Source organism: Scyliorhinus canicula, chromosome 1, assembly GCF_902713615.1.
Source record: "Scyliorhinus canicula chromosome 1, sScyCan1.1, whole genome shotgun sequence".
NCBI lineage: Eukaryota > Metazoa > Chordata > Chondrichthyes > Carcharhiniformes > Scyliorhinidae > Scyliorhinus > Scyliorhinus canicula.
Genome location: NC_052146.1, coordinates 280,258,294 through 280,319,241, shown reverse-complemented (window position 1 = coordinate 280,319,241; position 60,948 = coordinate 280,258,294). Strand labels below are relative to the sequence as shown.

Sequence of the window (60,948 nt, the reverse complement as noted above, 5' to 3'; positions counted from 1 at the left end):
ATCTACAACTCCCCCAACCTTCAAGTCATTGACAAACTTACTAACCCACCCTTCCACTTCCTCATCCAAGTCATTTATAAAAACCACAAACAGCAGAGGTCCCTGAACAGATCCCTATGGGACACCACTGGTTACTGACTTCCAGGTGGTATACTTTCCATCCACTACCTCTCACTGTCTTCTTTCGGCCAGCCAATTCTGTATCCAGTCAGCCAAATTTCCCTGTATCCCATGCCCCCTAACTTTATGAATGAGCCCACCATGGGGAACCTTTTAAAATGCCTTACTGAAATCCATATACACCACATCTACTGCCCAACCTTCATCAATGTTTCTTGTCACATCCTCAAAGAATTCAATGAGACTTGTGAGGCATGACCTGCCCTTCAAAATGCCATGCTGACTATCTTTAATCAAACGATGTTTTTCTAAATAATCATAAATCCTATCTCTCAGAATCCTTTCCAGTATTTTGCTCACCACAGATGCTGGACTGACTGGTCTGTAATTCCCAGGGATTTCCCTATTCCCTTTCTTGAACAGGGGAACAGCATTTGCCTCCCTCCAATCATCCAGTACTACGCCAGTGGAGAATGAGGACACAAAGATCATCACCAAAGGCGCAGAAATCTCCTCCCTCGCTTCCCCGAGTAACCTTGGGTATATCCCGTCAAGCCCAGGGGACTTATCTATCCTGATGTTTTTCAAAATTTCCAGCACATCCTCCTTCTTAATATCAACCAGTCTATTAACCTGGTTCATGCTGTTCTCATGAGCAACAAGGTCCCTCTCTCTAGTGAATACTGAAGCAAAATATTAATGTCGAACCTCCCTTATCTCCTCAGACTCTAGGCACAAGTTCCCTTCACTATCTCTGATCGGCCTGACTCACTCTGATCATCCTCTTATTTCTCACATAAGTGTAGAACGCCTTGGGGTTTTCCCTAATCCTTCCCGCCAGGGCTTTTTCATGCCCCCTTCTAGCTCTTCTAAGTCCATTTTTGAGTTCCTTCCTGGCGAACTTGAAACCCTCTAGAGCCGTGACAGATCCTTGCTTCCTCAACCTTACGTAAGCTTCCATCTTCTTCTTGACTAGAAGCTCCACTTCTCTTGTCATCCAAAGCTCCTTCACCTTGCCATTCCTTCCTCGTCTCAGTGGGACAAAACTATCCAGCACTCGCAGCAAGTGCTCATTAAACAACCCCACATTACTGTGGTGCATTTCCCCAAGAACAATTGTTCCCATTTTATGCTCCTCAGCTCCTGTCTAATAGCAGTATAATTTCCCCTCCCCCAATTAAATACCTTCCCATGCTGTCTGTTCCTATCCCTCTCCATGACTATGATGTTGTGTTAGGTATACTGGTCTAACACTGGCTGCAACTGGATGCAGCTTAGATCAGAAAGATACTCCAGACCTTGAAGTTAGTTCAGTCAGGTTTATTGAACTAATAGCACAGTTATCACAGTTCTCTGTGAGTTCGACTCTCTGCTAACTTAAGTGTGGTTACTCTGTCTGACTGAACCAGACTAGCTCTTAGCCACGTGGTGGAGGTGTGAGATTGTAACAACATCCTTGACTGACTCTCTATGTTCATCAGTGGAAAGAGGCGGAGTGTGAGTGCCTTGTGTCTTTTATAGTCAGATCCCACCCCCGAGTGTCCTGCCTGCTTATTGGTCATGTCCTGTTCTCTGTGTCCATTAGCTGCTTGACGGTATATCATTATGTGTGTGTCTACATATCATGACACATGGTAAAGGTCAAGGAGTTGTGGTCACTGTCACCAAAATGCTCTCCCACTGAGACATCTGGCATGGTTCATTGCCAAGCACCAAATCTAATATGATCTCCCGCCTAGTCAGCGTATCTACATATTGAGTCTGGAATCCTTCCTGTACACACCTGACAAAATTTTCTCCATCCAAACCATTTGCAGTAAGGAGGTTCCAGTCAATATTCGAGAAGTTGAAGTCACCCATGACAACAACTCTGTTGTACTGCATTCGTGTATGCGTCACCCGATGTCTGTTGCTATATATTTACATTGTGTATTTATGATTGTCCTTTTTTCCCATGTATAGACTGATCTGTCTGGACTGTATGCAGAACAATATTTTTCACTGGACTCAATACACATGACAATAAAACAAATTCAATCCACAGCGGAGATGCCAGGCTTCACACTTGACATTGGCCTCCCCCTTGCCACAGCAAATATTGTGCAGGGTCTGAAGATGCCCTTAAGTGGCCAGTAATTGGCTGGCTCCTTCAGGGCGGCCTATGGGTGGAACACTTGACTGCAAAATTGCTGCAGGTCAGGGGCTAAGTGAGTGGACGCTGGGAACTGCGCGCAATTTGATGCCCCTCCCTGCCAATGGCGTGAGAGTGTAAAGTTCAGCCCAAAAGGTGGTTCACTGGAAATCCCTGCTGACAAATGTAAACGTGGTGAAGGCTGCTGAAACCCATTCCTTATCCCGACTCACAGGAAAACCTGCCTGCCTGATTTTCCAATTTCCCTCTTGTCATGTCCTGAATCGCAGATTTTTGTATTTTCTCCACTACCAGTGTCAGGCTAACTTCAGTTCCCGTTTTGTTTTTCTCTCCCTCCTTAACGGTGGAGTTAAATTTACTAACTTCCAATCCCATTCTTGAATAGTTTCTTTCCACCCCTTCTCCAGTTTACCAAAGTTCAGCCCCCGCTTTACAGTGCCGGAAGTTTGGGGATGTGTTAAAAATAAACAGCGACCACAGGGCGTGTACAAGGTTAGATAACTATTACAAATGCACTCTTGCGATCACCCCGTTTCTTCTTGCTGTGAATTTAATTACGAGGACGGCGCCCCAGACACTTCCTCCTGACAGTAAGCAGCGGGGCTGTGATCGAGGAGGTTTCTGGACACAATGGATAGGGAGGGGGCAGCAGGAAGTGGCTGAAAGCGATTGAAGGAGAGAAAATGCCAGACTGCTCTCACCTGCTCTGCTGTCATATTTTCCGTGGAGGAGTCCTGTCAAGGTGCAGTCGGTGCACACCCCCGCCGGGTTTGCTCGCCCATCTTCCCCTTTCCCTTCCTCCTCTCTTTGCTAAATGCCAATCTGATCAGCAAACTAGAACAAAGTTTTTCCTCTACATGCACGTGACCAGAAATAGCCCTGAGGCAGTAAAAACAGCGTCAAATAAGAGACGAGCTACAGGCTGCTCCTGAGAACTCCTCATTCTTAAATATATCCATGATGTGGAGATGCCGGCGTTGGACTGGGGTGAGCACAGTAAGAAGTCTTACAACACCAGGTTAAAGTCCAACAGGTTTGTTTCAAACACGAGCTTTCGGAGCACGGCTCCTTCTTCACCTGAAACAAGCTCGTGTTTGAAACAAACCTGTTGGACTTTAACCTGGTGTTGTAAGACTTCTTACTGTGCTCACCCCAGTCCAACGCCGGCATCTCCACATCATGGATATATTTAAGAATGAGGAGTTCTCAGGAGCAGCCTGTAGCTCGTCTCTTATTTGACGCTGTTTTTACTGCCTCAGGGCTATTTCTGGTCACGTGCATGTAGAGGAAAAACTTTGTTCTAGTTTGCTGATCAGATTGGCATTTAGCAAAGAGAGGAGGAAGGGAAAGGGGAAGATGGGCGAGCAAACCCGGCGGGGGTGTGCACCGACTGCACCTTGACAGGACTCCTCCACGGAAAATATGACAGCAGAGCAGGTGAGAGCAGTCTGGCATTTTCTCTCCTTCAATCGCTTTCAGCCACTTCCTGCTGCCCCCTCCCTATCCATTGTGTCCAGAAACCTCCTCGATCACAGCCCCGCTGCTTACTGTCAGGAGGAAGTGTCTGGGGCGCCGTCCTCGTAATTAAATTCACAGCAAGAAGAAACGGGGTGATCGCAAGAGTGCATTTGTAATAGTTATCTAACCTTGTACACGCCCTGTGGTCGCTGTTTATTTTTAACACATCCCCAAACTTCCGGCACTGTAAAGCGGGGGCTGAACTTTGGTAAACTGGAGAAGGGGTGGAAAGAAACTATTCAAGAATGGGATTGGAAGTTAGTAAATTTAACTCCACCGTTAAGGAGGGAGAGAAAAACAAAACGGGAACTGAAGTTAGCCTGACACTGGTAGTGGAGAAAATACAAAAATCTGCGATTCAGGACATGACAAGAGGGAAATTGGAAAATCAGGCAGGCAGGTTTTCCTGTGAGTCGGGATAAGGAATGGGTTTCAGCAGCCTTCACCACGTTTACATTTGTCAGCAGGGATTTCCAGTGAACCACCTTTTGGGCTGAACTTTACACTCTCACGCCATTGGCAGGGAGGGGCATCAAATTGCGCGCAGTTCCCAGCGTCCACTCACTTAGCCCCTGACCTGCAGCAATTTTGCAGTCAAGTGTTCCACCCATAGGCCGCCCTGAAGGAGCCAGCCAATTACTGGCCACTTAAGGGCATCTTCAGACCCTGCACAATATTTGCTGTGGCAAGGGGGAGGCCAATGTCAAGTGTGAAGCCTGGCATCTCCGCTGTGGATTGAATTTGTTTTATTGTCATGTGTATTGAGTCCAGTGAAAAATATTGTTCTGCATACAGTCCAGACAGATCAGTCTATACATGGGAAAAAAGGACAATCATAAATACACAATGTAAATATATAGCAACAGACATCGGGTGACGCATACACGAATGCAGTACAACAGAGTTGTTGTCATGGGTGACTTCAACTTCTCGAATATTGACTGGAACCTCCTTACTGCAAATGGTTTGGATGGAGAAAATTTTGTCAGGTGTGTACAGGAAGGATTCCAGACTCAATATGTAGATACGCTGACTAGGCGGGAGATCATATTAGATTTGGTGCTTGGCAATGAACCATGCCAGATGTCTCAGTGGGAGAGCATTTTGGTGACAGTGACCACAACTCCTTGACCTTTACCATGTGTCATGATATGTAGACACACACATAATGATATACCGTCAAGCAGCTAATGGACACAGAGAACAGGACATGACCAATAAGCAGGCAGGACACTCGGGGGTGGGATCTGACTATAAAAGACACAAGGCACTCACACTCCGCCTCTTTCCACTGATGAACATAGAGAGTCAGTCAAGGATGTTGTTACAATCTCACACCTCCACCACGTGGCTAAGAGCTAGTCTGGTTCAGTCAGACAGAGTAACCACACTTAAGTTAGCAGAGAGTCGAACTCACAGAGAACTGTGATAACTGTGCTATTAGTTCAATAAACCTGACTGAACTAACTTCAAGGTCTGGAGTATCTTTCTGATCTAAGCTGCATCCAGTTGCAGCCAGTGTTAGACCAGTATACCTAACACAACATCATAGTCATGGAGAGGGATAGGAACAGACAGCATGGGAAGGTATTTAATTGGGGGAGGGGAAATTATACTGCTATTAGACAGGAGCTGAGGAGCATAAAATGGGAACAATTGTTCTTGGGGAAATGCACCACAGTAATGTGGGGTTGTTTAATGAGCACTTGCTGCGAGTGCTGGATAGTTTTGTCCCACTGAGACGAGGAAGGAATGGCAAGGTGAAGGAGCTTTGGATGACAAGAGAAGTGGAGCTTCTAGTCAAGAAGAAGATGGAAGCTTACGTAAGGTTGAGGAAGCAAGGATCTGTCACGGCTCTAGAGGGTTTCAAGTTCGCCAGGAAGGAACTCAAAAATGGACTTAGAAGAGCTAGAAGGGGGCATGAAAAAGCCCTGGCGGGAAGGATTAGGGAAAACCCCAAGGCGTTCTACACTTATGTGAGAAATAAGAGGATGATCAGAGTGAGTCAGGCCGATCAGAGATAGTGAAGGGAACTTGTGCCTAGAGTCTGAGGAGATAAGGGAGGTTCGACATTAATATTTTGCTTCAGTATTCACTAGAGAGAGGGACCTTGTTGCTCATGAGAACAGCATGAACCAGGTTAATAGACTGGTTGATATTAAGAAGGAGGATGTGCTGGAAATTTTGAAAAACATCAGGATAGATAAGTCCCCTGGGCTTGACGGGATATACCCAAGGTTACTCGGGGAAGCGAGGGAGGAGATTTCTGCGCCTTTGGTGATGATCTTTGTGTCCTCATTCTCCACTGGCGTAGTACTGGATGATTGGAGGGAGGCAAATGCTGTTCCCCTGTTCAAGAAAGGGAATAGGGAAATCCCTGGGAATTACAGACCAGTCAGTCCAGCATCTGTGGTGAGCAAAATACTGGAAAGGATTCTGAGAGATAGGATTTATGATTATTTAGAAAAACATCGTTTGATTAAAGATAGTCAGCATGGCATTTTGAAGGGCAGGTCATGCCTCACAAGTCTCATTGAATTCTTTGAGGATGTGACAAGAAACATTGATGAAGGTTGGGCAGTAGATGTGGTGTATATGGATTTCAGTAAGGCATTTTAAAAGGTTCCCCATGGTGGGCTCATTCATAAAGTTAGGGGGCATGGGATACAGGGAAATTTGGCTGACTGGATACAGAATTGGCTGGCCGAAAGAAGACAGTGAGAGGTAGTGGATGGAAAGTATACCACCTGGAAGTCAGTAACCAGTGGTGTCCCATAGGGATCTGTTCAGGGACCTCTGCTGTTTGTGGTTTTTATAAATGACTTGGATGAGGAAGTGGAAGGGTGGGTTAGTAAGTTTGTCAATGACTTGAAGGTTGGGGGAGTTGTAGATAGTGTCGAGGGCTGTTGCAGGTTACAACAGGACATTGACAGGATGCAAAACTGGGCTGTGGTAGATGGGGTTCAACCTAGATAAATGTGAAGTGATTCATTTTGGAAGATCGAATTTGAATGCTGAATACAGGTTTAAAGGCAGGATTCTTGGACGTGTGGAGGAACAGAGGGATCTTGGGGTCCACGTACATAGATCCCTCAAAGTTGCCACCCAGGTTGATAGGGTTGTTAAAAAGGCATAAGGTGTGTTGGCTTTCATTAACAGGGGGATAGAGTTTCAGAGCCATGAGGTTTTGCTGCAGCTTTATAAAACGCTGGTTAGACCACACTTGGAATATTGTGTCCAGTTCTGGTTGCCTCATTATAGGAAGGATGTGGATGCTTTGGAGAGGGTACAGAGGAGATTTACCAGGATGCTGCCTGGACTGGAGGGCATGTCTTATGAAGAAAGGTTGAGGGAACTAGGGCTTTTCTCACTGGAGTGAAGGAGGAAGAGAGGTGACTTGATAGAGGTGTACAAGGTGATGAGATGCATGAATAGAGTGGGGAGCCAGATACATTTCCCCAGGGCGGAAATGGCTATCACAAGGGGACATAATTTTTTTTTAAATTTTTTTATTCTCCTCCTTTTTCACATTTACACCCACCAACAACAAACAATAATCAGCAACAGATTTGTCAATCCCCATAACAATAACAACGATCCCATCCTCCCACCAACCCCCATAAACAAATGACAAAAAGGTATCAGGGATTACTCATAGTCATCCTTAATATACACAGTCCCCCTCCCCCCAACCCACTCGCCCACCCCCACCCCCACCCCCCAAATAATGTTCGATGTTATCCAGTTCTTGAAAATGCATAATGAATAATGCCCATGAATTGTAGAACCCCTCCGTCCTTCCCCTCAGTTCAAACTTAACCTTCTCAAGGGTCAAGTATTCCAACAGGCCCCCCCGCCACGCCAGGGCACAGGGTGGAGAGGCCGCTCTCCATCCCAACAGGATCCGCCTTCGGGCGATCAACGAGGCGAAGGCTACGATATCTGCCTCCAGAATCGTTTCCAACCCTGGCTGATCCGACATCCTGAATATGGCCTCCCGGGGACCCGGGTCGAGTTTCACACGCACCACCTTGGAAATTACTCTAAAAACCTCCTTCCAGTACTCCCCTAGCTTTGGACAGGACCAAAACATCTGAACGTGATTAGCGGGGCCCTCCCCTCCCCCCCCCCCCCCCCCCGCAACGTTCACACACATTTTCTACTCCTTCAAAGAATTGGCTCATTCTCGCCCTCGTGATGTGTGCTGTGTACACCACCTTCAGCTGTATCAGCCCCAACCTTGCACATGAGGTGGAGGCATTCACTCTCCGGAGCACCTCACACCAGACCCCTCTCCTCTATAACCTCTCCCAACTCTTCCTCCCACTTTGCTTTGATCCCTTCCAGTGGTGCCTATCCTCTTCCAAAATAGCTCAGTATACCACTGACACTACCCCCTTGACGGTTCCTCCGGGAAGCTCTGTATCTCCTTCCTGGCAAAATCTCGAACCTGCATGTATCTAAACATTTCTCCCTGCTCCAGCCCATACTTCGCTTCCAGCTCTCTCAATCCTGCAAACTGACCCCTGAGAAACAAATCTTTTAGCGTCTTAATCCCCTTCTCTTCCCATTTCCGAAAACTTCCATCCCACTTCCCTGGCTCAAATCTGTGGTTCCTCCGAATCGGCATTTCCCTTGACCCTACCCCCAACCCGAAGTGTTGGCGAAACTGCCTCCAGATTTTCAGTGAAGCTATTATTCCCGGACTCCCTGAGTATTTCCCCAGAGCTATCGGGAGCGGCGCTGTTGCTAGTGCTTTCAGTCCCAACCACCTGCACAAACTCTCCTCCATTTTGACCCACTGGGAATCAACCCCTCTGACCCAGCTCCGCACCTTCTCCACATTTGCCGCCCAGTAGTAGTATATCAGGTTCGGGAGACCCAAACCCCCTGCCTGCCTTCCCCTCTGCAGCAGCACCTTTCTCACTCTGGCCACCTTCCCTCCCCATATGAACGAGGTAATCCTTCCCTCAATTTCCCTGAAAAAAGCCTTTGGGAGGAAAATCAGTAGGCATTGAAAAATAAACAGAAATCGCGCCAGCACATTCATTTTAACCGCCTGTACCCGGCCCGCCAGTGACAGAGGGAGACCATCCCACCTTGCCAGATCAGCTTTCACTCTCCCCACCAAACTAGTGATGTTGTGCCTGCGGAGCCTTCCCCACTCTCGGGTAACCTGCACCCCCAAATACCTAAAGTGAGTCCTTGCCTTAAGGAATGGCTCACCCACCCCCGGCCGAGACACCACAAAATACTTACTCTTGTCCAGGTTCAGCTTGTACCCCGAGAAAGACCCAAATATTCTCAGTAGCTCCAATATTCCTCCTATCGACGCACTCGGTTCCGATACAGCAGCAAGTCATCGGCACATAAGGGCACCCTATGCTCTATCCCCCCCCCCCCACCCCCACCCCGGCACTATTCCTTTCCATGCTCCCGAACTTCCAATGGCTCAATCGCAAGTGCAAACAGCAGGGGGGACATAGGACATCCCTGCCTCGTCCTACAGTGGAGAGAAAAGTATCTCGAGCTCATATTATTTGTGCGGACACTCACCTTCGGTTCCTTATATAATAGCTTTACCCAGTTCACAAATCTTGGTCCAATCCCAAACCGCTCCAGAACTGCCATCAGGTACCCCCATTCTACCCGGTCAAATGCCTTCTTGGCATCCAATGCCACAACCACCTCTGCCTCCCTTTCACGAACCCTTTCTGATCCTCACCTATCACCTTCGGGAGGCACTCCTCCGACCTACCCACCAGTACCTTCGCCAATACTTTTGCGTCCACATTCAGAAACGATATGGGCCTATACGACCCACACTCCACTGGATTCTTATCTTTTTTTAGCAACAGTGAAATCAATGCCTGCCCCAAGGTTTGTGGCAGCACCCCCTTCGCTATCGCCTCTTCAAACATCCCCACCATCAGGGGTTCCAACTTATTCTTGAATTTTTAAATAATATTCCACCGGAAACCCATCCGGCCCTGCCACCTTCCCCGACTGCATCCTCCCAATCGCATCCTTTATCTCCTGCTCCACTATTGCTCCTTCTAATGTAGCCCTGTCCCCCTCTCCTAGCCTTGGGTACTCCAACCCATCTAGAAATTTCTGCATCTCACGGTCTCCCCCGGGTGGCTCTGACCTGTACAACCTCTCATAAAACTCCTCAAAAACCTTGTTAATCAGCTCCGGAGCCACCACCAACTTCCCGGCCCTATCCTTCACCTGAAGAATTTCCCTTGCCGCTGCTTCCCTTCGGAGCTGACCTGCTAACATATGCCCCACCTTATATCCATTTTCATAAACTGCACTCCTTGCTCGTCTCAGTTGGCACATCACCTTCCTGGTGGACAGTCGGTCGAAGCTCGCCTGTAGTTCCTTCCTCTTTTCCAGCTTCGCTGGGTCCCCATCTTCTGCATAACTCCTATCTACCTCCAACATCTCATCTATCACCCTCTGCCGCTCCAACCTCTCCTCTTTGTCCACCCTGGCCTTAAGCAAAATTCCCTCACCACCGCCATTAGAGCCTCCCAGACAACTGCCTTCGACACCTCACCCGTACAGTTGAAACTTACATATTACTTAATTACCTTTTCAATTTTCTCACAGAACACTTGGTTCCCCAAAAGCCCCACATCCAGTTTCCACCCCGGCCTCTGCGCTACCCCCTTCTCCAGTACCATATCCACCCAATGCGGAGCGTGATCTGACACTGCAATTGCCGAGTAGTCCGACCCCTTGACCCCAGCCAGCAAAGCCTTTCCCACCACAAAAAAGCCGATCCGCGAGTATACCTTATGGACTGCTGAGAAAAACAAGTACTCCCATTTCCTCGGGTGCAGAAACCTACAAGTGTTCACACCTCCCATTTCCACCATTAGCCCAGCCAGCGACTTCACCCCCCCTGATGGGACCAGCGAGCACGGCCGTGTTCTGTCGAACCTCGGCTCTTGCACCAAGTTCCAGTCCCCCCCCCCCCCACAATCAGCTCATGTGTGTCCAAGTCGGGAATGGCCCCAAACACCCTCTTCGCGAATCCCCATCGTCCCAATTGGGACCTTATACACTTAACTGTGCCACTAATCTCCCCTCCAGCGCCCCTGTCACAATCACATATCTACCCCCTGACCTGCCACCACCTTCTCCATCTGGAAGCGTACCCTTTTGATGACCATTGCCGCTACCCCTCGAGCCCTTCCATCAAATCCAGAGTGAAACACTTGGCTAACCCAGCCCTTTTTCAGTTTCACCTGGTCCTTCACCCTCAAGTGAGTCTCCTGCAGCATTGCCACATCGGCTTTCAAACTTTTAAGATGCGCAAGCACCCTTGACCTCTTGACCGGACCTCCTAGCCCTCTCGCGATCCACATGACTATCCTTACTGGGGGTCACTCACCCCCACCCCACCTTTCTTATCCACCATCATCATACCACCAGACCCGCCTGATCCGCCCCTGTCCATTGTTAACATCGAACCCCTTCCCCCTCCCTCTCAAGAACCCCCCTACATTTCCCCCTGAAACAATATCTCCCAGCATCCATCCCTTCCCCCCTCTCAATCGCCTTGTAGGCCCATTGAAGCCTGCTATCCAGGCTCCAACGTCTGCAGCACTCCTCTCAACTCACCTCCTTTCACTAGCTGACTTTAGCTAGCTAGCGCGGGTGGCTCACCCCGCCAGGATATATCGTCCCCTCCCACCCAGTCCCAGAGAAAGAAAAATCAAAAACAAAAAAAAAAACAAAACCAACAAGCCAACCCATACAATTCACTAACATAACATTTAACCGTCGCAACACAGAACGCCAATCAACCCAACCATTAACTTGAACTCTGTCACAATGCAAAGAGAAGTAAATTGCAATACATATCAGTAAAAAGAAAGTTGTAGCACTTATACATTTTCCAGCTGCTCAAACACAGTCCACAGTCTCTCTTCCAGTTCCGCTCTTCACGTCTGTCCCAATTGGGCCTTCTGTCCTCACGAACGCCTCAGCCGCCTCCGCTGTCTCAAAATAAAAGTCTTAGGCGTTATACATTACCCTCAACTTCGCCGGGTACACCATACCAAATCACACCCCCTTCTTGTACAATGCCGCCTTCACTTGCCCAAATGCCGTGCGTCTTTTTGCCAACTCCACCGTCAAGTCCTGGCAGATCTGAACTGCAGTACCATCCCACAGCACCTCCCGGTTCTGCTTCGCCCAGTTTAATACCTTCTCCTTCATGCAGAACTTATGGACGCAGATACTTGCTGCCCTTGGTGGCTCGTTCACTTTGGGCTTCGGCCTTAATGGCCGATGAGCTTGGTTTTGTTCATACCGGGAGGGGTTCTCACCCTCCCCCATCAGCTCCACCAACTTCTTAGCGAAGTATTGTGTTGGCCTTGGGCCCTCTGTCACTTTGGGCAAGCCCACAATTCTCAAATTGTGCCCCCTTGAGTGGTTCTCCAAGTCTTTGAGCTTTGCTTGGAGTCCTCTGTTGACCTCCACCACCCTCTGCAGCACGCCCCCTGGCCTCGGCCTCCTTTTACCTCCGCTCCTGCTGCTCCAACCTCCACGCCGAGCTGGGCCCAGGGCCTCAGCCCCCGCTGTCCGACAGCCATGCAGGCCCACTTTCCCAAGGCAGCGGGAGATGTAGATAGAGTCAATGGATGGGAGGCAAGTTTGTGTGATGGACATGTTCACGACTCTGTAGTTTCTTACTGCTTGGGCCGAGCAGTTGCCATACCAGGCGGTGATGCAGCCAGATAAGATGCTTTCTCTGGTGCAACTGTAAAAATTGTTAAGTGTCAATGTGGACATGCTGAATTTCCTTAGTTTTTTGAGAAAGTAAAGGTGCTGTTGTGCTTTCTTGGTGGTGGTGTCGGCGTGGGTGGACCAGGACGGATTGTTGGTGATGTGCACACTTAGGAATTTTAAACTGTCAACCATCTCCACCTCGGCACCATTGATGCAGCCAAGGAGAAGCCAAGTCCTGGGTTTTGGAGCTTTGATGTGAGCTTGGCTGGGATTATGGTGATGAAGGCGCAGCTGTAGTCAATGAATAGGAGTCTGACGGAGGTGTATTTGTAATCAAGATGCTCCAGGAATTAATGGCGTCTGCTGTGGAATGTTTGTGGTAGTATGCGAATTGCAGTGGATCAAGGCATTCTGGGAATATGGAGTTGATGTATATCATGACCAACCTCTTGAAGCACTTCATAATGATCAATGTCAGAGCCACCGGATGGTAGTCGTTGAGACACATTGCTTTGTTCTTATTCGGCAGCAGTATGATAGTGGTCTTGAAGCAGGTGGGAACCTTGGAATGGATTAGGGAGAGGTTGAAGATGTCCGCGAACACATCTGCCAGCTGGTCCATGCAGGATCTGAGTGCACAACCAGGGATCCCTTCCCGACTCGTTGCTTTCCGAGGATTCATTTTCAAGTAGGCCAATCTGACTTTGGAAGCTGTAATGGTGGGTATGGGTGTGCCAAGGCTGCTGGAGCAGTTGACAATGGTTTGATGGTTTCATGCTCGAACCGAGCATATAATGCATTGAGTTCATTGGGGAGGGGTGCGCTGCTGCCGAAGATTCTACTCAGCTTTGCTTTATAGCCCGTTATGTTGTTTCAGCCTTGCCAAAACCAACGGGAGTTCATGATGTTAGTCTGTGACTCAAACTTAGTCTGGCATTGTCTCTTGGTATCCCTGATGACTTTGTGGAGGTCGTACCTAGATCGTTTATCGGTCAGGGTTGCTGACTTGAACGCCTCAGACCTGGCTTTCAGTAGGGAGTGAATCTCCCCATTAAACCATGGTTTCTGAATGGGGAATGTACGTACTATCTTCTTTGGCACGCAGTCTTCTACACACTTGTTGATGAAGTCTGTGATGGTGGTGGCATAGTTGTTTAGGTTGGCTGTTGAGTTCTTGAATATGGACCAGTCTACTGACTCCAGGCAGTCACGTCTGAGCTCTTCTGTTGCCTTGACCTTCCTAACCGGATTCTCCCTCTTATATTTTTGCTTGTATGCCGGGAGAAGGATCACCATCTTAATGTCCGATTTTCCAAAATGTAGTCACGGGATGAATCGGAATGCGTTCTTGATTTTTGTGTAGCATGGTCGAGAGTTTTGGCGCCCCTGGTGGGATAGATGTGTTGGTGAAATTTTGGCAGTACACTCTTGAGGTTGGCTTGGTTGAAGTCCCTCCACAGTCAGATATTCCATGTCCGGGGAGCAGTAATTCGCCAGGGTCGCCAAGTCCGAGCTCCAGGAAGAGTTGATGAGAAGGCAAACCTCCTTTGCCCGATGACACCATGCGGTCCATCCGGTATATTGAGAAGCCATCAGATTGAATGGCACAGTCCGGTGGGGCAGGGGTCTGTGTGAAACAGAGCACACAGCAGTCTCTTACTTCCGTCTGAGAGGTAAGTCTAGCATTAAGCTTGTCCAGCTTGTTTTTGATCGCTTGGACATGGGTATGCAGGGTAGAGGAGACTTTAAACCGTGTTGCTTTAGTCTCACCTGCAGACCACCGCATTTCCAGGGGCTAGTTTAGCACAGTGGTCTAAACAGCTGGCTTGTAATACAGAACAAGGCAGTAGCGCGGGTTCAATTCCCGTACCAGCCTCCCCGAACAGGCGCCGGAATGTGGCGACTAGGGGCTTTTCACAGTAACTTAATTGAAGCCTACTTGTGACAGTAAGCGATTATTATTATTATTCCCTCGCTTCCTCGATTGGCGGCTGCTTCTGGATGGTCCCGGGATCTGATGGGGGAAATCTTACCTTGTGGAAGGCACGTAGTTGCGTCTGGCGGGATCCCAGGAGCTGGTTGCTATTTTGTGGTCGCCGGGAGGGTGCATGTTTGCAATCTGGTCGAGCCCCGGGTTTCTGCGAGTAGGGCCTACCTTTCAGTGTGTTCGGGTCCTCGCGTGGGATCTCTACTGTGTTGTGTGTCTTTAGTCTGGGTTTGGGTCACAGGCAGGATCTTCCGAGGTCCAGTTGGGGCGGGTCCCTTGTTCGGTTCCAGCGTTGGTGGTCTGGTTGCGCGTTCCTGGACAATGTTAGCTATTGTCCTCTATTACATCATGCCTCATGGCACGATGTTAGCCAGCTTGCCTAGTTAGCACTCCCCCCCCCCCCCCCCCCCCGTTTATCCACTGAATTGAGTGAAGTGGATCACAAGTACACTTAGTCAGTTCTTCCCGTCAGGCAGACAATCAATTGCAAGCTGTGTTATAACTAATCATGACTACTGACAGCAATTACATTAATGTGCAGCACTGTAGTACAGTGGGTAGCACAGTTGCTACGGCGCGGGGGTGGACAATGGCCGTTTACTCGGAAATCGGGACCAGCACAGCTGAAGCGATTCTCCAGTCCCCGGAGAATTGCTCGGGAGTCTCTCATGCGCCACCTACGCGGCGCGGGTAGGGGGCCATGGACAGAGGCCCTTCCCACGATTCTCTGCGTAAAACTGGCTGAGATCCCGACCTATCGGCTGTCGGGAACCTCGGATGGGGGGCTGAAGGATCGATCACCGGCGGGGGCCCTCATGGACGGCCAGGGGAGCGATGAAGCGGCACGGACCCGCGGGGGCCTACATATTTAATGACGGTCCACAGAGCGAGTCTGCCATGTCGCACAGCGAGGCCGCTGCAGGTCGCCGCCGTGCACATGTGCAGACTCCCGACCGGAAGTGGGGGGCCCCGTATCCGCAGGCAGAGCTGCAAGAAGCACTCCAGGGCCCTGCAGGTAGGAGAATCGCTCAGGACTTTCTCAAGGGAAGTCCAGAGTGGAACATCAGCGATTTTACGCTGACGTGGGACATAACCCCATCTTTGGAGAATCCAGCCCCCGGGGTTTGATGCAAAATGTGGATGTCTCAACAGGGCATATTCTGGTTCTATACCAATTTCTGCTCAGTGAGGTGGCAACACAAAGTTCTCCTTTCCCCACACGTGTGACTCCTGTGATTTCTGTTTTTAGGGCCCTAACGTCTCGGCTACTAATTGAATTCTCATTTGCCTTAAAATCCACACTTGGCTTGATTGGAGGGATACATTGGTTATGGACAAATTTGCTGATTTGCTGATATTTGTCCAGCTTAGTTCCTACTAATGTTTTGTTCTGTTCTATCGCACATGGGTCGTATCTTTGTGTTCCATCCATACATCATGCTGGATGATCCCAATGTTTTCTACGTCAAAGACCCTCGGGCGAAATTCTCCGACCACCAGCAGGGTCAGAGAATCGCCTGGGGCCGCCGAAAATCCCGCCCCCGCCGTGGCAGAGATCCTCTGCCACCCGGGAAGTGGCGGGGGTGGGAATCACACTACTCCGATCGGCGAGGCCCCTGCGGCGATTCTCCAGCCTGCAGTGGGCCGAAGTCCCGCCGCTGCTGGGAGGCCTCTCCCGCCACCGAGGTTTGAACCACCTCTGGTGGCGGCGGGATCGGCGGCGCGACCGGGCCCCCGGGGTCCTGGGGGGGGGGGGGGGGGGGGGGGCACAGGGCGATGGGACCCCGAGGGTGCCCCCACGGTAGCCAGACCCGCGATCGGGGCCCACCGATCAGGGAGCGGGCCAGTGCCCTGGGGGAACTCTTTCTCCTCCGCCGCCGCCATGGCGGAAGCGGAAGAGAAAACACAGCGCGCATGCGCCGGTGGTGACGGCAGCGGCAGCTGGCCGCTGACGTCACCACCGGCGCATGCGCAAACCGGCGAAAGCCTTTCGGCCAGCCCCGCTGCTGGGCGGTGGGCCTGAAAGGCCGCTGGCGCCGGTTTTTGCGCCAGTCGGTGTGGTGCCAACCGCTCCGGCGCGGGGCTAGCCCCCAAAGATGCGGAGAATACGGCACCTTTGGGGAGGCCCGACCCCGGAGTGGTTGGCGCCACTCCCCTACGCCGGGAACCCCCGTCCCGCCAGGTAGGGGAGAATCCCGCCCTCATCCCAGAAACTTAGTTTGGGATGATGGAAATTCCTGGTACCATCCCTATTTTCCACCGATCCCTTTACATTCTTCATTCAGCCAGAATTTAGATATCTGTGTAAGTTGGCACCCTGTAATTTTTTGGGTTAAAATTCCTAAAGGTGCTGGTTTAATACAGTGGGCTAAACAGCTGGCTTGTAATGCAGAACAGGGCCAGCAGCGCGGGTTCAATTCCCGTACCAGCCTCCCCAAACAGGCGCCGGAATGTGGCGACTCGGGGATTTTCACAGTAACTTAATTGAAGCCTACTCGTGACAATAAGCGATCATTGTTATTTATTGGTCCAATTGTGTAACTGCTCATTACTCATCCATAACTAACCTTTATTTACTTCTTTCAAATTTTCCCTCAATTGTTCTATCACCGAATTTCCATAAATACTGCAAAGAATTCAATTCTGATTCTGGTATGTATCATTAGCCTTCTCATTTAATATCTGGTTAATTGTTTTTGCTTGTCCTTCCAGTATGTTCACAATATCTAATTCTGCTTGATTTGTTTCTTCATTTCCCTCCGTTTCTTGTTTAATGTTTTCACTTATTTCCCTAAAATATTTTTCAGTTGTCGTTAAATTTCACAATCTTTCATCCAGATTTTGCCATTCTAAAGTGTTAACAGTTGTCATTCCTGTACTGTATAGTGTTGTGACATGATTTACCACACCCTGCTTTCTTCTACACTTTTTCCCATCATTCCCTACTTCTTGGCCTAACAATATTTTAGTCTATCGACAATATAATCTCTTGATCTCGGCAGGACACTAATCTGGGAGTCCTATTTTTACAATATTTAGAACTACTGGTATTCATGGTGTACATTATCATCCAGTGTTTTTCCATGTTTATCACTACCAACCCATTACTGGGTCCTGGGCTTGTCTTTAGACACTCCAATCGATGCTTTATCTCCCAAATCCGTGTCCTGTTACAGTTCTCACAGTCTATTAATTTTTGTTGATGTTTCCCCATCGGACTCTGTTTCATGCTTTAAGTCACTGCAGCTTCAAGATCCACTACGAAATTCGGAGTCTTATTTGTATCCTTACAAAAGTCATGGCAGCTCGGACCACTTCTCATCCCAGACTGTACGTCTTTTTTGGGGGCTTATTCCTACCAGGTTCACGCAACTTGACGGTGCACTATGGTCCTTGATTTGCCCACCATTCCCATGATTAAAAGGCATGTGGTCCACCTCATTTTGATCCATAAAACATCAAGGTAATGCCTGCTCTTATTTACAGAGTCAATCTTGCTAGCCAATCGGCCAAAATTTCTCCTTCACGAGGATCTCATTGGCTTAATCTTTTCCCATTTCCCTTTTTTTTTCTCTCTCTCAACCGGGGGTATTTCCTTCGAGATTTTGCCTTTCGCCGCTTCTACAAGTCTGACGCCTGATCAGATCTGGCGGCAGCGCCTGCAGATGCTCCATTCTCTACTCGGGGCGGAGCACAAGGTGCGTCTTCCTCACCCGCATCCAGCAACCAGCAACACATGGTGCTGGTGATTGCCCTGCGGTTGAACAGCTTTAACTGGTTCACATGGTACCACCCAGTTTTAGCAGAGTCTAATAAGTCTTTGGACACCAAAGGACTTGTTTTGCCTACTATAGAATGTGGCCCACTATATATAGGAGAGAAACACATTCCAGGTTGGTGAATTTGAAACATGACTTTGTTCCCAATCTCATACTCCACAGACTTGACCTGCCCATCAAAATGTGCTTTGCTACACTTTTTTATTTCTGTCCCACTTTAACTGGAGCAGCCATATGGGTGGCTTGGGTGGCATCAATTGTTGTACAGCTTCTTCATGGCTGACAGCTATCACATCCGGCTCTGACATATCCTATCCCAACGAGGGTTCCATTCCTCTTGTGGGGTATCCTGTCATCAGGACATGGGGAGTAAAAGCTGTTATGTTGGATATGGTATTTTGTACTATCTTTAGGACAGAGGGCAGAACTGCATTCCAAGTAGAGTTACTTTGTTGGACAGATTTCCGAATCGTGTTTTCCAAGACTAATTTCATTCTTTCCACAAGACCACTAGACTCTGGAGGATCGGCTATGTGGGATTTCTGTTTTGATCCAATAATCTGGTTCCGATCTTGGGCTGTCACCACACGACGTTTGTCCTTTATCCCTATGTTAGCTTTCTATTTGTTATAAGATGACAGAAACACTCCACCCCTGATCTGTTCCAAACCCTCTTCTGTCTTCTGTGCCCCAACAAAATCTTTCAAGGGCGGCGGCCTGGCCTCCCTGGCCCAGGCTTTGCTTCCCGGGCTTCATGAACGATCACTTGGGATTATTCGCTGTCAAGACCTGACATTCACACTATTCCCCTTTGGGTGTTTTGATTCGTTCATGGGATTTGGGCATCGCTAGCTGGGCTAGCATGCATTGTCCAACCATAATTGCCCTTGGTATTATCTAAGAGGAAGGTAGGTGTTCTGATTCTCTTAACTGTAGTGTCACAGCCTTGGAGCAGGTGGTTAGGGAAGGACCTCTGATGTCCCCTTTCCTTTGCCGGCACGTATTCAGATCTTCTACCGGTCCTCTCTATTGTATTCCACAGCCATTAGTAAGACTGTTTTCATTCTTCGAATGTTCCCCCTGGGTCTGGTAAGGCTGGGCGAAAAGCCAAACCAAAACGCATCAAAAATAACTTCTTCTCTTCACCCACATCTAAACCGTGAAGAAGCCTCCGGCGTGGATCTGCTGGAGAGGAAGAGAGGAGAGTGTCTCTGCTTAGTTCTTTTAAACTCCTTCCCAGATACCTTTGTTGTTAGGTTTGCTGAACACACCTCAAGGCTGATTATTGGAGGTTAACTTTGCTATTAACCATTAGACACTCTAATCCTTTGCTCTCACAATTTGTCTGCAACGTCAATAGTTCGAACACGCCCTCAGACCTAATCGGCTATCCAGTCCTTTGTTTTTATGCACCCTCACCCACTTAATCCTGGTCATCACGGGGGGCTACTGCCCTCTTAATTTAGGCTGGGCGGCTGAGATGTTTAACTTCGGACAGGAGGTGCCAAAATGTTGCTGCCCTCTGTTGGCAGCAACTGATTAAACAGACAAGTCAGTCCTCACAACTATTTGATTCCATGCAGCTTTTATTTAACTCACTTAAGACTTTAGTTCGGTGCTTATTTAAACAGTTACATAAGTTTCAAGACTCACAATTTGAACTAAAAAGTACTACCTGGTGGAGAGAACTGATTTTAGTTTGTAGTTAATAGTTCTTTGATATGAAAAATCCTGTGGTCCACAGGCTGTATTGGTCATTGAGGGAGCCTTGTTCTTGCTGTTCCAAAACAGAGTGTTATCAGCAAAATGTCCAGTTACAAGCCGTCGTTCTGTCTGTTCCCACAAACTTCTTTTGACCGCTGATGGGAGCTTCTTGTCCTGCCGATGCCTATGCCGTCGTGAATGGCTTGGTCAGTGGGGAGACTGCTGTGGGGGGTGACCTCCGGAAGGTACCGCCGGCGAGAAGGGCCGGAACATCCCGCTCTATGTTGAGAGAAGATTGGGAAACAGTTGAAAAGGGCAGCACGGTGGCACAGTGGTTAGCACTACTGCCTCACAGCTCCAGGGTCCCGGGTTCAATTCCGGCCTCGGGTGACTGTGTGGAATTTGCACTTTCTCCCCGTGTCTGAGTGGATTTCCTTCGGATGCTCCAGTTTCCTCCAATAGTCCAAAGATGTGCAGGTTAGGTGGATTTGCTATGCTAAATTGTCCCCAAATGTCCAAAGGTTAGTTGGGATTATGGGGATAGGGCGGGGATTTGGGCCTCGGTAGAGTGCTGTTTCTAGGGGTCAATGCTGACTCAAAGGGCCAAATGGCCTCCTTCTACACTGGTAGGGATTCTATGGTCTAGACATAGCAGAGGTGCGATGGAATTTAATGTTGGGGGATGCGTAAAATTTGGTCAGAAGAATGGAAAGGTGGAATTCCTTTGGGAGCTCCGGTATATGTGACATTCAAACGTGGCTTCATAAATATATCACGGTGATATTGAATATATAAGAGGAAATAAAATTTCATGTGAATTTCATGGCATGTGAATTTCATTGGCACCTACCACCGTCATAACATAGTTCCACCTCCCATGGTAAAGAAATTAATCCAAATTCCCTGAACTCCATGCTGGCTGACTTACATTGGCACTTGGTTAAGTAACATTTTAATTCAAAAATTCTCATCCTTGGTTGCAAATCCCCCTCATGGCCTCTTCCCTCCCCATCTGTAAACATCAGCACTACAGTCCTCTTATATACCTGCACTCCTCTAATTCTGGCCTTATACACATGACCAATTTCAATCCTTCCACCTTTGGTGACTGTGGCTTCATTTGCCACAGCCAGAAGATCTGGAATTTCTCTGTAAACCTCTCCAGCTCTTTACTCTCCTTTCCTCCTTTGAGGTGCTCCTTTAACATATCCCTTTGACCAAGTTTTTTATTGCAGAATTGTTAGAAATTGTGCAGAAGGAGGCTATTCAGCCCGTACCTCCCCATGTATTCCTTTACATCGTTTGGTGTCAAAATCTGTTTGGTAACGCTTTTGCAAAATGCCTTGAGATAATTTTCCTTGTCAAAAGTGCTATATAAAAGCCAAGTTTATTGTTGTTTCCCAGCCGCTGTACAACTATGCAGAGAAATCCAGGCACAGCAGATCCTGAGGTCAACTGATAGGAAGATAATTCCTTAGACAGCACCTTCCAAACTCATGACCACTGCCATCTAGAAGGACAAAGGCAGCAGATAATAATATTAATAACAATCTTTATTATTGTCACAAGTAGGCTTACATTAACACTGCAATTAAGTTACTGTGAAAAGCCCCTAGCTGCCACACTCCGGCGCCTGCTTGTGTACACAGAGGGAGAATTCAGAACGTCCAATTCACCTAACAAACACGTCTTTTGGGAGGAAACTGGAGCACTCGGAGGAAATCAATGCAGACACAGGGAGAATGTTCAGATTCCACACAGACAGTGACCCAAACTGGAATCGATCCTGGGACCCTGGCGCTGTGAAGCAACAGTGCTAACCACTGTGCTGCCATGCTGCCCAGAATCGTGGAACACCACCACCTGGAATTTCCCCTCCAAATCACTCACCATCCTGACTTGTAAATATGTTGCTTTCCTTCACTGTTGTTAGGTAATAATCCTGGAACACGCTCTCCAACAGCGTGTACCAACACCACAGGGACGGCAGCCAGCTCACCACCACTTTCTCAAGGGCAATTCAGGATGGACAATAAATGCTGGCCCAGCCAGCAAAGCACAGGTTCCTTGAACTAATAAAACAAAATATTGCCCTAAGTGTCAAGGATGTGTTCAGATCTTTACAGCTGAATGTGGGGAATTTGTTTACGATTTTCATGACCTTTCGTGATGAGGAGAAGGAGAATGGAATTTACTCCTTCTAAGATTTCCAGTGTTCAATGGTGGAGTCTGAATATTGGGACCAACATCCGCAGAAGGACAGGGAAGTTTGAAAACGGTTGTATCCCATGGTCTGCCTGCCATCACTTTCATCGTTACCCCGCGCCCTCCACACCCCATATTCATCATAATAGAGAAGGAGAGTCTAGAGACAGTAGGAAGGTTGAAGATTATGCAAGGTTCTCTCAGAGGAGCAGTTTGTGTGCAGACTGTGCTTCATGAAGGAAACAGTCGGCACCCTGCAGAAACCTTTAAACTTTGATCCACCTCACACCCTCAATTTCTATGGTTGGGGACCTTCCCGAGCATCCACCAGCAATTGCTGATGTGTGATCCAGGGTGGTGTCAGGACTTGTGCCATTGTCCGGTAACCGATGCTCAGTACTGAAGCTCAGTGTTGAAAGGTATCTGGCCTCGTACTCAATATAGGCATCTGCAGCACAAAAAGACGAAGCCCTCAAATTGTATCAGTCACCTCCTGAAGTGCAGAGGGCTGTTAACATCATGCACATGATACTCAAGGCTTCTAAGGCACTGTCCCTTTAATAAACATAAGTTCTTCCACTCTTTGAATGCCCAGGTCATTGGCAATGCTTCTTGGGCCTCTCCATGTTCATGTCAAGCAGCCGGAAGGTTACCACGGTGACTTTCACCAGAGTTCGACCGTCACCAAATCTGTCAGCGATATCAACAAGGACACTTTTTATTGCTGTAAAATTAAAATTTTGTTAATCTAGGAACTGCTACTCCAGGAGGGCAGCATGAGTTTTCAAAGACAGGCAGGGCCCAAGGAATGAATGGATTTGGAGATAAGGATAACAATTTTAAATTAAAGGCTACTGCAGGTAAGCAAGCGAGTGATGAGCAGGACTTGATGAGGGATATGGTGCGGGCAGCAGATTTCGGATGAGTTGATGATTACGGAACATGGAGTGTGGGTGGTTGTACAAGAGTGCATCTGTCCAGTTACCAACAATGCATCTGTCCAGTTACCAACAATGCATCTGTCCAGTAACCAACAATGCATTAGTCCAGTTACCAATAATGCATCAAACTCTGCTGCACAACGAGCAAGTATGTGATTCGAAATGCATGAACACGCCATCAACTTGAATTCACAACGTGAGACAGCTGTTGGCTTTTTAGTGTTCGGCTGACTTCCCATGATATTACTGATGGAGCCCACACTGCTGTGAGGGCCCTTTAATTGATGCCGCACCATATATTAATAGAAAGATGCTCCACAAAATCAGTGTTCATATTGTCAGTGCTGTACCATGTGTTTTTATAACCATCCCCCTTCCATCTTCGGAATGCTTTCGCTCTAAGACAGCCCAGTGGACTAAAGAGGTTAAATTATGTGGACAGATAGCGTAAACACTCATTCCCCTGAATAAAGAAGATTAAGGAGAGATTAAGCTGAATAAAGTATTTGGCAAGGGAGATAGAGAGCATTATTTACTGTGATGACACAGTCCAAAACAAGGGGAATTAAAATTTGACCGTAGCCATTGGGAGGTGATGTCAGGAAGCACTTTGTCGCTCAAAGGGACATGAAAATCTGGAACCGCTCAACTCAGGAAGAAATGATGCTGAGGCTAGGTCAGTTGAAACATTCAGAACTGGGATTGATAGATTTTTGTGCAGATGAGTTGCTGAAGGATTACGGAATGAAGGGCAGACAGGAGTTAAGATACAGATCATTCCTGTTCCAACATGAATGGAAGAACAGCCTCGAGAGTCTGAGTGACTCTCTCCTGTGTCTGTATTCCTAACCATGTTTCAGGATGCTGTTTTTCTATCTGACTGGTTGTTAGGTGCCAAGTCTGCCCATTTCAGCAGTCGCTGATGACTTTTATGCACTCTCCAAAGCACAATATTGGAGAGAGACACAGTGGACCTAACTCTTGTATTAAATATTGTACTTTTAAAAAATATCTTGGTTAGCCCAGACTGTGTACCTCCAATGCACCTCTGCCATCTTTTTCCAATATTTTACACAAGTCTCCACATCCTGATTGTAACATCTCTGTTGCCACATTGATTGAGATCAGCTAACGCAACAGAGGTGAAGAATTAAACATGGAGGCTTAATGGATAATCTTGCCAGACTGTGTGCAGAATTCCTGTGCTATAACTACTACTAGACGCATGGGGAAGACCCAATTAATCTCCCCGTGAGTCTCGTGGAGTACGCCCCCCACCCCCCCTTCTGAGGGGCGGAGGTGCCTCTTCGGTCTTGTTACTTCAGTGCCATAGAAGGTGACCCAGGTAGGAGCCAAGCTGCAGAGTAACCCTGGCTGGGACATGAACGGTTGCATGTAAATACTTTCCTTTTGGAAATAAACCATTGTTTTACTCTCCGAATTCCTCCTTGACTGCTAAATTGGCGATGAGGATAAAATGGAACACCCACCTCTCTTCATGAAGGAATAAGGTTGGCACCATTTTGAAAATGCCCCTCTTTGGCAGACTCAACGGTGTGTTGGCAGAGGACTCAGCGGCCACTTTCTTCCAAGTAGGAGCATGTTAAACAAGAGCAGAGCAAGCAACTGGTTGGGAGATGATGAAGAACCTGATGCTGCATGTTCACAATCAAGAGTCACTTGCTTTGATCTTTTGCATGCGACCTACTGAAAGTTGCTTCAATCAAAGCCTTATTTGGTATATTAGAGTACACATCAACTCATTACCGAAAGCCAAATATAGAAAAGTTGACAGTTGTATTCTTCTCTTTGATGAAAGCTGGGTCAAAGCTGTGGGAATGAGGCAACTTCCCATTCGCACTAGATTCTGGGATGGAAGTGTAACAAAGACGAGATATTCGGCTCCTGAATTCATGGGCCATGCTACAGCAGATCTGTCACTCAGGAGTTGGCTCGTGTAATCTGTCATCGCTTTTAATGAATGAGCCCAATATAAACTGGGAAATGGATGGTCTCTTGTGAGCAGATCTGAAGAAGCACAAGGCAGGGAAGAATTTGTTGAATGTGGGTAATTGCAGCATTCCCATTGTGCAGAATGGGTGGCACGGCGGCACAGTGGTCAGCACCGCTCCCTCACATGATGAAGGAGCTGCGCTCCGAAAGCTAGTGATTCCAAACAAACCTGTTGGACCTTAACCTGGTGTTGTAAAACTTCTTACTGTGCCCACCACATTCCAACGCCGGCATCTCCACATCATGTTGATTTTCATCATTGTGACATGATCCTGAAGGAATTCCAGCATCGAGTTGACAAGTGCAGAAGTGAAAATGCTCCCATTTGTTTGCACCTTTCGGTAAGAAAACAAACAGGTTGGAAACCTTCTACTTCTACCACTTGGTAGCACAAACTTGAGTAATGCTCAAATAATGCTCAACATGCTGTCAACGTTTTTCATCCTGTACTCATCAGGACAGATTCACAAGAACACCAAATCTAAACAGAACAACAATTTATATTGCGTGAGAAGAGGGTGCTGATTGTTTGGCAAAAGGTCTGTAGTTGGTAGAGATGTTGCAATGGCGAATACACCAGGGAACAGTTAACTGCCCAGCTGTTTAAAATTCAAACCAGGAATTGCTTTGGGAAATGAATCAGGGAATGGCCATCCCCCAAGCTTTTATTCAGTTGGAAAAGGTGTAATGTGTGAATGTATTCCTCTACATGAACATGTGTGGCTTCTAGCTAAGCTGTACTGTGAGCCCGACTGATAATCTTAAATTGGTTGTCAATGTAATTCTTAGCACGATCAGGGTTCTTTAACACGTTTTGTCCAACTGTGGAATCACATCTAATGTTGGACATGTTATTTCGGGTTTTGCAAGTGTTGACTTGTTGGGGACGATCAGTACTTTGCCTGTTGTGAATAGTTGAAGGAATGTGCTGTTTAATATCTTGGGGATGTACATTATACATATCTGACAGCACACATTACTCATTTGTGTGATAGGCAGAACGTCTTTCTGGCTTGAAGCCAGCAAGCTGTTCGTGGAAAATATCTCCTGTATTGCTACTTCCACTGCTACTGAATAGAGGAGCTGGTTTAGCTCAGTTGGCTGGACAGCTGGTTTAGGATACAGAGCAAGACCAGCAGCGTGGGTTCAATCCCCAATCCCCTGAGATTGTTCATGAAGGCCCCGCCTTCTCAACCTTGCCCCCACCTGAGGTGTGGTGATCCTCAGGGTAAATCACCACCAGTCAGCTGTCCCCCTCAAAGGGGCAAAGCAGCCGATGGTCATCTGGGACTATTACTTTCCAGTCGCAGCATCAAGCTTGCAAGATGAGCAAATTGCTCTGGTGTTATTTATAAGATTGCCATTAAGGCCAAACGTATAACACATGAAACTGTAAGAATCCCAATGCATATATTGACCAGTGAAGGTGGGTTTGTGATAGACAATAGTCGAGTATGAATCATATTTGAGCTCGGTCACTTATCTCAAGTAGCATGTTGCGTACGTAGCACGTCAAGTAGAACTGCTCCATTTCAAAGGTGAACTTGAGTGCAGGATAGAGTTTTTTAATGCGTGTGAAAAAAATCCTTATATGCAGCTGCACACTCAAATATAGCAAATGTTTAATCTCGTATCAGGGTGAAGAAATGTGCTGTTTAATACAGTCTTTGGGATGTACATACTACATATCTGACAGCACACATTACTCATTTGTGTGATAGGCGGAACGTCTTTCTGGTTTGAAGCCAGCAAGCTGTTCGTGGAAAATATCTCTTGTGTTGCTGCTGCCACTGCTACTGAATAGAGGAGCCGGTTTAGCTCAGTTGGCTGGACAGCTGGTTTGGGTAGCAGAGCAAGATGATGTTAAGTGTCATTCAATCCAAAACGTGTTTCTCATGGAAGCCAACAAACAGCTGGGCTTGGAGAAAAACACCAACTCTTTGGACATACTTGGTGTTGTTAAAACTGAATTCAATTGCATAGGTTGCTGAGTTCATAACTTCAATGAATCTAGATTCAGACAATGACCTGGTACAAATGTCCATGGTTTCCTTGAGTGGTATAAGTAAATAGGCTAGCAATATTAAATGAGGACATGGACACACGGTAGCACAGTGGTTCGCACAGTTGCTTTACAGCTCCAGGGTCCCAGGTTTGATTCCCGGATTGGGTCATTGTCTGTGCGGAGTCTGGACGTTCTCCCCGTGTCTGTGTGGGTTTCCTCCGGGAGTTCCAGTTTCCTCCCACAATCCAAAGATGTGCAGGTCAGGTGGATCGGCCATGTTAAATTGCCCCTTCGTGTCCAAAGGTTGGGTGGGGGAAGTGCAAAGCTGGAAACGAAAGGAAATCAACTTAAACTGAGACAGATATCAAAGCACGCTCCAGATGAAAAAGCAGAAGTTACGAAACACACCAGTGACTTTTACTCTTCAAATCCAATGCAATGTCCTGTGGGCTGACAGAAAGAAGTGAGGTTTTGCAGAAGAGGGCGAAGCCGATTGCACAAATGGTGGAAATCCTAAGCAGCATTGAGCATGCAGAATGCACACAAAACCTCTGCAGATATCGAAAAGCTGATTGCCTGCTTGTCGCTGGAAATAAACCTGGACTGAATTAGATATGTCCTTGGGCCATTTGTCTGTTTATTTTTCATTTAAGAAGTAAATAGTCCAGTGACCCCCATGAGCACTTTTCATGGAACCCATTCTACAGAAACAAGATAGTCTTATGAGAAAATGAACTTATTGAATACAAAATGCAACATCCCATGCTTGCGTAAAGCTACAAATGCCATCTCTTGTGATGTATTTGAAAGAAAAAATGGTCATGAAGTATTTTCGTTTGTTTATGGAAAAGTCATGGGCGGGATTCTCCGTTGGTTGATGCCAAATTTGGGAAACGCGATTGGGCGGAGAATAGGCTCCGACGCCAAAGACGAGGCGGCCGCCGATTTAATGCTAAATCACAATTCTCCGGTGACTTGACTGCAGCGTCAATGCGGTCTGACCTATCAGCTGTATGGGCGTGCTCCAGTGCAAACTGTGGGATCTTGTTGGCTGGGATGAGTGTGTGTGGGGATTGTAATATGTATATGCGGCTGCAGCTTGTCAGCCTCCTGAGTATCATTCATGGACCCGGCGAATCCCGCACCATTTTTCATTTAAATTGGTCGGGTTCCACGTGGAGCTGGTTCTAGCCCCTCCACAGTCGCTGAATCGGTCCAGGTTCGGGGCCAGTTTTGTTGTTGTGTAAGTCCACGAATCCTGCCCCGGCGTCAACACTTAGTCTCAGGAACGGAGCATTTTGCCCATGAATTTTATTTTACTAAAAGTACAGGAACCTTGTAAATGGCCATACATATATAGTTTGCTGTCAATTTTGTTTGATAACTCTCTTGTAAAGTGGCTTTACTGTATTAAAGCCCCTGTATAAATAAAAGTAAAAGTTGTTGTTGGTCATGTTGGTCATTAAGGCTGAGTAACACATTTATCAGCTGAGTAACTCAGCAAGCATAGTGAAGTTTGTTATCGAGAACTATTTCAATATTGAAACACGATCTTGTGCTGGTTGATTTAGAACAAGTTACATTGTGCTACTCTTAATCATGTGTATTGGCTCACATTTCAGATACAGCACCTCTCTTGTGGCTTCTTCAAACCATTGAAAGTTCTTCAGTGACCAAGTGACAACAGACAAGTAAGTATCTCTCTGAACGATCATTGTTGGCCGTCTCGCCGCACCCATTTTCTGGTGCGGTGCGCCAGTAGCAGGATCCTCTGTCCCGCCAGAGGGTCAATGGGGTTTCCCACTGTGGGCACCCCCACGCCATTGGGAAACCTGCGGGCATGAGTGCGCTGCCAGCGAAACGGAGGATCCCACGATGGAGAATCCAGCCCCATGTTTTTAAATTAACATACTTTTTCTGTGAGCTCATAGCACATGTCCATAATGACCTTTGCAGAGGGTCTCGGAATTAGCAGACCCTATTTTGGACTTGCCTCCTGTTAAAGACGCACTGTGACCTGAACGCAAAAACATTCCATGGGATATATATAGATAGGGCTGGAAAAACTCAGCAGGTCTGGCAGTATCAGTGGAGAGAGAAACAGAGTGAATGTTTTGAGTCCAATATGACTATGTTAACTCGGTTTCTCTTCAAAAGAGGAATCAGTTTGGACTCAAATGTTAACCCTGTTTCACTCTCTACAGATGCCAATTCTGAAAAGACTGGACAGACTAGATTCAGGGATGTTGTTTTCTCTGGCCCGCTGGGTGGTGGGGGGGAAGGGGGGGGTGAGCCTGTAGAATGCCACAGAAGGCTGCGGAGGGCACGTCACTCAGTATGTTTCAGAAGGAAATAGATAAAATTCTTGACTCCAAAGACACCAAGGGGAATGGGGGAAGCACGGGAATGTGGCATTGAGTTAGGAGTTCAGCCATGATCATATTGAATGGCGGAGCAAGTTTGAAGGGCCAAATGGCCTACTCCTGTTCCTGTTTTCTATGTTTTCATGTTTACTATAAATTGTTACTGCCTTTAAAATTTGGCATTTTTGCATCTGTCCTGATGAGTGCAAGAAGTAAACTTCAGCAGCCCGTGCCTTTCACATTCAAGTTCTGTACCACCAAGCAACTATTAGAATTAATTGTTCATTCTCATATTGTGTAAGCATCACTGACAGATGCTTTGTTACCCTGCGAAGGTGATGGTGGATCAGCTTCCTGAACTGCTGCAGTCCATGTAGTGAAAGTATTCCCTTTGTAGCATAGCACTGCAAATAGTGTTATTCCATGTGGCATTTTGATACAACTGAGTATCTTACCAACCAATTCAGTGGGCGGTACACTGCAACCACAAATGGGCCACCCATGTGTAAGAAAGGCAGATTTAAACAAGCAAAATATTGTGGATATTTGAAATCTGAAATAAAAATAAAAATCCGGGAAATTCTCTGCAACTTTAGGCAGCATCTGTGGGGGTGAGAAACAGAGCCAATTAACCTGATTTAACTTCTGTGTGAACAAGTGAGTTTTGAGTGGGTTACAATTGGGTCCAACGTTTCTGACCTTTATGTCAGAAAATAAATGATCGGAAAGGTGGCAGTTTTTCTTCCCGAAAAGAAATTTATAAAGCAGTTGGACTTTAATGACAATCCGACTTTCCCATGGTCACTTTACTGATACTGGCTGGAATTCTCTGGCCGTTCATTGGTGGCTGGATTCTCTGGTTCTGCTGGCAGAGCGCCCCCTGCCCATGGGTTTCCAGGTGGCATGGGATGGCGTCAATGCGAATTCCCATTGATAGCGGTGGAAGCCAAGAATCCAATCAGCAACGAAAGGCACGCCACCTCCCTCCACCCAGAAACACTAAATTAAAAATTCCAAGGCATTCACGCTGGGATTTCAACTCGTGACCTCTGAACTATTAGCCTCGACATCTGGATTACTTCTTCAGTTAAGTAGCGACAATGCAAATATGGCCTGAAGCAAACTGTTCATTGTTTTTTGTGTTGGATTCCAGCAACTGCAGTAATTTGCTTTCAACGTGTAGTATGTTGTTTGACAGATTAACCCTACCCACCTGCCTTCTGAGCGCATCACTTACTCCAGAAACACAATGGGCCAATTTCTACTGTTATGCTTGCCATAAACTGGGTGGTAACAGTTTCCAAATGAGGTTGACACCCTTACCATCTCAATATTCCAGAGATTTGGCTAGCACCATTAAGAAGGTTTAGCTCCCTGAAGTGCCTTTGAATATATTAATGGTGGTCCTGGGATCCCACTAATGCCTTTGGTTTAGGTAACCAATTTTCCTGCCATTCCTTCTCTATGAGGATATAGGGTAAACCTTTTAGGACTGAGGTGAAGAGAAATGTTCTCACCCACAGAGTGGTGAATCTGTAGAATTCACTACCACAGGAAGTAGTTGAGGCCAAAGTGCTGTGTAATTTCAAGAAGGAATTAGATATAGCTCTTCGGGCTAAAGGGATCAAGGGATATGGGGCGGGGGGGGGGGGGGGGGGGGGGGGGAGGCCGGACCAGGGTATTGAACTTGATGATAACCAATGATCATAATGAATAGCGGAGGAGGCTCAAACGGCAGCATGGCCCCTCCTGTTCCTATTTTCTATGTTTCTGGCCTATCAGCTCACATTCTATCACCTAGAAGCAGCTCTGTAACCAATTGCACTTAGTATCACTGAGCTAAAAATGTGCTGCCAGACATAACCCACTATTAGAAGGATGTCAGAGTTGACATTCTGTAGGCATTCAATGGAAGATTGATGGAGCAGCCATAGAATTTCAGCCCTAACATCTCCCTTCAAAAGAATATTGTTCCAAAGTATGACACATTTTCCATTCTGAATGAGGACTTTCGGCAGCACTTTCAGAGAACCATAAAACTAGTCCCCTTTATAGAATGGGAGTTACTACAGTGGGATCATATTGATATACAATATTCCAGAGGTCAGGGGCGGCATGAGGCCTCACAGTGCCAGGGACCAGGGTTCAATTCCAGCCTTGGATGACTGTCTGAGTGGAGTCTGCACGTTCTACCGGTGTCTGTGTGGGTTTCCTCTGGGTGCTCCGGTTTCCTCTCACAGTCCAAAGATGGGCAGGCTAGATAGATTGCCCCTTCGTGTCCAAAAGGTTAGGTAGAATTATGAGGATATGGCAGGATGTGGGCCTAGTTAGGGTGCTCTTTCAGAGGGTCGGTGCAGGCTTGATGAGCCAAATGGCCTCCTTCTGCACTGTCGGGATTCTATGAACATAAGATTCAGCCTGACAAAAGTAGTTAATAGCCTTTCCTAACAGGATGTACTGAATATGCCAAGCTTTTGTTTCACTGTAATAATTACCAATGATACTCTGCACCTTTGGTAACCAAACGCACCATCCAATGATCTGGAATCCTTTTTAACTTTGTGCTATCCCTGCCGATCATTCTTTTCAGTGGATTTCATTCGAGAGCGTCGTTCAGAACTAGTTCGTCGAATGGGAAGGCAGGTGATCGACCAGGTGGTTGATGAACTTTACAGCAAAGGGGTTCTGAACAACGAAGAGAAAGATTTGGTTCTGGGAACGCTGCTGCCTCAGGAGAAAGCTAGGTTGATTCTTGGGTACATTGAGAGTAAGGGCAAGGCTGCATGTAACCTCTTTTTGGACTACCTCAAGTGCTACGATCAATATCTCTTTGAGGATCTAAAATGGACAGGTGAGTGAAAACATGTTTTGCACATAAAACCGGGAATGAAGTTTCAGCTCCAGTAAAGTTTTACCTATTCGTGTTTTAGGTTCCGACCAATTATTTTCACAGTTTATATATTCCATTCTTTTTTCTCTATCCCCTTGAATTGCAGTCATTTTTGTCAGGATTTTTACCATGCTTTTTCTGAGCTCCTTTGTTTTTTTTCCCTTCCAGTGGTCGCTAATAACAAGAGGCATTCTCACCCCCACTCCCATCACTTCAACCACAAAGGACTCATCTGGGACCTCTGTTTCTTTCCCCAATTCCAATAAGCAATTTCTGATTTGCAGAAAGCTTTCTCTTCCAAAACATTATCGTTAAAAACCATGTCCAAATAGTCTGCTGTATTCTTACGTCAGTCCGTTGCCCTTTGTAATACCCACCATGAGGCAGCACGAGCACTGTGAGGGTTCAGCAGGAACAAAAGTACCTGAATGTTACTATAATACTATAAAGTGGCTGAATGTTAGTATAATGTGTGCTGAGCGTAATTCTCACTGGAGGCCTCTATGCCGGTCTGGAGCATCTTGGGCAGTGGCCTTGTTTTTTGTTTCTCTTCCTGCACACATCGGTGCACAAGGTAGACTTGCATCTGATTCCAGAGGCTCACAGCTTGAGTGCACCACTCCACATCAAACATGGCTAACCAGGAGTCTCTCCCACTCTTACCACCTGCCACTGGAAAGATTTTGCAGGGTGATACTCACCTTCCTTGGCCAACAAATCCTGGGGTGGGACTCAAACCCAGAGCTTCTGGCTCAGTTGTAGGACATTACCCAGTGCACCACAAGAACTCCTACCAATTGTGTAGACTGCCAGTAAACTCCACTCAGCCTACTCATTTTGCTTTGCCTGACACTGGATACACCATTTGATCATAATCCCATCAGCTAGCCTCAGATTGCTTTTCCAATTTAGATTTTCAGATCTCTTCAAGCTTCAACTCCACAGGCATCATTCTGGTTTACTGTTCTATTGTTATCTGGAGTTTTCCCTGACAGCACATTTCTAGATACTGATGATCTAATTTTTTTTTGTCTGTCTTCATGGACTCTGTCTCTTCTTACTCCCTGGCAGGAAGGTGAAAACAAAATCACAATGAATTTTACCCCTCCAGATCTTATTGCATTTATTTCCCTTCTCTGGGAATATCGGTTTAGGTTTTCTAATTCTCTGCTGTGTCCCAGTTTAACCTGTTTGATCGACTGCCACCCTCCACCTAAGATCAGCCAACTCTGAACTTCTGTCCCCCTTGTCCCTCCATTTTCCTCCCCTGTTCATACGTTTCTTGTTCTCGCTTAGCCTCACTCAGCCTTATTTTCTACCCCATTTCTCTGCTACCTTAGAAGCAGGATACTGAGGCCTTCTCCTTTACCTGTCCCCCTGCAAAATATCTGCTTCCTGGATTATGATTCCTCACTGCAACCTCACTGTGGAAGAGTGTGTCAACATAGAATCATAGAATTTATCATAGAATTTACAGCGCAGAAGGAGGCCATTCGGCCCATCGCGTCTGCACCGGCTCTTGGAAAGAGCACCCTACCCAAGGTCAACACCTCCACCCTATCCCCATAACCCAGTAACCCCACCCAACACTAAGGGCAATTTTGGACACTAAGGGCAATTTATCATGGCCAATCCACCTAACCCGCATATCTTTGGACTGTGGGAGGAAACCGAAGCACCCGGAGGAAACCCACACACACACGGGGAGAATGTGCAGACTCCGCACAGATAGTGACCCAAGCCGGAATCGAACCTGGGACCCTGGAGCTGTGAAGCAATTGCGTTATCCGCAATGCTACCGTGTTGCCCCTAGGTCTTCATCCTAAGTCGTACATATTCATGCACATTCTTGGCCCTTGTAGGTTCTCCCAAACCTGTTTTCTCCTTTTGCTACATTTGTTATTCATATTGTCATCATTGGAACATAGCTGGCATTTGAAATTCCACCTTGATCTAATCCCTATTTTTTTCCACTTCTTAATCCACATTTGAACATCTCATTTTCTTCTGGATCTGTCTACATCCACTTAAAAACGTCCTGACCTAATTATCTGCCCAAACCCTGATATTTTTCGAACTGAAATGTCCTCTCTCAAACCCGTGCGCAATCGCTGCAGTGAGTAACTCCTTATTTCAGCGATGTTAGCTTTCACCAACATCACTCCCCTTCCTCCAACTTTGGTAACTTGTTTGTCCTCTTCATTATCCATTATCTCATTATCACAAAGGAATTCAAGACCTATGCGATCTCAGGCAACCATTTCATAAAAACATACTTAGAAAGTAGAAGCAGGAGGAGGCCATTCGGCCCTTCGAGTCTTCTCCGCCATTTATTATGATCATGGCTGATCATCAAGTTCAATACCCTGATCCCGTCTTCCCCATATCCTTTGATCCCTTAGACCCCAATATTCTAATTCCTTCCCTTTGACCATTCATTCACAAAGACAAAACATATCCTTCTCCTGCTTTCTTCCTATTTCATCTCCATGCTCTCATAGTCTTTAATCCTCTCCATAACTGTCCTGCATCAGCTTTTAATGCCCTTAGCCCCTAAATTTCAGTTCCTCTCTCATCCCCATTACTTCCTCAGTACAACCAGCTCCGTCATGTCCTGTATGTTTTCCATGCAGTTCATGACCTCAGTTTGACCTAGCTGAACTGCCCACCCCATATCTTCCTCAACACAAGACTTCCTACTTACAGTCTGTACTGAATCCATGCCCATCTTTCCTGCCACTCCACAGCATTGTTCAAAGTCACAAATTACATCTGCGATGCATCATCCTGCTCAACATGTCTGCAACCTTTGGCACTGTTGACCAGATCACCCTCCTACCGTGTCTTTCCTGTTGTCCAGTTGGGAGGGGCGCCCTCACCAGAATCGACTTTTGCCTAACTGGCAGTAGCTAGAAAATCTCCTGCACAGGCTTCTCTTCCAGTCTTGACACCATTTACAAAGACATAATCCTTCCTGCCGACACTTCCATTGTGTGAATATTCAGCACCCTCAGATTGAAGCCTTTTTTTCAGACAATTTTTCAGCCCATCTGACAACTTGGGTGGACAATTTGCTCTGCGTACTACAAATGCATCTATCCAGATTTGTCTAATCAGTACAGTATTTCTAGCAAAAACATTCTTTTTGACTTTGCTGCACCTGTGAAAAGAAGTAATTTTATGAAAGTATGTACAATGTCACTACACCTAAAAATCAGAGGGTAACTCTTTCTTTATTATGGTATAATGTGCTCTAATTGCCTGCAAACTAAATTCATCGGTTTCTTTTTGTCCACGAAGGTAACGTAACCAGCATCATAAAGTACACAGAGAACGATGTGGAAATGATTGCTCAGGATTTAAGGAACCTTTATCTGTCTTCAGCTTTTCAAAAGTTCCACCCTCTTGGTGAGGAAATCGACATCATTTTGATCTGGAAACCACATTCACTGATGTTGTGTTCTGGAAAAAAAACACAAACAACCGTACGACAAACCAACTAAAGTTCTGGGACCTTCTGGATGAACTGAAGAACCTGTCGGTGATCGAAGGTGAGGCTGGCAAAGGTAAAACAACTCTCCTGAAGAGGATCGCATCCCTTTGGGCTTCAGGAAAACATCCCTCACTCAATCGTTTTAAATTGGTTTTCTTTGTTAGCCTCAGGAGTATGCAGAAGGGACTGTATGAAAGCATCTGCGAACAGTTACTTAGGGAACCATACAGCCTGGATAGTCCAACGTTCATGAAAATAATAGAGGTCCTGGAGCGCAATGTGCTCTTTTGTTTGGATGGTTTTGATGAATTTAAGCCCCAGGATTACCCTGAGACCGCCAGGCTCTTCACAAAGAATGCCCAGTACAAGCACACAGTGGTTTTAACAACACGCACTGAGACCCTGAGCCAGGTTCGAAGCTACGCCGATCTCCTCGTGAAAATCGGAGACCTAAGTTACAATAGTGCTAAAATGCTGATTGAAAATGTACTCGAGGAATCCTTGGCCAAGAGTTTGTTCACCCAACTTGAGCAATCGGGCACAATGAAAGAGATGATGAAGACTCCACTTTTTGTAGTGATCGCGTGTGCCATTCAAATGGGAGACGATGACTTTGTCCCAAGGACACAGACGGCGTTGTTCCACACCTTGCACAAGCTAATGATTAATAAAAATTACTACAAAACCAGAGACTTGCCAGAAGAATATATCAGTGAGAGCATAAGACACTGTGGCGACCTGGCTTTGGATGGAATCTTTAAGTCCAAGTTTGATTTTAATATAGAAGACTTGTCATCCCAGAAAGAGGAAAGGTTGCTATTGGCTGCAGGCCTCTTGAATAAATATGCTGCCCAAAGACTTAAGCCAGTTTACAGATTCTTTCACAAATCCTTTCAGGAGTACACTGCAGGCCGGAGATTGCATGAACTGGTGACATCGAGCTCAGCGACTGAGGTTTCCAAAGGACAGATGTACCTACAGAAAATAAGTACTATCTCGGATATCACCTTCAAATACCAGAACCTACTTTTGTACACATGTGGATCATCTAAAGGGGCCGCGGCTGAGGTAATCAAGCACATTGTTGGTGTTAAAGATCATGGAACATTTTTGCAGTTTCTAGACGAGAACGGGGAGAGTGTGGAAGTAGAAACCCAGATTCAAAGTTCAGAGGAAGTGGAGAAACTTCGACTCCTAAACATGAACACTCTTGTTGAACGTGGGCTGACCTTTGTCTATGAAAGCCGTTCTCAATCTGCTCTAGCTCCAGACTTTGAGACTTTTCTTCAGGGAAAAACACTCCACATCAATTCCCACTATATACCAGATTATCTCTTTTACTTCTTCGAACATTTGCCCACCTGTTTAAGATCTTTAGGCCTTATTAAGTTGAAGTTTTCTGGAAACCCCTTTTCTTCAAATGGAAATGAAGTAAAAAAACCTGAGAGTGAGAATCAACTGCAGCCAGTAACTCTAATACCGGAGCCTGCCATTAAACTCTTCTATGAAACACCTTGGAATCAGACCTTTAACACTTTGCAAATCACTTTGAGAGATTTTCCGGACTTGAAGCCAAGGGAGATCAAGTGCATTGGGAAAATCTGTTGCTCTGCTTTATCTTTAATACTACATATAAGCAAGAGTGCAGGCATCACAGGAAAACTCCATAAAATTCTGAATACCTGTGCTCGGAATGTTCAGGTTCTGGTTATTGAATCCACACCATTGACTGAGGAAGATGAACAACAGATAGTAAAGATGTCCCAGTTAAAGACATTGCAGTTGAATGATCTCCAAACAGAACAAACAGAGGGTAAGCCAACAACCTTGCTCTTGTCTTCTTCCCCTCCTGAAGATACTAACGTAAACCTGGGTATATAGTTCCATGGGTGCTGGCAGCTCTGCTGTCTTGGCAAATTACTATTTTTAATGTGTGAACTTATTTCAGTAGAGCATTTGACTATGGCGCATCCTTCCCGATAACCATTAATGAACACTTTCTGGTAGAGGTCTGATAGCAGTGAGGACTAAGTGTCGGATACCGTCAGCAACAGGAATCTGCAATGGCATTTTTCCCGTTAATAACTGCAGGAAATATAAAAGCAGCTATTATGCAAATTGCCATCCACAAAGTTATTTTCTAGATAAAGTAACTGACAATAGGCTGGCATGGTAGCACAGTGGGTAGCACTGTTGCTTCACAGCTCCAGGGTCCCAGGTTCAATTCCCGGCTTGGGTCACTGTCTGTACGGAGTCTGCACGTTCTCCCTGTGTCTGCGTGGGTTTCCTCCGAGTGCTCCGGTTTCCTCCCATAAGTCCCGAAAGACATGCTGTTGGGTAATTTGGACGTTACGAATTCTCCCTTTGTGTATCCAAACAGGCGCCTTAGTGTGGCGACTAGGGGCTTTTCACAGTAACTTCATTGCAGTGTTAATGTAAGCCTACTTGTGACAATAAAGATTGTTATTATCATTATTATTAACATAAGTATCATTAAGTGACTGAAAGGGGTAGCGATAATTGATGAACGTATATAATTTTGATCTTAATCTTATGATTTTTGATATTAAATCTGAACTGTTACTGCTTCAAAGTGATTTGAGTGTAATACAGGAATCAGATTAAGTAGCACCGGAATACAGAATATTGGAAATATTCCTGACTCTTTCTTCCTACTCTCTGTTTCAGGGGGATTCATTGACGGGATGCATTGTTTGAAAAACATTGAAAAACTGGTGCTGGAAAATGTGAAAATGAATGACGCTGGTGTTAAAAAAATAGGTATTGCCAGATGTGCTTAGTCAAAATTGTTGTGAGTTATTCAACAGATTATCTTGCACTTATCCTGTCCATTATTTTTAGGAGCTTGTTGCTCAAACCAAAATTTTATTGGACACAAAAGCAATGGGTCACTACATAATTAGTCAACTATGGCCAGTTTTGCATGCAATCGACTTTACAGCAACTGATAGCTAATACTGCACCATTTAGCATTTCAAAGGATGGCATTTTGGGTCACTGTTTATCTCTGAAACAGTCAGCATTCATGTACATAGCCAATTTCAGACTGTTTCAGAATGAGACATTGAATAACGAATGGTGATGTTCGTCACTATATTAATTATTGACTGGGTTCACAGTTGATACCATGAGAACATGTTAAATCTGTGTTGGTTCCACTCAGTAAAACAGGAATATTTGATTGTCAAATAATATCTGCAATTCCTTCCTGCGGAGAACTCTTTGGTGATTTATCAGATGGTTCCGAGTGAAGTAACTGCACATTGTTTTCAGTGGAATAGTTGCGACCACGTCTGGTCTCTCTTATGATACAAATAGCAAATTGCAAAGTTGTTTTCTGGATATCAGAATGCAGCAGTCAACCCATACTGTAGCTCAGCTACTCTGCCTCTACTGTGATCTCTGCCAGTCGACATTCAGTGTTAGAGCAGAAATGTTAAAACATTACACTTCAAAAGCCATTCGCCCAATCAATATGCAGATTGAAGTCACCCATAATAACTGTTGTATCCTTGCTGTATGTACCTCTCATTTCCTGTTTGATGTCATCCCCAACCTCTCAACTACTGCTTGATGGTCTGTACACAACTCCCACTAACGTTTTCTGCCCTTTGGTGTTCTGCAGCTCCACCTATACAGATTACACATCGTCCAGACTAATGACCTACCTTACTATTGAGTTAATCTCCTCTTTAACCAGCATCGCTACCCCACCTCCCTTTCCTTTCCTTCTATCTTTCCTGAATATTAAATCCCCCTGGATGATGAGTTCCCATCCTTGGTCACCTGGAGCCAGGTCTCCTGATTCCCAACATATCCGTTAATGATTATCAGTGCAGTTAATTTATCAACCTTATTACAAGTGCTCCTTGCATTGTGACACAGAGCCTTCAAGCTGTTTGTTTTTACATTTATTGCCCGTTTAGAATTATGATACATGTGGCTCTTTTTTATTTTTGTCGTTGGTTTCTCGAGCTTCCATTTTTCCCTTTATTGCCCTTTGTTTCTGTCCCCACTTTATTTCCCTCTGACTTCCTGTATCAGTTCCCTCCCCCTGCCATATTAGTTCAAACCTTTCCCAACAGCAATAGCAAAAACACCCCCTAGGACATTGGTTCTGGTCCTGCCCAGGTGCAGACCGTCCGGTTTGCACCTAACACTGAATGTGCTATCCATGATTTCCTCAGCATCGCGGATGCCCCAAAGTGAATCCACCTGCAACTCCAGAGCCGTCAAGCGGTCTGAGAGGAGCTACAATCAGATACACTTCCTGCACGTGAAGGAGTCAGGGACACCGGAAGGGTCCCTGAATTCCTACATTGAACAGGAGGAGCATGACATGGGTCTGGGATCTCCTGCCATGACTTAACCTTTAAATTAACTTTACAACAACGCCAAGAGAGAATAACAGAAAAAAAAACAGAAAACAAAATTAAAAACCAGTCAGCAGCCAATCACTTACCTGCTGGCTGTGATGTCATGGTGACTGAGTTAACTTCTCCCAGAATCCTCTCCGGCCGCCTCTGCTGGAGGCTGCAACTGGCAGTGATATTCCAAAAGCAAGAAATATTTTTTTTAAATTTCCTGACAATCCCCAGAAACAATCTCCTGCTGCTCGAAAAACTGCTCCTGTGTTTTGGCCAGCTGCTGTTACAGTCGGCTTTTGAGTGGGAGATTCAGGTGGGAGAAATACAGGAATTTAAATCTCCCAAACTGCATAATGCCGCAGGTTGATTTGTCATTGGCCTCGGCTCCTCCCTGCATTACTTGCATGCCTTGTGAAAATTAAGTTTTTAAGTTAGACAGAGGTGCTGAATGAATGTACCTTATTCTCATTGAGTTTTGACTGATAATGCCAGTAAAAAATAAATTTGAAAAATTAGTGGCAGCGTTGATTATTTTCTTATATGCACTGTAGCTGAACTCATTTTTTAATTTTCTTTTTTTTTAAACAAGCTGTTAGCCTGAAGAATTTCTGCAATCTCTCCGTGTTCCACCTATCTCGGCTGACAGGTCTTGGCAATGGAATTGAAGAACTTGTCAATGAATTAAGCAGTGGTACCTGCAGCCTACAAGAAATTAAACTGGCCAGCTGCTGTCTCACAGCAAGGGCCGTCACAACACTTGGTACATCGTTTTTTAAAATTATTTGATGGGATGTGGGTGTTGCTGGCAAGGCCAGCATGTGTTGTTCATGTCTGCTTGCCCGTTAAATGAATGATTTGCTTGCTCATTTCAGAGGGCAGTTCAGAGTCAACCACATTACTGTGGGTCTGGAGTCACATCCAGACCAGATCAAGGAAGGATGGCCTATTTCCTTCCCTTTGGGACAGTTCTGAACAGGATGGGGTTTTACAACAATCAATTATAGTATTATAATCACTGTTATTGAGTCTAGTTTTTAATTCTAGATTTATTAATAATTGATTTTAACTTCCGTCAGCGATCATGGTGGGATTTGAATCCATATCGCCAGGGCATTAACCTGGATCGCTGGATTTCCAGTGACATTACCACTCCACCGCCATTTCCCCTTTTCCTGTGCTCCTTATTCTGTTTCTGTTAATATTTCATTATTCACATTCAAGCCTTAAGTTCTAAAGGCACCTACAAGGAAGACTGGTTTGGAGGAGTTACTGTGATTTTCACTTCCGTATTCCCTCTTTGTTTCTTCCTCCCGTCCTTGAATTTGCAACTCCTGCCGGATCACTGACCGGGCCTTGTCCATTCTTCACATGTTAACTTGGCAATTCAAGGGAAAACGTCCCAGGATTTATGCTGGCATAATTCCAATAGACGATGCAGTGAAATTGGGCAGAGAACTGCTCAGCCAACTTCCAGTCATATAAATTGTTTTTCTTATGAAGACGATGTCCTGTTTCAATTATTGCATTGTCTCTCTTAATTCACAGCACAGAATCTCCACAATTTACAAAAGCTTAAAGTTCTTGACCTCTCAGGAAATAACTTAAGAGAGGAAGCAATCAATGCAGTCAGTCAACTTGGTAAGCAAGACAAGTAATTTATCACATTTTCAATTGGCTGATCTCCTGTGACATTGCTCACAGATTAGTCTGTGGTTGGAGGGTGTTTGATGAATTCAGATGGAGCTATGTTTAATATGGCCTTTGATTCTTTAAAGCCCATACTCAGCTTCTGCATATGGGGAAGTGGATGAAAAGGGTTAATCCTGAGGTCAGTTGGAAGCTTATTATAGAATTACAGTATCATAAAACAGCACAGCACTGAAGGAGGCCAATCCGATCATTCATTTTCAAACCTGTATTGGCTGTTTTGAATGCACAAGAACACAAGAAATAGAAAGAGGAGTAGACCACATAGTCTGTCGAGCCTTCTCCACCATTCAGTACAATCATGACTGATCTTGGACTTCACCTCCTGCCTGCACTCAATATCTCTTAATTCCCTGAGAGACCAAAAGTCCCTATTAAGTGATGAGGTGATCAAGAACCCTCCATGGTAGAGAATTCCAAAGATTCACAACCCGCTAAGTGAATTGTATTTTCCTGATCTCAGTCCTGAATGATCAGTCCCTTGCCCTGAGACTGCGCTCCCCATGTTTTTGATTTCCAAACCAGTGCAAAGAACCTCTTAACATCTACCCTATGAAGCCCCTCAGAATCTTGTATGTTTCAATGAGATCAGCTCTCATTCTTCTCCAGAGAATATTAAACCAATTTACTCAGCTTGTCAGCATAGGACAATTCTCTTATCCCAGGGACCAGTCTAATGAACCTTTACTGTACTGCCTCCTTTCTTAAATGCTGAGACCAGAACTGCGCACAGTATTCCAGATGTTGCCTCAGCAAAACCCTGCACAATTATAGCAACACCCCTGTATTCTTGTACTCCAACTCCCTTGCAATAAAGGTCAACATGCCATTTGCCTTCCTAATTGCTTGCTGCACCTGCTTGCTAACTTTCTGTGTTCCTTGGACAAGCACACTCTTTGAACATTAACGTTTACAAATTTCACACCTCTTAAACAAGTATTCTGCTTTTCTTATGGCCAAAGTGAATAGCTTTATACTTCCCCACAATATACTCCATTTGTCATCTTTTTGGCCACTCATTTAACCTGTCTGTATAGGTTTTTGCAGCCTCTCTGTGTCCTCGCCACAATTTACCTTTTCACCTGGCTTTGTCAGCAAACTTAAATATATTTCTCTCTGTCTCGTCAGCTGAGTCATTAATATAGATTGTAAAGAGCTGAGGCCCTAGCACTGATCGTTGTGGATGCCAGCATTCCCTGCCTGCCACCTTGAAAAAGCCCTGTTTATGCCCACACTCTGCTTCCTATCCATTAACCATTCCTCTATCCAAGCTATTACTCCCAAACCCATGAGCCTTTTATCTTGTCAATTATATTAACCTTTTGTGTGGCACATTATCAAAAGTCTTTTGGAAATCCAGGTATACAACATCTACTGGTTCACCTTTACCTACCTACTAGTTACATCCCCAAAAAACTCTAATAAATTTGTCAAACAGGATTTCCCTTTAGTAAAAGCATGTTGCCTTGTTCTAATCATACCATGTTTTTCATAGAATCATAGAACGCCTACAATGCAGAAGGAGGCCATTTGGCCCATTGCGTCTTCACCGATCCGCTGAAAGAGAACCCTACACAGATCCCCACCCTATCCCTGCAACCCCATAATCCCAGCTAACCAATTGGTCACTAAGGTGTAATTTAACATGGCCAATCCATGTTCTAAGTGCAGTGCTACGACTTCCTTAATAATAGATTTCAACATCTTCCCAACAACTGATATCAGGCTGATTGGTCTGTAGCTCACTGTTTTCTCTCTCCCTTCTTTCCAAAGAAGCTGTGTAGTGTTTGCCAATTTCCAATCCAGTAGGATCATTCTTGATTCTCAGGATTATTGGATACTCTAGGACATCCACCATCTCTGCAGATATTTCTTTTAGAACCCGAGGCTGTAGGTTGCCAGGCCCTGGGGATTCCCTTATTTTCCTCACTCTTCTTTGCCCCTAGCATACCATTGATTTCTGGTGTGCAACTTCTATCTTCTAGTGTGCAGACTAACACAAAAATATTTATTCAGTGCCTCTGACATTTCCTTATTTCCCATGATCATTTTCCTGTCTCTGCTTCTAAGGGACCATTGTTTACTTTAGCTACTGTCTTCCTTTTTACATACTTCCAGAAGCGGTTGTAATTGTCTTTTATATTTCTGGCTAGTTTACGCTCATATTCAATTTTTTTCCCTTTTTATCAACTTTTTGGTGGCCCTTTGCTGGTTTCAGGAAAGCAATCCAATTAGTCCCGCTTCCCATTCTTGCGCAATATCATGGCTGAGTGAAATTTCTGTGTATTAACAGCTGCCAGTGAATCTTTGGCTCCTGTCTTTGGAAGGAAGCCATGTCAGAAAAGCAAGTAGGAACTCAGTAAATGTTTTCCTTCCTATCTCTCTCTTCTTTGTAATACGTTTGAGATTTCACAGTGTGAGGTGTGATGCCTGAAACATGGTCGACGCATTTAAAGCTTTTCTACACAGGATGCTTGTATTTGACAGCAGGTTTGTAACAACATCTTGGCTTTATTTTTCTTCCAACAGTTGATCAACTAACAGTTGTCTCAGGTTTAAAGGTGCTGATGTTGCCTTTTGGGCACAATGTCAACAGTTGCCTAGGAACACTGGCAATCCAACTGAGAAGCCTAACAAATGTGACAAAGTTAGGATTGCAGAAATGGAGTCTGAACGACCTCGACCTTAACTCACTGGGTAAGTTAAATGTACAGGGCCCAAGTTCCCATGACTGGCCTTTGTGGTCTAAAGTGCCGTGTGCCGTGAACCAGTATCAAAAGGTGTACCAGTATCAAAAGGTAACGGTTGAAATAATTGGCATAGCTATTGTTAATCAAAGTAAGTGGAAATAAGTTAATTAACACACGTGCCTAACTATATGCTAATTTATTAATAATTGGAACATGTTTCGGTGTGGATATGAATAAGAAAGGAAAGGCTTGCATTTATATAGTGCGGTTCATGATCACCGGACATCCCAAAGCATTTTACAGTAAATTAAGTACTTTTGAAGTCCAATCATGGTTGGATTGTAGGATACATGGCAGTCTATTTGTTTTCAGCAATCTACTACAAACAGGAACGTCATAATGATCAGATCAATGTTTTGGCAATGTAAATTGAGTGATAAATATTGGACCGGCTATCTGGGATAACTCCCCTGCTCTTTAATTATTCAATATTTTAAGAGTCTGTGAGTTACATTTATTAACATTGTGAGATTCCTCATCAAAAGGGTGATAGTTTGAGTGGAGGATCAGTAAGAAACAATGGACCCTTGTTCAAGGTGTTGCAATGAGTTGGGAAAGTTGGTGAGTGGTATTCCCCACAAATCAGTGTTGTAAACTTTACTGGCTTGAGGTTTTCAGAAGCGCCTGCCATCCTAAGAGCGGGCAGGGAGTGTAGCCCTGCTGACTCCAACAGGCTCATTCTGACTTTTCACGCTCTCCTCAGCATTGATTGGCAGCAGGCAAGACTTCCATCCTCACTTTGAAGGGATTCCTGCCTTGGAGATTGGCCGCCAGCTCGCCAGCCTATCCAGGCACAGCACTGAAGTGCCCAGAAGAGGTACTGAAGTGCCGCGCCTGAGACTATGTGTGGGGGGCCAGTGCCAATGTGAGTGACTTGAGAACCGGGGAGGGTAGAGTAGGGTATGGGGTGCTCTGGGAGGTTGTGAGGTGGGGCGACCTTGGTTTTTGTGGGATAGACCGCGGGTGGGGCAGGAGGAATGAGGGGAAGTCACGAGTTCACGGGTCCTGAGGGGAGGGTGCCCCTAGTCAGAAGGGGTCTTCCACTGAAGGCCTTACCCCTTCCCACTCGAGATTGAGGATGAGAACTTTCTCTATTTCCCACCCTCTATCATCGGGTGCCCGACAGCTTGAAAATTGAGGCTGGGCAGGAAAAAGCCCTTAAGTGGCCATTAATTGATTGATTGATTTGATTTATTGTCACATGTACCGAGATACAGTGAAAAGTATTGTTCTGCCTACAGTCCATATAGATTATTCCATACATGGAAAAAACTCATAGGACACACATATAAATACACAATGTAAATACATGGCAGAGATCGTGTTAGTGTTAGAATTACATTTTCAAAGGTTAGTACGGTTATAAGAGATGTAGGAAGAGGATCTGTGGGAGACAGCTCGTAGAGAGTCACCATGCTCCAGCACTGTCTTGGAGAGATTAAGGGCCTTAATAGGGACAAGTCGGGCTTCCCGTTTGAAGTCCTTCCTACCTCACTGTAAAATTGCATTCGGTCCAGGGCAGGCGGGATTCCAAAAGGAATCCTGTCCATGCAATTTCACACCCCCGCCACCCACACCCCTGCCTGAGCCTAAAATTCAGGCCCCTGTTTTGACAACATTGACAATTTGGATTCTGTAACAATGAAACAATTTTGTTACATTTTCAGTTGATACCAAACTAGGAGAAGCAGCTGAATTTGAGGAGCTAAATTGGAAACGTTGAAATCAGTTTTTGTCTAAACACTCTCCCGTGAAGAACCTCGGAATGCTTTCCCACATGAACAATTTGCGGCTATATGGCACATAGTGAAATGTCATCACACAGAATTTGGTGCCAATAGAGGGAGACAGTGGCCTGGTGGTAATGTCACTTGACGAGTGATCCAGGCAGCTGGTGGAACTTAAATTCAATTAATTGAAAAGAAAATTGGAATGAAAAGCTGGTCTCAGTCGTGCTCACTGTAGCTGTTACAGCCACCTGGCTCACCTTTAGGGGAGGAAATCTGCCCTCCTTACCTGGTCTGGCCGACATGTGACTCCAGACCCACAGCAATATGGTGAACTATAAACTGCCCTCTGAATTGGTCTAGCAAGTCACTCAGTTCAAGGGTAATTAGGAATGGGCAACAACAGCCCCATATCACATGAAAGAATCATAGATCTCACAGAATCATAGGATTTTACAGTACAGAAGGAGACCATTCAGACCATCGAGTCCGCACCGGCCCCAAACCTCCACCCCATCCCTGTAACCCAGTAACCCAAGCCAACATTTTTGGACACGAAGGGCAATTTAGCATGGTCAGTCCACCTAACCTGCACATCTTTAGACTGTGGGAGGGAACCGGAGTACCCGGAAGAAACCCACGCAGACACGGGGAGAACGTGGAGACTCCGCACAGACAGTGACCCAAGCCGGGAATCGAAAACTGGGAACCCTGGAGCTGTGAAGCAACAGTACTAACCACTGTGCTACTGTGCCACCTGAAGAAAGAGAGCTAAACGATATAATAGATATGAGGACACATAACCAAAAGCTCGGTCTAAGATGTAGGCTGTAAGGAATGTCTTAAAGGAGAAGAGAATTAAGAAAATGGAAAGGTCCAGGGATAGAATTTCAGAGCTGAGGGCTTTTGCAGTTCAATGTTCGGCCACCAATGGTGCCGTGATTAAAATGAGGGATCCGCAGGAGGCTGGAACTCGAAGCCTAGAGATCCCAGGGGGTTGGAGGGCTGGAAGGAAGCTGTACAGAGAGGGGAGGGATGAGCCGGTGGAAGGATTTGAAAATGAGGAAGAGAATTTTAAAACTGAGGCATTGTTGAACCAGGAACAAGTTTAAGTTTGTTTTTATTTTGTTGTCAGCCAGACGGGCAAACTTGTAATTTTACTTACTGCTTGTTGAATTTCTTCCCCTTCAGCATCCTTGGTGACCAGTGGCCATCTGGAAAAACTTCAGTGTTTGGACCTGGCAGACAATTCTGTGACCACCGACGGTTGGATAGCATTTTTTGGAGCCCTCAGACAGATTGAAACAGGCGGCCTTTGCAAATTGACGTCATTAGATTTTAGCAGCCAGCTGGAATTACATCCTGAAGCATTCATGGTGAAAGAATTTGTTCAGTGGATAGTAAAGCTCCATTTCATCCACGAAGTTGTGCTCGTCAATTGGATGTTTGATGAAAATGACCTGAATATGATTAAGAATGCAAAAGCATCTCAGAAAAGGGAATTTCAGTTAAGGCTTTCAGAAACATACAAACAGACAAATGATCAGCTGGTGGATTTGAAGCATCTATCAGTTTAGTTCCATTTTAAAAGTATTTTATTGTAAAAAAAAAAGCCACCATGTTTCACACACTGAAATGATTGTTTTTATTACAATTTAGGAACATTAAGGGGTCTTACTGGACCTTAGGAACGTAGGAAAGAATATAGGAACAGCAGGAGTCCATTCAACACCGTGTGTGTGTCCCGATATTCAATCACACCACATCTGGGGCGGGATTCTCCCCTACCCGGCGGGGCGGGGGGTCCCGGCGTAGCGGAGTGGCGCCAACCTCTCCGGCGTCGGGCCTCCCCAAAGGTCCGCACCTTTAGGGGCCAAGCCCTCACATTGAGGGGCTAGGCCCGCGCCGGAGTGGTTGGCGCCACGCCGACTGGCGCCAAAACCGGCAACAACGGCCTTTGACACCCGCTGACCGGTGTCGGCGCTGGCCGAAAGGCCTTCGCCGGTTTGCGCATGCGCCGGTGCGTCAGCTGCTGCTGACGCCACCACCGGCGCATGCGCGGTAGGGGGGTTCTCTTCCGCCTCTGCCCTGGTGAAGGGCGTGGCGGCGGCGGAAGAAAAAGAGTGCCCCCACGGCACTGGCCTGCCCGCCGATCGGTGGGCCCCACTCACGGGCCTGGCCGGTCCCGGGAGATTCTCCGACCCTGCGGGGTGTCGGAGAATTTCGCCCCTGATCTCCATTCGCCTTTTACTTCTCTAACCGTCAATGCTCATTCCCAACAACAATCCACCAGTCCCCCTTCTGTAACTTTCAATTGGCTTAACATCAACAGCTGTTTTCCAAGATAAATGGCAGAATCTTAAAGCCCTCCCAGCGGCAGGATTTTCCAGTCCTCCCAAAGTCAATGGGTTTTGAACGGCTCACTGCATTTTACAGCCCCTTCCCCACCACGACTGGCCCATAAAACACCTTCCAAAGTTCCTGATTACCATCACCCTGTGTGCAACCAGGTGCTATCTGCTACCGAGCTCTAATTTTAAAGTCATGCCCCTTGTTTTGGATACCCTCCCCGTTAAAGGAAATGGAATGGTTTCTATCTACCTTCTCAACTCTTTTAAACACCTTAACATTCTAAATTCAGAGGAATGCACACAGAATTTATGTAACCTCTTCACATAATGTAACCATGCACACACAGGCTATGAATGTTAGCAATGTGTCAGTCCCACACCGGGCACATGATAGGCCTTGGTTATCTCTAGCCCAGGGGTGGGCAAACTTTTCCGTGCAAGGGCCACATTCAGAAATTCACAATTTTAAAGGGCCGCATAGTATATTAAGTAAAATAATTACTTCACCCGGTTATGATTCTGGGCGCCTCATATAGAACATAGAACAGTACAGCACAGAACAGGCCCTTCGGCCCTCGACGTTGTGCCGAGCAATGATCACCCTACTCAAGTCAACGTATCCACCCTATACCAGTAAGTAACCCAACAGCCCCCCCATTAACCTTAAAAAAAAAAAATTTTTAATTTTTTAAAAATTAAAAAAAAATTTTTAAAAAAAATTTTTTTTTTTTAATGACTTGGTGGGCCGCATAAAGACCTTTGGCGGGCCGCATGCGGCCCGCGGGCCGTAGTTTGCCCACCCCTGCTCTAGCCTTATGTATATCTGTAAAACGGACCTCCCTGCTGTAATAGCAACAACGTACAGAACAGAAGGAACCCTCCCATTTAGAGAGATCTCAAAATGGCAAACGAAAACCTGGAAACCATTTTTTAAGAGATTCTCTTCCCTCCTATTAGGAATTGTCCAAGAACTAATAGTGTAGAGAGAGATAAGAAGATCTTTTCAATGAATCCGATCTACAGCACTCTGATCTGAAGACGAATGACTGGAGCCATTGGACACCGGGGATTGAAAAGAATCACCTCTGCCCTTGAGCCATCTGCCAGGTGAAACAAATGGTGAAATGTGAACAGCTAAGAACTGACGGCCAGTGACTGTGCACTCCAGGCAAGCCAAATCCACGATCAGCAACGTGCATTTGTAAGTGGAGCCTCGGGTACAAAAGAGCTCGAAGCACCTGGTGCAGTTTTACAGCTCAAAATGAGTTTTGCACAAAGAATGTACTTTTATTAAGTATTTATTCCACCACCTGTAAATAACCTGATTTTAATTAACTAATTATGACTTTGAAAACAAAACTGAACAATTTATTACTGTGTGTTGATTATGTTCCTTATCATTTCTTTATATTTAAAAACTTTTAAGATCACCCTGCTAGTGTCTTTAATTCAGTAGAACAAGGACAATGCCAAACTCAAAGTAGAGTTCAGTGGGGATGCCTTTTTAAAATTCATTATTATGGGATGTGGGCTTCGCTGGCGTGGCCAGCAGTTATTGCCCATGCCCTTGAGAAGGTGGTGGTGAGCTGCCTTCTTGAATCAACCCAACGAGAGTGAAGGAACGCCAAAATATTTTCAAGTCTGGGTCTGCTGCCCTTGTCCTTCTAGATGGTAGAGGTCATGGTTTGGAAGGTGCAGCATAAAGAGCCTTGGTGAGTCCCCGCAATGCATCTTGTAAATGGTACATGCTGCTGCTGTGCGTTTGGTTGTGGAGGGAGTGAATATTTGTGGAAGAGGTGCCAATCAAACGGGCTGCTTTTCCATGCGTGGTGTCGAGCTTCTTGAATGTTGTTGCAGCTGCACCCATTGTAGCCACCTAAGATGGACACTGGGCTAACAAAATGGAGAACTGCTAAGACTGCAGGGAGAAAGCAGTTTTAGCCAAGACAAGCAGTCTGCAAAGACTGATTAGCATTCTGCACGTAGCAAAACTAGTTTATGGCCAGGTGGAAGATCTCAACCAAAGGTGTTAATAGCAAAACGCTTTGCATATTAATGAGGCAATCCAGATCTGGACACACACAATAGCAACATTTGGTTGTGAATGGATACTTTGAGTGGACGCCCAGACAAAACGGCACCAGAAGTATCCATCACAAAAGACCCTAGAGACCGCCCCACCCATCGAGAAAAGACCCTCAGATTGGGGGATTTGTGAGACATCGATTGGGAATTCATCCAATCGACGCATGGCAGGTAAACCCCGCCCCGAAAAGGCACGGACATTGCGGGCCACTATAAAGATAGACCCCGCACATGGTCCTGTCTGCTCTGCTCTACTCTGCTCCGGCTCCGCTGTTGACTCCGTTGCTGTTGTATCCTGACTCCGACTCCAGCCTCCAGATCCTGTCTTCTATCACCAGCCGTTGAGCACCAGCCATCGTTCAGTAAGTCCCAAAACGACGCTCGCTACGTGAACTTATACAGTACTTGACTAATAACGAACAGAAGGTGCAGCCCAGAAAGGAACAAAGGCCTTGTCCCCTGACCTTGCTGGTTCCCACTTAGATAAGTATTTAGTCGTTTAATAGTAGAAATAGGTATTAGTCTTTAGCGTGTGCATGCGTATTTATTATATTTGTATAATAAATATTGATCGTTGGAACTTACTAATCGGTGTATAGTTTTATTACTTTGAACCTGACCTTGAGATACTTGTGAGGTGTTTATATACGACACCTGGCGACTCCGAGCTGAAATTACACATACAGAGCCTAGCAGTGTTAAGCACACGGCCTTTAAACGGAGGCGTGTTAATACACTCCAATAAACGCGTATTACACTCAAGTAAAACGTGCAACACCATCCAGGCACGTGGGGAATAATCCATCAGACTCCTGACTTGTGCCTTGTAGACGGTGGACAGGATTTGGGGAAACAGGAGGAGAGTTATTTGCCACAGGATTCCTAGCCTCTGATCGGCTCTTGTAGCCACAGTATTTATATGGCTAATGTAGTTCAGTTTTTCGTCAATGGTAACCCCCCCAGGATGCTGATAGTGGGGGATTCGGTGATGGTAATGCCACTGAATGTCATGGAGCGATAGTTTGATTCTCTATTATTGGAGATGGTTATTGCCTGGCACTTATGTTGCAAAAGATTCATTGCCACACACAATGTTTTTGCCTGAATGACTGCCTGTGGTAGCGAATTCCACAGACTCATCTCTGTCCTAAATGGACAACCCAGTATCTTCAGACTATGACCCCTGGTTCTGAACACCCCGCCATCGGGAGTCTCCTTTTTGCACTAACCCTCTCTAGTCCTTTTGGAATTTTATAGGTTTCTATGAGATCCCCCCTCATTCTTCTGAACACCACCGATTACAATCCTAACCAACTCAATCTCTCCTCATAGGTCCGTTCCGCCATCCCAGGAATCAGTCTTGGAACTCCCTCTATAGCAAGAACATTCTTCCTCAGTTAAGGAGACCAAAGCTGCTCACAATATTCCAGGTGTGGCCTCACCAAGGCCCTGTATAAGTGCAGCAAGACATCCCTGCTCCTGTACTCGAACCCCCTCGCAATGAAGTCCAAAGTACCATTTTCCTTCTTTACTGCCTGCTGTACTTGCATGCTTACCTTCGGTGGCTAGTATATGAGGACACCCAGTGCACATTCCACTCTATTAATTCAGATCATAGTCTGCCTTCCTGTTTTTGCTACCAAAGTGGATAACCTTGCATTTATCCAAATTATACTGTACCCCCATTCATTTGCCCACTGGCTCAACTTGTCCAAATCACGCTGAAGGATCTCTGTACCCTCCTCACAGCTCACCCTCCCATCCAACTTGGTGTCATCTGCAGATATGGTGATATTACATTTTATTCCCTCATCAAAACCATTAATATATATTATGAATAGCTGGGGTCCCAACACAAATCCCTGTGGTACCCCACTAGTCACCGCCTGCCAATTTGAAAAATACCTGTTAATTCAAACTCTTTGTTTCCTATCTACCAACCAGTTTTCTATCCATCTCAATACAGTACCCCTAATCCAATGCACTTTAATTTTACATGCTAATCTAAGAGGGACTTTGTCAAGAGTCTTCTGAAAGTCCAAATAAACGACATCCACTTGATCCCCCTCAATAAACTCTACTAGTTATATCTTCAAAGAATTCTAATAGATTTGTCAAGCATGATTTCCCCTTCATAAATCCATGCTGACTCTGTTCGATCCTGCCACTATTTTCTAAGTGCTCTGCTGTACAATCATTTTTTAAATAAATCTAGAGTACCCAATTCTTTTTTTTCCAATAAAGGGGCAATTTAGCATGGCCAATCCACCGAGCCTACACAGCTTTGGGTTGTGGGGGTGAAACCCACGCAGACATGGGGAGAATGTGCAAACTCCACGTGGACAGTGACCCAGGGCCGGGATTCAAACCCGGGTCACAGCGCCGCAGGCAGCAATGCTAACCACTGCGCCATGTGCCGCCCTTCTGCTGTACAATCTTTGATAATGGATCATACATTTTTTCCTTACTAATGATATCAGGCTTACTGGTTTAAAATACCGTTTTCTTTCTACCTCTTTTTTTAAATAGTGGAGTTACATTAGCTACCCTCCAGTCTGCATGAACTGTTCCAGAGTCTATAGAATCCTGGAAGATGACCACCAATGCATCCACTATTTTTAGATCTACTTCCTTAAGTAATCTGAGGTGTAGATCATCAGGCCCTGGAATGTATCAACCTTCAGTCCCCTTAATTTCCTCAACACCATTTCTCCACCAATATCGATCTCCTTCAGTTCCTTCCTGTCACTCCTTTAATGTTTGCCATTGCCAATCCACAGTCATCCATTGAAATAATGTTTCCCAATCGCTCATAGCCAACTCACACCCTGCATTCCCCAATATTTCTGTTATTTTATTTGTGAAAACAGAACCAAAGTATGTATTTAGTTGCTCAGTCATTTCTTTGTCTCCCATTATAAATCTCCGTTTATGCGCTGAGGGTTCAAATCCCGGCCCTGGGTCAATGTCTGTGTGGAGTTTGCACATTGTCCCCATGTCTACGTGGGTTTCACCCCCACAACCCAAAGATATGCAGGGTAGGTGGATTGGCCACGCTAAATTGCCCCTTGTTTGGAGAAAAAATAATTGGGTACTCTAAATTTATTTTTAAAAACTTTAAAAAATAAATCCCCATTTATGACTGGAAGGGACCTACATTTGTCTTCACAAATTTTCTCGTCACATACCTATAAAAATTGTTACTGCCAGTTTTTCTGTTCCCTGCAAGCTTATTCTGGTACTCTATTTTCCCTTTCTTAATCAATACCTTGGGCCCTCTTTGTTAAATTCTAAACTACTCCCAATCCTCAGATTTGTTGTTTTTCTTGGCCAATGTGTATGTTACGTCCTTGGATCGAATACTATCTTTGATTTCCCTTGTAAGCTATGGATTGGCCACCTTTCCTGTTTTACTTTTCTGCCAGACAGGAAGAAACATCAAACTCCTTTAATGTTTGCCATTGCCAATCCACAGTCATCCATTGAAATAATGTTTCCCAATCGCTCATAGCCAACTCACACCTCTTATCATTTTAATTTTCTTTATCGAGATTCAGGACCCTAGTCTCAGATTCAAATACTTCACTATCCATCGTGATGAAAAATTCTATCATATTATGATCGCTCATCCCCAAGGGGACAACTAGATTGTCAATGATTCCATTCTCATTACACAGAACATGGTCTAGGATGGCTTGTTCTCCAGTTGGTTCCTCAACACATTAGTCCAGAAAACCATCCTTATACTTTCCAGGAGTTCCTCATCTATGGTAATGTGACTAATTTGATTGCTCAATCCAAATGCAAATTAAAATACCCATAATTACTGAAGTTCCTTTATTGCATGCATCTCTAATTTCCTGTTTCATTCCATTCCCAACATCACCACTACAGTTTGGGGGTCTATATACAACACCCACAAATGTGTTATTTCTCAGCTCGACCCATGGACAGGTTTCACATTGTCAGAGCTAATATCCTTCCTCACTATTGCATTAATTTCCTCCTTAACCAGCACTGCAACTCCACCACCTTTTCCTTTCTGTTTGTCCTTCCTAAATGCTGAATACCCCTGGACGTTCAGTTTCCATCCTGTTATATCTTCGGAATGTGAAGTTTTATTCAATTTACCGGTTGTTCTTGAAACATTGTTGAAACTCAGTAGAAATTCAAGTTAAAAACTTGTCAGGTGCAAATAAGAATTGTTTTATTTGAAGTTCATTGGTTACAACTTGAATTTCATTTAAAAGGTAGTTTGTAGACGATTTGATTTTCTTCAAAGAATCACAGGAATTATCTTCTGAGACAATAGCCTGAACACAACTTTAAAAGTCAAAGGCTGAAGTCAAAGTATGAAAATGAAATAGGAATACAGAACTCTTTTCTAATTCTCTTCCTTTCTTTCTCTGTCTCTTTCTGTCTTTCTGTCTTTCTGTCTTTCTTTCTGTCTAAAATGGTGGCCAAATCATCCATGGATATACTATTTCATATCTGTCTTAAGCGATCCGATCACACCCCAATATAATCCTAATTGGTTTAAGCTATATTCAAAACACATTTGATTTGATAACAAGCCGTCCATCCTCACGATGCAACGCCACTTCCAATTGTTGCTTATCTGCAACAATTAAGACGTTATGTCATCTCATCATACTATAATTTCAAAAATATAATTGAAACTATCTTAACACAGTCTAAAATGTTTCGGCTTGCATACGTTATGGAATGTGGTTCAGGCTGTTATCACAAGTGGCCTGAAATCAGAACAATGGAGCCTTTAATGATTCCACCTTACAGCCCATGGGATTTAGCCCCTGTCCTTGAAAGAATGTGATGTTTTTATCAGTGGTTCTGTGTTTCCCAAACTCATGTCTGAGTTTGGAAATTGTATGTTTCTTTCATTTTAAAACTGGGATTTAATATTTATGCTTTAAACAGCCTTTTTACCTATATTAAGTGTATTTAAAATACCTGACTTCTACACATCCCTTGTCACCTTGCAGCAATGTCTCCATAATCTCAATTATATCATACCCGGTTACATCTATTTGCAATTAGTTCATCTGCTTTATTGCGAATGCTCCACACATTAAGGCACAAAGACTTTAAGCTTGTTTTTTTAACAATACTTGTCCCGCTCCCAATATCTTTCACTGTAGCTTTGTTTGAAACTGGCCCTTGATTTCTGTGCCTATCACTTTTCTTATTCCACTTTATGTCTTTTGCTTTAGTTCTTGTTTCCTCCAACTCTGACTCCTTTTATAGGTTCCCATCCCTCTGCCTTTTTAATTTAAACTCTCCTCAGCCACTCTAGCAAACACTCCCCCTGGGACATCAGTCCCCAGACTATTACCCTGGGTCTCTGGATCACCAGTCCAATGACAATATCACGACGTCACTGCCTCCCCTACACACGCTAGTCATCATGGACAAAGAAAAGGCTGACAAATTCAAGCAGTTCCCGCCTCCAGGTCTGAAGAAAGGAGATGAAAGCTCAGGATGCTCAGATTTGATTGAAAATAAGCAGGATAAATTTGACCTGGCGACTTCAGTGGGTGTAATTGGTGTCAACAGGCCATATCATATGGACCATGGTCAGTTTTATGAGCAGGGTCAGATTTTCCATTCAAATGCTTTTAAAAATCAGTGTGAGAGACGGAGGAAACTTAAATGTTTAATGTAATTTCAATCACAGAATTTGACGGAGGCCTTTCAGTGTCTGCACTGGCTCTCCAAATGAGAAATTCACTGAGTGCCATTCTCCCCGTTCCCCAGCACATTTCTTCCTTTCCATTGTACAGTCTAATTCCCTCTTGAATGCCTCAATTGAACAGGCTTGCACCACACTCTCAGGCAGTGCATTCCAGATCTTAACCACTCACTGCATGAAAACATTTTTTCTCCGATCACACTTGCTTCTTTTACCAATTATTTTGAGACTGTACCCTCTCAATCTCAATCCTTTTAAGAATAGGAGCAGTTTCTCCCTATCCTTTCCAGGCCACACATAATTTTGAATACTTGTCTCAAGTCTCCTCTCAGCTGTTTCCCCTTATAAGGGAAACAGTCCTAACATAGAGTCATAGGGCTGGGTTCTCCGCTGTTGGGATGTGTTGCTCCGGCAGGCCGGGGATTTCCCGATGCCGTGAGCTGCCCACAATGGGGAACCACATTGGCCGAGTGGTGAGATGGAGAATCCCGGGGGCGCTCCGCATCAGAAATCTGGTGCGGTGGGACGAAGAATCACGTCCATAGAGTCATAGAGGTTTGTAGCATGATAACAGGCCCTTTGGCCCAACTTGTCCATGCCGCCCAGTTTGTACCACTAAGCTAGTCCCAATTGCCCGCATTTGGTCCATATCCCTCTATACCCAGCTTTTCCATATAACTGTCTCAATGCTTTTTAAAAGACAAAATTGTACCCGTCTCTACGACTGTCTCTGGCAACTCCTTCCAGACACTCACCACCCTCTGTGTGAAAAGATTGCCCCTCTGAACCCTCTTGTATCCCTCCCTTCTCACCTTAAACCAATGGCCTCTATTTTTAGACTGCCTACCTTGGGAAAAGATGTTGACTATCGACCTTAACTATCCTCCTCATTATTTCATAGACCTCAATAGGATCATCCCTAGGCCTCCAACGCTCCAGGGGAAACAAATCCCAGTCTATCCAGCCTCACCATATAACTCAAACCATCAAGTCCCGGTAGCATCCTAGTAAATCTTTTCTGCACTCTTTCTAATTTAATAATATCCATTCTATAATAGGGTGACCAGAACTGTACACGGTATTCCAAGTATAGCCTTACTAATGTCGTGCACAACTTCAGCAAGACGTCCCAAGTCCTGTCTTCAATGTTCTGACCAATGCATGTTGAATGTCTTCTTCACCATCCTGTCCACCTGTGACGCCACTTTCAAGGAGCTATGAACCTGTATTCCTAGATCTCTTTGTTCTGTAACTCTCCCCAACACCCTACCATTAACTGAGTAGGTCCTGCCCTGATTTGATCTACCAAAATGCATCACCTCACATATCTAAATTAAACTCCATCTGCCATTTATCGGCCCATTGCAAAAATTAATCTAGATCCTGTTGCAATCACAGATAACCTTCTCCACTGTCCACTATACCACTAATCTTGGTGTCATCTGCAAACTTACTAACCATTTCTCCTAAATTCTCATCCAAGTCATTAATATAAATAACAAATAGCAGTGGACCCAGCACTGATCCCTGAGCCACACCGCTGGTCACAGGCTTTCAGTTTGCAAATCAACCCTCTACAACCACTCTTTTTCTTTTGTTGTCAAGCCAATTTTGTATCCAATTGGTTACCTCACCCTGTATCCCGTGAGATTTAATCTTTTGCAACAACCTACCATGCGGCACCTTGTCAAAGGTCTTGTTAAAGTCCATGTAGACAATGCCGACTGCACTGCCCTCATCGACCTTCTTGGTTACCCCTTCAAAAAAACTCAATCAAATTTGTAAGATATGATTTTCCACTCACAAAGCCATGCTGACTGTCCCTAATCAGTCCTTACCTCTCTAAATGCCTGTCGATCATGTCTCTCAGAATATCTTCCAACAACTTATCCATCACAGATGTTAGGCTCACCAGTCTGTAGTTCCCATGCTTTTCCCTGCAGTCCTTCTTAAACAAAGGCACAACATTTGCTGGCCTCCAATCCACAGGCAGCTAACTTGTGGCTGTCGTCGATTCAAATTTCTCTGCTAAAGGTCCTGCAGTTTTCTCCCTAGCCTCCTACAATATCCTGGGATACATTTCATCAGGTCCTGGGGATTTATATACCTTGATGCATTTTAAGACTTCCAGCACCTCCTTCTCTGTAATATGTACACTCCTCAAGACATCACTATTTATTTCCCCAAGTTCCCTAACATATGTGCCTTTCTCAACAGTAAATACCAATGATATATTCATTTAGGATCTCACCTATTGTCATGTGAGTGTCCCTTTAAGAAATGTGTGTTTTATCAAATGGCTGCAGTGATGTCACTGCGTGGGTGGAGCTGGAATGTGATTCTTTTTACTTTTGTTTTGAGCTGGAAACTCTTTTCGGCTTTGTGTTTTAGTTTCGTTTTCAGTTGGACAGCTGCATTCAAACCAAGCAGATGTACACTGGTTTCTCTCTCTATGTTAAACAAGGTGTTTAGATCACTTGATAATTTAAAAGTGATAACTGTTCTCTGTAGAGAATTCAAACCTATTGTCTTGGTTAAAAAGTGTTTTGGCTTATGGATGTTGTTAGGAAAGTTACTAAGGGTTACCAATAGAGTGCTGTATCTTTTTGGGGGGTTATCAGTGTTGGTAGTTGGTAAGATGTTTACTGTGTGTTTATAAAATGTTAACTGGATTCATAGAATAAACATTGTTTTGTTTTTAAAATACTTCAGATCTCTGTTGCATTACACCTGTAAAGTGGGCCCTTGTGCTCCCCATAACCAAAATCTATTAAATGTTGTGGGTCAGGTGAACTCCATGATATACTTTGGTGTTCTCTAAATCCTGGCCCATGACACTATCTCTTGTGGATCCGCACATAGATAGTGTTGTAGATGCTTAAGAGGCCCTACTCTCTCATTCTTTTGTCCCTTATGTATTTGTAGAAGCTCTTTGGATTCTCCTTTGCCTTATCTGTCAAAGCAATCTCATGTCCCATTTTTGCCCTCCTGATTTCTCTATTAACTCTACTGTGACAACTTCTATACTTTTCAAGGGGTCCACATGATCGCAGCTGCCTATACATGTCATTTGCCTCCTTTTTGACCAGGGCCGCAATATCCTGAGTCACCCTACATTTCCTTCTTCTACCAGCCTTGCCCTTCACTCTAAAAGGAATGTACTTACCCTAAACACTGGCTAACACTTTTGAAAGCCTCCCACTTACCAGCTATCCATTTGCCTGCCAACAGACTCTCCCACTCAACTTAGAAAGTTCCTGTCTAATACCGTCAAAATTGGTCTTGCCACAATCCATCATGATAACTGCAATTTCTCATTCCTGGAACCTTTCTCATGAATCTTTCCTGCACTCTGTCTATAGCCTTCACGTCCTTCCTTAAGTCTGGCACCAGAACTGTATACAGTACGCTGAGGTGTAACTAGTGTCCTGCACAGGTTCAGCATCACATCCTTGCCCTTGTACTCTATGCCGCTATTAATACAGCCCTGGATTCCGTAAACGTTATTGAATGTTCTCTCAAATTTGTCCTGCAACCTTTGTTGACCAGTGCACAAGTACACACTGCTCCCGCTGCTCCTGTACCCCTTTTTATTCTCTATTGTTTCTCCACATTCTTTCATCGCTTCACATTTCTCCCGACTGAACTTGATCTGCTCCCTGCCCGCCCATGACACCGACTTATCGACGCCCCATTTGAAGTTCTGCAGTTCTAATTCTTGGGCGACTCCTGGTGAAGTAATGAACTGGTGAAGTGAAGACTCTGAAAGCGCCCATGAGCCTGCTCAACCATTAAAGCACTAACTTCCATCCCCCCCCCCCCCCCCCCATCATCTTTGTGTCACAAACTTTGTCGCAGTAAATGTTCTTACCGCTTTGAAACGGTCAATTTCACAGAACGTTGACACATTCTCCTGGCATTGCTGAGTGATGGGGTTAAGCTGTGTCTGTGTGTGTGTGTGGGGGGGGGGGGGACCCTGGCTATGAGCAGGGAGTGATGTGAGTGTGTGTGTGTGAGAGAGGGGTGTGGGAACCCTGGATATGACCAGGGAGTGATGTGAGTGAGTGTGTGAGGGGGGGTGGGAACCCCGGCTACGAGCAGGGGGTGATGTGTGTGTGTGTGTGGGGGAGGGGAGGGGGGGTGGGAACCCCGGCCATGAGCAGGGAGTGATGTGAGTATGTCTGTGAGTGTGTGTGGGGAGGGGAGGTGTGTGTGAACCCCGGCTATGAGCAGGGGGTGATGTGAGTGAGTGTGTGTGTGGGAGGGGGGGGGGGGGGGTGGGAACCCCGGCTATGAGCAGGGGGTGATGTGAGTG

At 45.4% G+C, this 60,948-nt stretch overlaps 1 protein-coding gene across 1 annotated transcript; it reads left to right on the top strand.

Annotated features, from left to right (window-relative positions):
* Window positions 1–3,575: 3,575 nt before the first annotated feature.
* LOC119974788 (NLR family CARD domain-containing protein 4-like) lies at window positions 3,576–48,099 on the top strand. Its single transcript, XM_038814044.1, is given in 10 exon segments — window positions 3,576–3,709; window positions 28,792–28,860; window positions 32,123–32,387; window positions 35,736–35,845; window positions 35,848–37,728; window positions 38,604–38,696; window positions 40,893–41,063; window positions 41,849–41,941; window positions 44,540–44,707; window positions 47,679–48,099. Coding segments are annotated over 9 exon segments (3,168 nt in total). The 5' UTR covers window positions 3,576–3,709; window positions 28,792–28,859; the 3' UTR covers window positions 48,065–48,099.
* Window positions 48,100–60,948: the final 12,849 nt, after the last annotated feature.